Source organism: Microtus pennsylvanicus, chromosome 5, assembly GCF_037038515.1.
Source record: "Microtus pennsylvanicus isolate mMicPen1 chromosome 5, mMicPen1.hap1, whole genome shotgun sequence".
In the NCBI taxonomy this organism is placed as follows: Eukaryota; Metazoa; Chordata; class Mammalia; order Rodentia; family Cricetidae; genus Microtus; species Microtus pennsylvanicus.
Window position 1 is genome coordinate 1,848,486 of NC_134583.1, and position 72,089 is coordinate 1,920,574.

At 44.8% G+C, this 72,089-nt stretch overlaps 1 protein-coding gene and 1 pseudogene across 1 annotated transcript; both read right to left on the bottom strand.

Moving 5' to 3' along the window:
- Positions 1-1,359: 1,359 nt before the first annotated feature.
- Positions 1,360-15,123, bottom strand: LOC142850695 (fibroblast growth factor receptor 3-like). Its single transcript, XM_075974613.1, is given in 19 exon segments — positions 1,360-1,420; positions 1,422-1,501; positions 1,669-1,774; positions 1,920-2,057; positions 2,255-2,325; positions 2,406-2,528; positions 2,646-2,833; positions 2,912-3,022; positions 3,098-3,148; positions 3,151-3,212; positions 3,435-3,640; positions 3,931-4,082; positions 4,566-4,710; positions 6,474-6,664; positions 6,744-6,867; positions 7,394-7,563; positions 10,476-10,529; positions 10,824-11,093; positions 15,021-15,123. Coding segments are annotated over 19 exon segments (2,406 nt in total).
- Positions 15,124-31,200: 16,077 nt separating this feature from the next.
- Positions 31,201-32,520, bottom strand: LOC142850696 (tyrosine-protein phosphatase non-receptor type 11 pseudogene; annotated as a pseudogene).
- Positions 32,521-72,089: the final 39,569 nt, after the last annotated feature.

Below are 72,089 nucleotides of genomic sequence, written 5' to 3' on the forward strand. Positions count from 1 at the left end.
TACAGTAGGTACTTTAACCACTGAGGGTAAGATAGACACAACCAGTTGAGCCTCCATAGCCAACCCAGGATGATGGCCAGCCACAGGCCAATGTTAGTAAGCAGGAGTGTCAGACTGGGAACCAGCCTATTCTCAGTACTACTCAAAACAAACAAGAAAATCAACTATCGTTATCACAACCCATGTCCAAAAGGCAAGGCATCTGGGTAGAGAAACTCCTCTCGACCAGAGGAAACTAGACACAGTAGAAGGAACCTAACATCAATAGGACTTGGGGAGATTGGAGTAGGAGGCTCAGGCTCTTTAACTACTTCCTCCTGCCTGTTCACTGTCACCAGGTATCTTCATGGCTCTGAGTCCTTGGTATGAAGCTGTCTGGTGCCCCTTGTTTGGTTGCTGTGGGGGAACCAACAAACATCCAGACCTACAGCTTCTTCCCTACATAGATCTGGTTGTCCTAGAACTTGTTGTGTAGACCAGACTGGTCTCATAGACCAAGTGTTGGGATTAAAGGCATTCCCTATCAGTGTATACTGTTTAAACCAGGGATTTTGCCTACTTTCCTTCCCACAGAAGTTACTACATATATCTGAGCATCCTGTGTCCTCATAGGATCCCTCCTCTGGCAAGGCAGTCTCAGAGTACGTCCTTCACACCCCCATGGTACCCTCCTATGGACACTAACTCTCTTAAATCCTCTCTTTGGAACTTCTAAACTGGTAACCCTGATGTTCTGAGAGGTAGTTTGGGTCACAGACAAGCATGTCCAAGCCCAGCTGCCCTCACACTGGGAAGGAAAAGGTAAGACAATTAGTCCTCCTAGGGCCTGAATCCAGCACTTTGTACTAGGGACCAGTCAACAGCTAAGATTCCTCACCAGTTACTATCTCTACCCCCACAGAGACAAATCTCATAACCAGTCCCCACAGAGAGTGAGGATGTGGCTGTGCAGATGCCAGAATGGAAGGTAAGTGGCACAGGTGTGAATCAGAACTGGTTATCTCTTTATTTTTTGGAAAGTAAGTTGTTTGCATTAACAAAACTACTTCTGCCAATGTGGGCTGACAAACCACATGCTAGGATCCAAGAAAAGTTACCCTGAGACACTGTCCTGGCACTGCTAGCTTATAGGCAAGAGACAGCCACCAAAGTCAAGGGCTCAGTAACAGTACAAAAAAATAACAAGAGTAAGTTCACTGCTTTTTCTTACTACGTTTGAAACATAATAGTCAATACTATAAAACGAGGAAGTGTCACATAAGAAGTGTTAACCCTACAGCAAATACAACTTGTAAATACTCCATACATTTTATATACATAAACATTAACTGGGGCTTGGTCTATGGGATTCTTGGCCCATCATGTCTGAGGCCTCCAATTCCTGGGTTGGGTTGGGGGTAGCAGGTTGTGGATGAACAGTTATCTCTAAGGAACTGGGGCTCCTGGTATCCTCATCACCTGGCAAGCTCTGCTCAAAAGGCACTGATAGGTCCAGGTATACCTGTTGGTAGAAAAGGTCATAGGACTATGTTAGTTTGCATCCCCTTGGTCCCACGGCCATCTATGTTCAGGCTGGCCCTTGAAGGCCAACCCCATTACTGGAACTTGGAGGAGCATCCCGCCCAGGAATCAGAGAAGGCAGAGAGGGCAGGACTGAGTGGTACTTACGTGGGTTGATGTCACAGTGAGGATGCCATCTAAATCCTCTACCAGAAGCTTGAAGGTGGGCCTCTGTGAAGGCACTGCATGCCAACATTCCCGCATGATCCCATACCTGTGGCAAATATGACTGTGGTTTCTTGGCCTGTTGTCCATCCCTACCTCACCCAAGGCTACCAGCCTCCTATCAGGAGCCCTGGTAGGAAACCAGCCACTCCCAGGGACTAGTTAGAGGAGTGCACAAGGAATGCTTTGCTCACAGGTCATGTGTGCAGTTGGCAGGCTTGTGCATGCGGTAGCCATCTTTCAATAGTTTGAAAAGCTCTTCCACTGGGATGCCGGGATATGGTGTGCCCCCCAGTGTAAAGATCTCCCAGAGCAGGACTCCAAAGGACCACCTGTATGGGAGTGAGGGCAGAGGCCTGTTATTCCTGGTCAATTACTGTAACAGTTTTACAACAGGACAGGTTACCAATGGGCAAGGAGGAGTGTGTGGATGAGAGACATGGCAGGGCTATGCTGTTGTCTACAGCCTAAAGGCTGTGATAGGTGTGACTTGGGTCTTGCTATCCCCATCCTATGTTAGGACACATACACATCACTCTGGTGGGTGTAGACTCCGTCAAACAGCGACTCTGGTGCCATCCACTTCACAGGTAGCCGGCCCTAGGCAGAGGGAGAGTTGTTGGCTGTCAGGTGTTCCCTGGTGGAGCACAGCACCCCAACCACCCTGTAATGGGGCTCACATATGTGGTCTTCTTGTAGCATTCCAGATTGTGCACATCACGGGCCAGGCCAAAATCTGCAATCTTCATCACATTGTCCTCAGTCACCAACACGTTTCTGGCAGCCAAGTCTCTGTGAATACACTGAGGAGGCATGAAAGGAACCTGTGCTAAACTGACACCTCCCTAGCCTAAGCAAGCTTGATATCCACTCTTCCACTCAGGAAGACCCTACCTCACCTGTGCCCCAGCTCTGCTCACCTTCTGAGAAGCCAGGTACTCCATACCTCTGGCCACCTGATAGGCACAGGACACTAGATCTTTGCGGGTAAGCTGTTTTTCTGGCAGCCTGGAGGCACCATAGTATTCCATGCTTAGGGGCCTTTGTGCCCGCAGGAACTCCCGGAGGTTACCCTTGGCGGCATACTCCATCAGCACATACAATGGCCCTGGAAGTACAGATACCTCGGAGATGTTGTGTGACTCAGGGGCCCCCATCTAACTGTCCACCCACCTGCTGTACTTACCACCCTGTGTGCAGGCCCCCAGCAGGTTGATAATGTTCTTGTGCTTGCCAATAGCTTTCATCATCTCCATCTCAGACACCAGGTCCAACAAGTCCTGGTCATTGGCATCATCTGTGTTGAAAGTGGGAATGTCAGGTGGTGGCCCTGCAGCCCCCACTGCCCTGTGCTACTTCTCTCCCTCCTCACCTTTCAGCATTTTCACAGCCACAGTGACAGGCTTGTCAGTGTTGTCCATGTTAAAGCCTCTGCCATAAAAACCTGGCCAAAGCAGCCTTCTCCTAGAGAATTACCAAGTGTCAGCCTGTCCGAAGAAGCAGAGGCAGTGAGTATGTGCCCAGGACCCCCAGCCCTCATGGCCCTGTGCCACTGCATCCATAGCTGGCAATTGGGCTCTTGCTCATGAAGACAGAGTAACCCAAGTCTCACCCCGGACCCCACCTCCAACAGACCTCTGCCTGGTAGCCATCTAGCCCCCAGCCACAGAACCTCCTCCAAGTATACATAAAACCCCACCAGCACTGACCGAGTTCTAGATATTTCCCACTTTGGGTCGGCTGGCAGCTCAAGCTCAGAAATACTGGCCATTACAGTATGTTCTCTTGAAACTGGGTGGACGATGTGGACCAAGGGTATATCAGAGTTCATGGAGGTCACCTGCTTGGATCATTAGGGATAGGTTGGTGCCAGACAATGGATGCTGGGCATTGGGAAAGGGTTGAGGTGGTGTAACTTCCAGGAGTAGCAAGGTCAAGTCCATGTGAGGCAGTATGTAGGGCCAAGAAGAGGGATGCTCAAACAGTGGTTACTGAAGACTCAAAGTTGTTTTGAGTAATGTGGGATCCATGTGGAGAATAGGAATAGGGAAGGGTCAGCTCATCTGACTGCAGAGAAATGAGTACCAAGCAGGCCTCAGGTAAGGCTGGGACTTTAGGAGATTCAAGGTACAACAGAGAGATCAAAACTTGTTATCTACTTTAAGTTACCTGTTGCTCAGGTGTGAAGCAGAAGCTATTGTCAACATTGGGAGACCTCAGGTTCTTTCTTGAGACTCTACGCAGGTAGCAGAGTGTCACAGTTGCAGTCAAGATTAAGATGGAGAAGCCCACCCAGAAGCTGATGGTGCCTGCAGATAACCTGCCAGCCGCACTACTCTCTGCCAGCTCTCTCTCAGCTGCAAAGACATAAATGTTGATGCCTCATCCAGCCTTGTGGGACTTCCCATTGCCCTGAGCTCTAGGTACCTGTTGGGGAGCAAAGTTACTGGGATACTCAGAGTTTGGTGACCTACATCCCCAACTCACATTGGTAGTCCAAAACATCTATGAGTCAGCAGGGACCAGACTCAGGAGAGAAGCCTGGCAGAGCCAGAAGCATCCACACCACCACCAAGGCTCCCAGGAGATCCCAGAGCCTCAAGGCTAGACTATGGAAATCCAACTAGAGGATTGTGGGGGAGGCCTTTGCAAGATCAAGACGAGGAAGGGTGACACTCCCATACCAAGCACAAGGCCAGGGTGGTTACCACAGGATGGACTGCAGTAAGTCACAGTGCACCCTGCTGTCCCTGTCCCTGGCAGCTTCGTTATGTTCTGAGCTCGCACCATAAGAGGGCAGATGGAGCACCAGCACCAGCAGCAGCAGCAGCAGCAAATACCTGGCAGTACCTCCAGCCATGCAGAGTGATGGGAAAATCCGAAATAATTGCCTGCCAGACAGGTGTACTCCCCTGAGTCCTCAAAGGTGATATTGCGCAAAGACAGAACTTCTAGCTCCTTGTTGCTTGTGTTAATGCCTGATGTCTACAAAGAGAGAACAGAAATCAATAGGCAAGCACCAGCACGTCCCTTTGGGTACCACAGCACAGTCCACATGGAGATGATCAGACAGGCTTCAAGGAAAATGCCGCCTCTGCTACCACCTTGACAACTACAGCTCTACCACTGCAATGGATGCTGAACCAAGGCACGGAGCCTGAAACCAGTCCCTCTGTTGGTGGATAGTTCCCTGTCCCAAGGCAAGCATCGGGCACTTGGGCAGCATGGTACCACAAAGAAGCAACATGCAGGGTTAGTACAGAAAAAAAAGATGGGCAGACAGATGTATGGAGAGAAAACCAGAGGAAATCAGTGTCAGCCAGAGAATGGTGGAAAGTCGATGTTCTGAAGCAGCACAGGGCTCAGCCCCTGGAAGGTTCTGAAAACTTCTAAGCAAGAGAACAGCACAGACCTGAGGGGCTTTGAAGGAGATAGGAAGTCAGTGCTGGCTGGGAGCTACCAGTATTATCAAGGCATCAGAAACAGAAGATGAGTCAGAGGTGGGTCAGTTATCACCTACTTGAGGACTGTGAACATACCACCAAAATGCCTTCTCAGCCATGCTTATGAAATTGATGGCTCAACAAATGTACTTGCCCCATCCCATTCTGACACACTGAAAGATAAAGGTGTGTATCTGCCTTCAGATTGTCACTGATCCAGGATATCTCTAGAAGACAATGAGGACAAGACAGGGCAACGGAGATGCCAAAGAATGGGTTGGGGGAGGAAGCATTGGAAAGCTGCCTGAAGCGAGGCACATAATGGCAGTGATGGGAGTGGTTTCAAAGACTGGCCTCCTTCATGTCCACTCTCCCTACACACACACACACACACACACACACACAGAGAGAGAGAGAGAGAGAGAGAGAGAGAGAGAGAGAGAGAGAAACACATAGACAGACAAGGAGAGAGAAACACACAGACAAAGAGAGAGAAACACACACAGAGAAAGAGAGCACACACACAGAGAGAAACACAGACAAAGAGAGAAAACCACATACAGAGATAGAGAGAGAAAGAGAGAGAGAGAGAGAGAGAGAGAGAGAGAGAGAGAGAGAGAGAAAGGGAACCCATACTCTTCAAATCTTCATCCCAAGGGTCATATCACATCAGCCTGTGCTCACGAAACCACACACCCACAGTGGGAGCTACACTGGACATGGCCCTAGTGGTCTCTCTCAAAGCCAGGATACCAACTCCTGCCAAAACCTGTTCTTCTCTCCATCAGACCTCCAAGTCTCTCTTTCCTGTGTTGCAAAGCCCAACTCTCTCTCTCTCTCTCTCTCTCTCTCTCTCTCTCTCTCTCTCTCTCTCGGCCCCCACCTGAGGCTATGAAGCAAAGCTACAGGCAGAGGGAGGCAGGAAGAGTCCGTCAAGGCAGGGTGGAGCTAGTGCTACAGTGAAGGCAGCTGGAGAGTAGACAGCCAGTACTCTGATGTCAGAGGGTACTAGTACAGCAGACATCCCCCTGAGCCACCACAGCTATCACCCAGAGAAGCCTTCTGTAGGCCCAAGCCTCAGAGCAAACAGAGAAACAAGTCCTACGGGAGGGCACAAGTAACACAAAGCCTGCCTGGAGCTCAGAACAGGTGATCAGTTCTGAGACTCAGGTGCCCCTTCCCAGAAACCCCAACACGTGGGTCCCAGTCCCAAGGTATTCCTCAGCTGAAGAGGGACTTAAGGACCAGGGCAAGGCACTTCCAGCTAACCCATCCACCCAACCAGCTGCCAACAACAGAGCCCACCTTGAGTACGATGACATAGGGCTTGCCATCCGGGCCTGTCTTGCTGCCATTCACCTCAACATGCTTCAGCCACTGGATGTGTGGTTGGGCATCACTGTACACCTTGCAGTGGAACTCTACATCACTTCCTAGGGTGGCTGTCTGGTTTTCTGGCAGCCCAGCCTGCAAAATGGGCCGATGTGGGAAGCGCTCTGTAAGACACAGACAGTCGGTGCAGTGGGTCCAATGGCCTGAGGCTGACCTGCTTTAGTCACCCAGCCTGGCTCTTACCCAGTACATCCAGTGTGTAAGTCTGCTGGATGCTCCCAAACTTGTTCTGAACCACGCAGGTATAGTAGCCACTATCAGAAGGCACCACACTTTCCATGACCAGGCTCCAGTGCCGGTGCCTAAGCTGCAGGTAAAATTAGTAGGTGAGTGACTGTGGATGCCCAAAAATGTGAACCTGTTTTCATCCTGACAGATAGTTAGGCTATGCAAACATACTTCTGCTCTTTATTTTGTAATATAAGGTTACCTAGGAAGTGACTGCTTTCAGGATACTTGGTCTAGAGTGGCTTCGCTACTTAAACAACAAAAAGCTAATGACTTGATACCTCAAAATGTTAAAGTAATTAACTGTTGTACCTGTAGTTCGTATCAAGTTAAGGAAGACTTTTGTTGCCTTCTTCTCCTTTTGTATTTGGATATAAACATATAAGGAAAACTAAACAGGGAAAATTTCAGTATTCACTGGAATGCCCTCCTGGTACTTTTCTATGGTTTCAGTTTTATTACTTTTCACTTTACTTCCATTTCTAAAATCTCATGCCCCTACCCTGGCAAGAGGTATTTTTGTCGAGGCTGGTCTATGACAAATGATATGGGCTATACCCTCTGAATCCAGGCCCTACCTATCTGTGCCCCTTTTCCAGACTTACCTTGATGCCCCCCATGCGATGCTCCCCTCGGAATTCCTTGCCATTCTTCAGCCAGGAGATGGAGGGGGTGGGGTTGCCAGCAGCTGCACAGTGGAAGCGTACCGTGCTGGTGGCTGGCACAGCCAGCAATTTCATATCCATACGGTCTGGCCGAGTCCAGTAAGGGGCCCCTGATGGCAGAAATGCTCATAAATAACAGCATGATCAGTACACCCTTGCAAAGCTCCCCTGCCAGCACACCCTCAAGCTTCATCCCTCATCTGTATTGAGACTCCTTTGCTTTGTCTGAACACTGCATCCACAGCTGTCCCACTCTCAGTCTTGTATTCTCTTCTCTCCATCTGAGGCAGGCTCACAGGTATAGGGACCCAGGAAGTAGAACCCAGTAGGATGTAGATCCTGGGAAGCAACTAGGCCAGGTCATTCCACCAGTACACCAAACCTGAGTCAGCCTGTATAGTGCCCAGTGAAGGCAGGTACCCTTCAGGTCATGCTTCCCCTCCACTGAATTCCCTCCTTCCTCTTGGGTGGGTGGAGGATGCTGTGGTGGACTATCAATTTAAGATGTGTTACATCTTTATATGTTGTGGAACAATTGTTTCATGATGCAAAGATGTGTTTCACTTTTTTATGTTGTATTTGCTTAGCTTGGTGAAGCTGTGTTACTCTGTCTGGTCTAATAAAGAGCTAAATGACCAGGGCAAGAGAGGGATATAGGCAGGGCTCGCAGGCAGAGAGGATAAAGAGAAGGAGAAAGTTTAAGAAGGAACAAGAAAAGAAAGAGGAGGATGCAAAGACCCAGTCACCCAGCTACACAGTAAGCCACAAAATAAGAAGAAAGGTATATAGAATAAAGATAAAACCCCAGAAGCAAAGTGTAGATGGGATAATGTAAGTTAAGAAAAGTTGGCTAGAAATAAGCCACGTCAAGGTCATACAATCATAAGTAATATGTGTCCGTGTGTTTATTTGGGAGCTGGGCGGTGGGCTCCCAAAGAGTAGAACAAAAACAACCAGCAACAGGATGCCATATGTTTGGACTCATGAGGAAGCTGAGGGAGGCAACAAATTTCCAAAACAGAGAACAAAGGCCGGGGCAGGGTCTTCCACAGTGACTCAATCAGAGGGCCCTATGCATCTCTGGGAGGAGGAACTGACATGTGAAATAGGAGAAAAGTGTGCAGACACTGGAGAGGTGTCCCTCCTAGCTCTGAATTGCCCACCCAGGCTCCAAATTTGGCCAGTAGGCTTGAGAGAAGAGTGCCACAATGGGAGACTACAGCAACTTTATGGTGCCCAATGCCAGGTAAGGTCAAGAAAGTGACCCTTCAGGCACCTTACCTAAGTGTTTATGGTGCAAAAACACTAAATACAACCTGGGAAGTCCAGGATGACAGAAGAAAACAGGAAATTACAAACACATTGGTAATTGTTGGGGCAGAAGCTAGAGACCAACTGGGTTAGAAATTCTGCTTTGAACAACCTGATAGCCAAAGTTGAAAGGGAGAATGATAAACTGACCCACTTCTCAGGACTACTACCTTTTTTTGGCTTCAGTCCTAGAATCTAAGTCCATTTTTATGAGGGTTGTGAAACCTCAGACAAGTCCCTATACCTGCTCTCTTCACCCGCACACACTCATAAGACTCATTACCCTGTTTTCTCATTAAGTTTGTCTCTCTGATTCCTCTCAGACCCTTGTGCACTCTACCCCAGAAGGTTCTAGGTGGTCTGAGGACTCAGTTAACACCAACCTAGTCTCAGAGTCATAACCACTCCGCATAAGATGTCTGGACCCATGATGTTCTCCCTCCCTCTCCCTCTCTCCCTCTCTCCCTCTCCCTCTCTCCCTCTCTCCCTCTCTCTCTCTCTCTCTCTCTCTCTCTCTCTCTCTCTCTCTGCCCAGACCCTGAATTTCCTGTAAACAACTTGTTATGCTTGCAGCTGCTCTGTCTGAGCAAAACAACTTGTTTTTACTGTGTTTGTAGCTGCTCTGAGCATGAGACCCTCAGGAGTTCCTGATGGAAGGAGAGTGGTTTCTGGTGGGTTTGCCTGGGGCATGGCTATCAGTTAATGAGCCATATATAAGTGGTTCTGGTACACAATAAAGGGACATTCTTGTTTCAAGGATGACCCATGTCTCTGTGTGTCTTTGTGTGTTTAAATCTTCAGGTTCTTGCCTGGCTCATGGATGGTCCTTTAGTGCAGGCTCCACAATACAGGTGCAGTATAATAGTACACGTTGTACTACAGATGGTACCTCTCCCTCTCTCTCTCTCTCTCTCTCTCTCTCTCTCTCTCTCTCTCTCTTTCTCTCTCTCTCTCTCTCTCCCACAATGGTTCTAGGCCATACCATGGGCACTGCCATGTGCCCTCATATACTCACACCAAATCTATGATGCCCCCTTTACAATGTATGCCTCAGCATGGCACTGCTCCCCTCCTGCTGGTCTGCAGCAACAGCCACTAGGTCTGTGAATCTGCTGTCAGACAATGGTTTCTACCCTGTCACTTGTATTTTAATAAAATGCTGATTGGCCAGTAGCCAGGAAGGAAGTATAGGCAGGACAACTGGACAGGAAGTAGAGGTGGGTCAATGAGAACAGAATTCTGGGAAGTGGAAAGCTCTTTCTGCCATCCTGGCCCTGCCACAGAAGAAGCAAGATGTGAATGCCTCTCTGTAAATGGTACTGAGCCATGTAGCTAACACAGATAAGAATAATGGACTAATATAAGTTATGAGTTAATAAGAGGCCTGAGCTAATGGGCCAATCAATTTATAACTAATGTAGACCTCTGTTTGATTTCTTTGGGACTTAATGATTGTGGGAACCAGGCAGGAAAGAAACCCAGACAACATGAATCCCTGGATCTATGTCCTCGTCAGTGGCAACCTGAGCTCCTTGCCTGGTTTACTCATATTCCTTCCCACCAGAACTTACCAAAATCCCTGCAGAGTAGCCCTGCCTCCTCACTGCCCCTGGGGCACTGTCTACCTGTAGCAGTGCCCCTAAACAACAAGACTACAGGAAGGAAGCAGCCCGATACTGACCAGGTCAGTGTGCCTAGGCTCTGATCTTACCTATGTCTTCAGCCACGTTCTCACCATCTTCTTCATCTCCTGAGGATGGAGCATCTGCAATAGTTATAAGCAAGCAGTGGTCCTGTGACACTCCTACATCCAGAGACCTGCTGCTCCCTATTTTGAGAGTACACTGCTCTCCATCTTTAGGGATCACTGCTCCCTGCCTTTGCAAGGCCATTCATTCAAATAGCACAGAATTGGGGGCACCCCCCTGTGATGTGGGGAACTAAGCCAGCAACACTCTTGAGCCAGGGATACTGGAACCATGCTGCCTTGGACTGCCCTGACCTCCCTAGCTATGCAGCTGCTCAACACAGTTGTCAGCCCCAGCCACCAAGAACTTACCTGTCACATGCACAGTGAAGCGGCACAGGACATCCTGAGTGAGCTGCTGCTGGCACATGTAGACCCCGGCATCGTCATGGGAGATGTTCAGCACTTGTAACCTCTGGGGCCCCACCAGGATGCGGTGGGAAGCTATCAGCTCTGTGTCATCCTTAGACCAGACAGTGCAGCCTGTGCCGGCACCTCTAGGCACAGAGCAGAACAGCTCCATGGTGTCCCCGCAGCCAAAGACCACTTGCTCTTGCTGGTTAGGCCCAGGGCCTGGGGCCTCTGTGGATGAAATGGAAAGCTGTGAAACAGATTCTTCAAAGTAGCATGCTGAAGGCCCATACTTTGCTTTGCAAACTAGCAAAGCTATGGCAGGCAAGTGAGAGGCATGCTCCTGGGGCTTGGGGTTCTGCCAGACAATGTTCAAACCAGGAGTAGGCAGACTATTTTAGTAAGAGCCCAGGGGTGTCAGTACCTCAACTCTGTTAGTGGTGTGTGTTAAGGTTTCTGTCTCTGTCCTGGAGGAGGAAGCTGTCTTCCAGGGATGATATGGAAGAGACACAGCTGCTTAGGACCAGCCTAGATTGGATTCACACATTAGAGGGTAGGAGCGTGATGATTAGAATTATTAAGCAAAGAGAAACAGAGATGAGAGAGAAATAAAAGATAAAACACAGAACTGCATCAGGAGGGAAATTTAGTGAATACTGAGCCACCCCTTTATTTTCCATATATCTTTTCATACCCCACTCCAAAGAGGTAAAGGAGGAGACAACAGACTTCATCAACAAGGTAAAACAAATAAACAGAGCACCTCTGATCTTTGGTCAAGATGAAGCTGATACACCTCTGTACTTAAAATACCAATTAACCACTCTAGGTCAGGACCACTTGTTTTGTAGTCACTTGTTGTCAACAACTTTGAAAAAGCAAAACAAGCCCAAACTCTCTGACCTCTAATCAAGGTGGAATGGACTCACATCTGTGTGCCCTGACACACAGCAGCACTCCTAGTAGCTGAAAGATCTGAAAATGTCAAGAAGGTTGGGGGAAGCTCTATGGTACAGCACCTGCCTGGAATGTCTGAAGCTTTAAACTCCTACACCTGGGGTTCCCATTTCACAAATGAGGACCATGGTTTGGCTAGGGGATGTGAGCCAACTGGAGCTAGAATCACAGTCAAGTGGAGACAGCCACCCATCCTGAGAGTTAAGAAACTGGAGTTCTTGGGTGGTTAGACACAGGTAGCCATACACTTCTCCCCTACCCAGATGGTGCCCAGCTCATGAGGAGACCCAAAGGCCTCACACCTAGGGACACACCACCAGCTGGTTATCACACCCAGATTTCCCTGCTAGGACCTAACAATGACCATCACAGGCACAGATGGGCTCGGGCTCCAGGACAGGGGCAGGTAGTCCTGCTGGTCAGACCTCCTTCCTTAGATTCAGATGGACTGGTTAACATGTCACTTGCCATTCTGCAGATGCATAGCCTACATTCAATGCCCAAATGTCCATTCAAACTAAACCAGTACCAGTTCTGCCCATCCCAGAGTCATCCCACCAAGATTCCAACAGCCGGAGAGACTGTCCTCAAAAGTATCCACGAAGCTTGTGTCCCATGGAGCCAGACAGATTTTGTTTGTCCCTGAGTGGGCCTCACAGTAAGGAATCTTCTATCCTGACCTCTAATTCTCCTGCTGCCATGTCCTATGGAGGCAATCCAACGCTGGAAGCTTCCTGAGGCACCAAAGAAGACCAAGAACTGTCTAGTCAGTGGCCTCAGGGCAACCATTACCCAAAACAGTTGTGATTTAGTCTGGGCAAGACAAAAGGTCAAGCTATTCACACAAGTACTCTCATCAGGAGAGTGACTGGGGAAAGACACAGCATTCCACAGGATGGAGAGACAAATGCCTGGATGTATGAGGTGGGGAAGGGAAATGGCCCTGAATCAGCTGAGCTGACATTTGATCTATCTACCTATCCTGTCCACTAGGAGCCAGCACAGCCCAGATACATTTGGGCTCAGGCAACAGCAAATCCAACACTGTGATCCCATTCCAGTGTCACAGGGCCTATAGGAGCTTGTGTTGTGAGTTCCGCAGGTAATAAGGGAAACACAGTGTGGGATGTGGCTTGAGACAACACAGTATATGGTATATGCTGAGGAGAGAGTATCAGATCATGGTCTAATGGAGCCCTCACACCCCCATAAGCCTTGAGACCTTCGAAAACACAGATATTTTAGATTACAATTCATAACACTAGCAAAATTACAGTTAAGAAGTAGCAATAAAAATAATTTGATGGTCAGAGGTTACCATAACATGAGGAACTGTATTAATGGAAAATTAATTAGGATACTTGAAAACCACTGTAGGCTACTCTCTACCCCTATTGAGAACCCAGAACCCAGATTGCCCTGCCTACCAGGGGTGGCCAGTGTGATTGGGGCCTAGCCCTGCTCCAGAACTCTTAGGTCCAGCCAGCTCCTGCTTGGTGATTTATGTTCCCAGAGAGAGTCAGCCATGTCTTTGTGTTTTCATTGCCAGGCCCATCTAGTTAAGGAATAGGATGAAGTTTATTGGCTTGTAAACTCCCTGGGTGGGGCAGGGCTGCTGCATTTTCACCAATCCACCTTCATTGCCTGGAGCACAGAGAGGGTTCATGCTTTCCTCTGGACCTAAGATCACTGACATCAGACACAGGGAATAATATCTTCTCCTAAAATTGATATGGTTTCTGTCACTGGCCATTTGGCTCCTGGGGAAGGAAGCACTAATATGCAAGCCGAGGCTCAAAGAGAGTGCTGATTTCCTGACAACTGCTGTCATACCAGCTGAATGGCATGCACACTCAACCTTCCAGTCCACTTCCATTCACCAAAAAAAAGTTCCAGGCCAGGCAGTGGTGGCTCATGCCTTTAATCCCAGAACTTGGGAGGCAGAGGCAGGTAAATTTTTGTGAGTTCAAGCCAAACTTGATCTAAAAGAGCTAGCTTCAAGATAGGCTCCACAGCTGTCTCAGGAAAAAAAAGGAAAAAGTTCCAGGAGAGCCCAGCTGCTGAGTTAGAAAGGTACTTGAGGTACTTGCCCCCACCTGCACCTTCCTAGGAGGCTGAGCTGAGCTGCGGTCAACTGGGTGGAGGAGAGGAGGCCGAGCTGTGCCACCAGGGTACAAAAGCCAAGGTTTAAAGGAGTGACTGTTGGGACATCTGCTCCAGTGGGGAAACAGCTCACCGTGTACTGTGCGGCACCATCAGGCCATTGGCCTGCATTGCCACACCATACCCAGGCACAGTGGGCAGAGGTTAGGAAGAGCCAGTACACATATTTACCTCGGGGAGGTAAAGCCTCAGACTCTGGCTTTGTTTGATGGAATTCAGTGTCCCATCAGACTTTGCTGGCCAGCCAGTCTGTTTAGCTGAGCTGCGATCCTGGGACAAGTGCCCCTCACCTCCCAGAGTGTGGTCTACAGAGGTATGCCTCTGAAAGAGCACCCCGCAAAACACCTACCGGCAAAGAGAGGAGTGGAAGACCTGAAGCTCTCAACATATCATGTGAGACACTGGGTGACAAAAGCTGAGCTTTGGCTGGAGTCCTCCTGCCTACCCCCAAACTCTAGCCTTCATTTTGGCTTAAGATGAGCAAGAACTGTCCTCAGTTCGAAATGGAGCTAGAAACCAACAACAGGCAGTTTTTGTCAACAATGGGAATCATGGAAACCCAGCAAGTGGCACTCTGACTGTTTAAGCTGAGAAGTCTGAGGCTCCCTATCACAGTGATCCATTCTATTGGGTGCCTTACACTTGGGTAGTGATCCTGAGACTCAAGATACCTCATACAAGCTGGGCGGTGGTGGCGCACGCCTTTAATCCCAGCACTCGGGAGGCAGAGGCAGGCGGATCTCTGTGAGTTCGAGACCAGCCTGGTCTACAAGAGCTAGTTACAGGACAGGCTCCAAAACCACAGAGAAACCCTGTCTCGAAAAACCACAAAAAAAAAAAAAGATACCTCATACACTGACACATAGCAATCTATAGATTCGGGAGAAGAACTGAACTCACTGCTCCCCATGGTGCTACTCAACCTGACATCCCCTACTCACTCAGGGGCTATCTGCCATTCCCAAAGCTTCTGACAGCCACCATCATCATCCCACATGTATCCCACCCTGCAGCCAGGCACATTGAGTCAGTCCATACCTGGTAGTTCCCTCACAAGTCTCTGCTCTGTGCTAGGAGGTTGGGAGGCAGCTCTGGTCCCAACCACTATGCATAGCACTAGCAAGCAAGCCAGGACTCCCATGGCTGGAGATGGCAGTGGCATCCTCATGCACAAGGCTCATATGAGGGTGTTACATCCCCAACGCGTAACTTCTGGTCCAGTGTGGGTAGATCCACTCTGGAGAGTCTGTGGGAGGAGACCAGCAAGTTTATCTGAGCAGGTGTGGTGGGAGGGGTCTAGGGGGTGGGGGAAGGGGATGAGGAAGACAGGAGGGCCTCAAGTACCTGAAAAAGGAAACCAGACCATTCTACCTTCTGTGGTCCCTCTCTTTTCATTCCCTCCACAGAGACAGAGCTCTCCACTATATTTTCTCAAAGTTTTATTTTTTCTTTTGACTACAACTGGTAAAATTAAGGTAAATTTAATTATGATGTTTTGGATCCATTTACTCTTAAACCCTCTCAGCAGTTTTCTAGGATGTTTGTTAAGCAGGCTTTGGGAGACTTCTAACTAAATGTTTCATTGTATTCTTTTTGAAAAGGTTTTCCCCCTCCAGACCCACAGGGACTGGCCTTCCTGAGAAGTAAACAAGTTGTTACTCTTCAGACACATGCAAAACAAGCAATCAAGGCCCCAGGGACCATTATCCTTTGCCACAGCAGAGTCATGCCCTCTAGGGTCTCTCTATTCCTCTGCAGTCCCCTGGCCCTCCAGGTATCACTTATGGCAGTCTTGCTCTGTCACCCTCGGACAGTTGGCCCTTGCACCCATCATCCATGTGTGACCCTCAGTGAGACCAGCAGACACGTGCTGCAGAGGGAGACCAGCAGACAAAACTTCCTTTAAGTTAAAAGACTGAAAAACAATGCAAGTTTATTTATAGTAACATTGCCACAAGCATCTTCTTTGACTACCTGAGAGCTGCTACAAAAGGGGATGGCTTGATGGAGTTTTTAAAGGCACAAACCTCAATTGTCTTTACTCCTGGGGTATTTTTGCTATGTGAGAAATTATCCTGTTCTTGTTTTTTAGAGCAAGCAAGGATAAGTGAGATTACAGAAGCAGAATGAGCATCTGGCTAATATTTCAAAATAACAATTATACAGTATGGAACAATTTTGAGAAATGATCCAGGTGGCTCTGGGATCAGTCTTCCCTTTAGATTGCTATTGAGACTCAAATGCTGAGGGTCATGACTTAGGGTTGTAGTCCAGACATCCTGTGGTTAATAATCCTTAGGCTGAGACTCCAATGTTTTTCTTTCTTCACACAACTTAGTTTGACACTCAGTTTGAAATGGAGCTAGTTTTTAACCACTACATGAGTAAACAGACCCAATTTCTGATTTTAGAGTAGCCAGCGTGGGGGTCAGGCAGGTGGGCTCAGCATTTGCACACAGAAGGCTGTAGACAGCCTTCAACACAGGCTGCTGATTTCTTACCCCTCATGCAAAAGGCTGTTAAAACTAGGTCCTGTGTGGCCAGGAGAATATGAAGTCGGCAGTTGTGATAGCTCCTAACAGAACCCTCACTAGTCAGTAGTACTGATGTCTCTAGTTCAAATTCTCAATTTATTCACGTTTGATGACATAAGCAAATGGAGACTTAAGTGAACAGTATCTTTAGAAATTAGGCCTTACTGTCAAGTTGTAAAAGTTTAACAACAGCATAAGTAATAAAATATGATATTTGGGTGGTGTACTATGTGACTTCTTTAGGAACAACTCAATAAGGTGTAGCATATTCCTAGTCCTGGAAATTTGATTTTATAGCATATGATATCTAACTGGAAGTACTGTCTTCCCCATCACATAGTAACCATCTTTAAACATTTTATATATGTGCATATTTCAGGAAACTTCTAGAGTTCCAGTTATCAATAGAGCTTTTCCACCTTGCTGTTTTAGTCAATATTCTATTGCTGTATAAAGACACCATAACCATAACAACTCTTATAAAAGAAAGCATTTAATTGCAGCTTGCTTACACTTTCAGAGGCTTAGTCCATTATCAGTATGGTGGGAAGCATGGTGGCATGCAGGCAGACATGGTGCTGGAGGAGCTGAAAGTTCTACATCTACACCAGCATGGAGCAGGAATAGAGAGTCACTGGGTCTGGACCCCCAGTGACACACTTCCTCTAACAAAGCTGCACCTACTCCAATAAGACTATACCTCCTAATCCTTTCAAAAATGCCACTTCCTGATGTCAAATATAAAATTATATTAGCCTATGGGGGCCATTCTTATTCAAATGACCACACTTCCCATATACCTTCCTTTACTTTGCCCACCCACCTACCTCCTCCATTGAATCTTCCCTTATCCTGTTGTAACACTGATATAGATATGAATAATTTGCATTAGTATAGATTTTGCTTTATTGATAGAGATTTACTGTCAATTTTGTTATATGTATAAATGTTTCTGATGTAACTTTTACTTGATAACTTTTGTTATATGTAATTTCGCTATGTTAAGGTTAAAGCCTTCCTTTTTTTGTTTAAACAGAAAAAGGGGAAGTGATGTGGGAGTGTCATATATCAATCTGTTGATTTCATTGGCTAAGCAATAAAGAAACTGCTAGGCCCATTGGATAGGCCCACCCTTAGGTGGGTGGAGTAAACAGAACAGAATGCCGGGAGGAAGAGGAAGTGAGGTCAGACTCGACAGCTCTCCTCTCCGGAGCAGACGCGAGAGAGACGCCATGCTACCTGCTCCAGGGAAGACGCACGCTATGAAGCTCTGACCCAGGATGGACTTAGGCTAGAATCTTCCCGGTAAGCGCACCTAGGGGCGCTACACAGATGGTTAGAAATGGGCCAGAGCAGTGTTTAAAAGAATACAGTGTCCGTGTAATTATTTGGGGCATAAGCTAGCCGGGCAGGGCAGGCGGCTGGGGTTTTGGGGTCGCAGCCCCGCACCGCCCATATTACTACACTTTATTCAATTTTCTGTTTTTTTAAGAGCCCGTACCCTACCAACCCCTTCGTAGATACCTGGCCTCTGTTTATATCCTAAATGAAACACATTTAAAGATAGCATCCATGTATAAAGTGGGAAAAAACACATTGTTTGTCTGTTTTGGTCTTGGTCACCTCACTTAGTAGGATTTTTTTCAATCCATTATTTACCTGCAAATTTTATAATTACATTTTGTTTTCACAGCTGAATAATATCCCATTGTATAAATGGATTATATTTCCATTATCCCTTCCTCTCTTGATAGACATCTAAACTGTTTCCACTTTCTGGAGAGAAAAGCAGTGAACATTGGTGTGCTGATGCAGGTGAGGCTCTTTGTATGTATGTCCAAGAGTTGTAGAGCTGGATTCAGAGGTATATCTATTTTCAACCCTGAGAAGCCTCCTCACTGATTCAGTAGTGGCTGTACCAGTTTACACTCCCACCAGCAATGAATAAGTGTTCCTCTTTCCCCACATCCTCAGAGGCATGCGCTATCATTTCTTTCTTTCATCTGGGCCATTATGGATGGTATAAGATGAAACCTCCAGGTAGTTACAGTTTTTGTTTCCGTGGTGGTTAAGGATGTCAAACCATCTGCTCTATTCACATGCAGTGAACATATATACATACATACAGTGACACACCCATACATGTGAAGTAAAACAACAAATCTTTACAAAATAGTTGAAACAAAAAAAAATGGGACTGGGATGGCAATAAGGCTCTGCAAGTAAAGGTGCTTGTAGCCTGACAACCTGAGTTTGGTCCTCAGAACATTCATGATAAAAGGAAAGAACAAACTCCAGCAAGTTGTTCTTTGTCCTCCAGGACACACCCCTCCAATAAATAAATAAAAATTACCAAACTGCCCAAATCAGTAAAATTCTAACAATGACAAAAACAAATAAATAAATAAACCATTGAAAATTGTGGATCAGATGATCAAATTTCTCTCCCATACCACCTTAAACTGCCCAGAAATCCCTGCAAATCTATTGTCATTTCTTTCTGGGTACTTCCAGAGATTTTTGTTGTTATCGATGTTTTTAATAATTTATTTACTTATATTTAATGTGCATTTGTGTTTTGCCTGCATAAATGTTTGGGTAAAGGTGTTGGATTCCCTGAAACTGGAATTACAGACAGTTTTGAGCAGCCATATGTGTGCTGGGAATTGAACCTGGGTCCTCTGGAAGAGAAGCCAGTGTTCTTATCTGCTGAGCTAAGTCTCCAGGCCTTTTTTATTGTTTGAGACAGGATCTCACTCTGGCCCAGGCTGGCTCCAGAATGATCCTCCTCTCTCAGCCTGCCAAATACTGGGATTCTAGGCTTGACCCAATATAGAGAATTTTTTTTTCAAGTAAATAAACGTCGCTAGCATACAAGTTCAAGACTCAGGAAGGAGAAGACAGGTTAAGGCATAACCAGCTTAACTTCTTAGTCACACAGAAGGGATCCCCAAATCTTCTAAAATAGACAAAGAAGAGAAAAATCAATGTGAATGTCTGTACATGAACACGGGACTGAGCAGATAGATGGGTCAGTAAATAAAGGTGCTTGCCACTAAGTCTGATGACCTGAGTTCAGTCCTCAGAACCCTCACGGCAGAAGGAAAAACTGACTCCAGTTGTCTCCTGACCTCCACACACATGCACTCACACACACACATGCCATAGTGGGATGTGGCCCATGAATTTAATCCCAGTTCACAGGAGGCAAAGGCAGGTGATACTCTGTGAGTTTGAGGCCAGCCTGATCTACAGGGTGAGCTCCAGGACAGCCAGGGCTCCATAGAGAAACCCCATCTCAGAAAGGCAAAAGAAAAAGAAAAAAGAAAAATATGACCTAGAATAGTCCACAACACTATGAGTATGAACCTGTCTGACTAGTGAAGGAGGTCAAGGATGCCTCTTAGATGGTCTTCATCTGGGTGGTCAGCTTACCCCAAGTATCTTTGGCAGGAGATAAGATCCCAGAATTCACCAACCTTGTGACAGGACTATGGTTCCTCAAGACTACAGAGAATTCCAGGTTAAAGGAATGATATTCCTAGAAGTTACAACCAGGGTGTGATGGTGAATACCTCTGAATTGCAGTACTTGGGAGACAGAGGCAGGTGCATCTCTTTGAGCTTGAGGCCAGCCTGCTCTACATAGCAAGTCCAAAGCCCACTAGGGCTACATAATAAGACTCTGAAACAAAGAAAGGAAGTTAGAACCAGATGGACTTTATGATACAGACCTAAAACTCAGCATTTGGTAGGTGATATCAGAAAGATCAAGAGATCAAGACTGTGCTCAGCTATATAGTGAGTTTGAGGACACTATGATTATACAAGATACTAACTGAAAAATAAAAGCAAAACTCTAAATCAAACAATACAAACCAAAAGCATCTCCTTGCCATATATGTGTCTCAAGGTATGGGGACCTACAGACAAGAGACACGCATACTTACAGACAGAAAGTCAATTCTTTTTCATTTTTACAAAGTGATCACAGTTTCCAAGCTACCTCATGTTATCAGGTGGATATTGCAACAAGGCATGGAATGCTGGTGATATGGCAGGCCCAGTATCAACAGACTTACTGGTGTCATCTCAGTGCAACCTCTAACAGACCTGTAATATGGTTACCATTATTATGCCCATTGTACAGAATGGGGAACAGAGGCTCAGGGGAAATGAAATAACTCATAGACAACAGTGCTATGAACTGTAGGAGGGCAGGATTCAAATTCAGGTCTTCTTGGCTCTCAGCCCCACATGCTAAGTGTTTGGACTGCCCACTATACAGCCTCCAGCAGGCGTTACTGCCTTGCTCCTCACTCTTTATGACTTCTCCCTGTTAGTGAATTAGTCGTGTGTTGACACTTCTAGTCTCAGTCTAGTGGGGTGTTTATTTAACTGATGGATGTTGCTCCCCATTTGAAGTATATACGAACATACCTTTATATTTATGAATATATATTATATAATATCAATATATTAGTGAATATGTATTATATATATTTCTACTCTCCCTAAATAATTAAACAAATATTATTATTATTTCAAATACCTATCAGTAGAGTAGATCTTCACACATTCATTATATGAAAGTTTATTTTAAAATGTCAGAATAGAGGACTAGAGAGATGGCTCAGAGGTTAAGAGAATTGCCTGCTCTTCCAAAGGTCCTGAGTTCAATTCTCAGCAATCACATGGTGGCTCACAACCATCTGTAATGGGGTCTGGTGTTTTCTGGCCGGCAGGCAGACACTCAAATAGAATATTGTATACATAATAAATAAATAAATAAACAAACAAATAAATAAATATTTTTAAATGTCAAAATAGAGAAATAAATGTTTATAAAAATGAAAAAATTATAGACAGCTAAAAACTGTCTGTAACTCCAATTCCAGAGGATCTGACAGTCTCACAGTGGCCTACATGAAGGCAAAACACCAATACATATAAAATAAAAAAAAATAATTAAATTTTTGTAGGAGCCAGTGGGGACAGGAGCACCACAAGAAATCCCACAGAACTAACTAACCTGGGATCACAGTGGCTCACAGAGACTGAACCACCATCAAGAGAGCATGCATGGGACTGACCTAGGCCCTCTGTACACATGTTACAGTTGTGTAACTTGTGTTCTTGTGGGACTCCTAACAGTGGGTGCAGGGCCCGTCTCTGTTGCTTGATTTTGGGACCCATTCTTCCTACAGGATTGCTGCATCCATCCTTAATAGAAGAGGACATGCCTAATCTCGCCACTACTTGATAGAATATGTCTGGCAGGTATCCATATGAAGTCCACCTTTTTCTGAGGAGTAAAAAGAGGAAGAGGAATGGATGGGGAGTGAGAGCAGTGGAGGTAGGAGGGAGTTACTGAGAAAAGAGGAGGGAGGGGAAATTTTGGTTGGGATGTAAAAATAAAAAATAATAAAAATAAACTCATGCCCAAAAAGGAGAATATCAATTATTATCATACTTAAACTTGAGGTATTAAAAGAATGGCCCTCTAGGGACATTGGCACTTATTGTAATTTTTTTATAATGTGTTTGCAGTTGTATAGAACTAGTTAAATAAAATTAGGCATAATTTTGATCAGATCTAATACATAATGTATTTGCCTTCTTCTTGGAATAGTTATATCATGTTTAGGCATTATTATGACCTGATATTCACCCACCTGAAATAAATAAGTGTAATTCCCAAATTGTTTGAGCTCTTGCTGCTCTTGCAGAAGGCTGAATTTCAGTTCCCAGCATCTATATGGCGGAACATAATAATTTGTAACTTCAGTTCTGTGAGATTCAATGCTCTCTCTGGCCTCCAAGAGTACCTACATTCATGCGCACACACAGCCCTTCCACCCACCAAAAACAAAACAAAAGACCACAGCATCTTGGGTCTTCTCCTTCTTGATGTAGTCCATCTCTGTTTTTTACATCACTGCTTGTCTTAATCAGAGCACCTCGAGAATCCAATCCCCACTTCTTGTCTTCATGTATTTCATGTATACTCCCTCAGGTAACATACTCTCAGACACACACACACAAATGAAAATAAATTTTGTGGTTGAGAAGATGGTATAAAAATTATAACAAATACTTATTAAAAAGCCCTAGGAAACCAAGGATGAAAGCCATTGTCATGGGAGTCTCCAGATGTGCATTGCTAAAGTTCCCTGGCATCTTGCAGGTGAATGCTGAAACAGTGAAGTCCTGCATCTGCACATCAGGCTAAACAGGCAGCTATCATCAGTGAGATCCAGAACGGCATGAGCATTAACAGTAGGCATGTGATGCCGCTCTCCAACCTTATGACCTACAAAGTGCAATGAAGGGGAGGTTCCAAGATGCCGAATCTTGAAGTTCACTGTCCACATACCTGGGAGTGTCTATGGCATATAAACTGTACCACTGTGTGAATTGACCTGGACAGAATGTAAGGTGTCACCACCAAAAGCCAAATTGAAGTGACAGGCTCAGACATTCTAGTAAGTTCCCAGTGTGACAACTGTAACACAGCCAGTTGAAACATGGCTTTTGCCCATATCCTAAATCTTATCCCATAGGAAAACTTACCATCACCAAAAATCAAGATACATATGGTGACCTAGGGTCTTAGTCCCTTAACCCATTTCCGGTGCTGCTTTCATAGCCATTTCCAGAGAGTATGGCTGAGGGTGTAGGTCAGTGGTAGACTGCCTGCCTAGCATAGATGGGGTTTGATCTTTATCAACACACACACACAACACACACACACACACACACACACACACACACACACACACACACACTACCTTGCTCTCTATTGGAAGTTTAGGGGAATCTAAATTTAGGGTGTCTGATTCTTGGTAAATATCACTCCCAGCATCAAAACATTATACCATGTGTGACAGTAGGAGCCCCGAGGACTGGGTGTTTTCAAGTGTATTCTAGTCTGATTTTTTAAATGCATATACCACTTCACTGTACCTGACATGCAGGTTTTCTGTTTTTGCTGTTGCTGTGTACATGTAGGTGCATATTCATGTGGATACCCCTCCATGTATGTAGAGGCCAGATGTTAGTCAGTCTTGGGTGTTGTTCCTCATGAACCATTGGCCTTTTTATAATAACTTTATTAGCATATATTAATTATGAATAGCATAAATTTCATTCTCATCTTTTATGTATGTATGTGACACGCTTTTGTAGTAGTGATCTTTCTTTACCTTCTGTTGTAGGAGCTGCGGTGGGCTGCGTTCCTGCCCAGCTCCACACGGCTGGCTTTACCCGAAATAATTACACAGAAACTGTATTCTTTTAAATACCTCTTGGCCCATTATATCTAGCCTTTTTTCGGCTAACTCTCGCACCTGGACTAGCCCATTTCTTATAATCTATGTAGCCCACGAGCTGGCTTACCAGGAATGATCTTAACCTGCATCTGCCTGGAATGGGAGAATCATGGTGACTCCCTGACTCAGCTTCTTTCTCCCAGCCTTCTGTTCTGTTTACTCCACCCACCTAAGGGTGGGCCTATCAAATGGGCCTAGCAGTTTATTGCTTAACCAATGAAATCAACAGATTGATATATGACATTCCCGCATCAACCTTCACTTATTCACTCACTCCTATTCATCCCCTCTCTCTTCCCAACTAGTTCTTCTGTTTTCGTGTCTTTTATTTTTCCAGTAACATTTCAAAATGTTTTTCCATAGCACTTCAGTGAATGACATCAGGGCTGCTGTCAAGAACATGGGTGTGGAAGGGTTGTGTACAGGAACATGAGTACCTTACTAGTGTTTACACCATTGAAGACAATGCCTGACCATGCCCCCATCATGAAGCCCCGCCTTACGTGATAAGATGTTGACAGGACAGGTCTTCTGAGGGTCTTGTGCATGTTTGGCACAATTGATAGGTAACACTCTCCATGTCCTTGGTAACTCTATTGCATCACTGACCATGAGGCTGCACTGATAACCATCAGCCTTTGTGGTACCATGAACAGCTGCTTGGTTGGTTTTGTTGATTCTGGTGTTGGGACATCTGCTACTTTGGTTTGGAACTTCTGAGAGTGGCTTGGGACCCATGCTTCTGGGCATCTCCCCTGATATGGGATGAAGTCCTGGGTATTATCAGGTTTGGCCTGGCCTTGATACAATTTATGATGTGGTATCCTCCTTTTTTTAAATTTATTTATTAAAGATTTCTGCCTCCTCCCCACCACCGCCTCCCATTTCTTTCCCCCTCCCTCGATCAAGTCCCCCTCCCTCGTCATCCCTAAGAGCAATCAGGGTTCCCTGCCCTGTGGGAAGTCCAAGGACCTCCCACCTCCTTCCAGGTCTAGTAAGGTGAGCATCCAAACTGTCTAGGCTCCCACAAAGCCAGTACGTGCAGTAGGATCAAAAACCCATTGCCATTGTTCTTGAGTTCTCAGTAGTCCTCATTGTCCGCTATGTTCAACAAGTCCGGTTTTATCCCATGCTTTTTCGGACCCAGGCCAGCTTGGCAGTTTCTCAGGAAATTCGGGATCAACCTTCCCCTGGACCCAGCAATACCACTCTTGGGAATATACCCCAGAGAGGCCCTATCATACAACAAAAGTATATGCTCAACTATGTTCATAGCAGCATTGTTTGTAATAGCCAGAACCTGGAAACAACCTAGATGCCCTTCAATGAAAGAATGGATGAAGAAAGTATGGAATATATACATATTAGAGTACTACTCAGCAGTAAAAAACAAGGACTTCTTGAATTCTGCATACAAATGGACGGAAATAGAAAACACTATCCTGAGTGAGGTAAGCCAGACCCAAAAAGAGGAACATGGGATGTACTCACTCATATTTGGTTTCTACCCATAAATAAAGGACATTGAGCCTATAATTTGTGATCGTAGAGAAGCTAAATAAGGAGGTGAACCCAAAGAAAAACATATAGGCATCCTCCTGAATATTAACCTTCATCAGGCAATAAAAGGTACGCGAGGGGTGCACACACACACTGAGACAATGGGGATGTTCTATCGTGGTATCCTCCTTTTAAGGCCAAATTACATCCAACCAGAGAACCAGGTGTGAATCTTGATAAGATTATGAAAAAGATATTCCTATTACTACAAGGTTCCTTTATATTATTTTTCAGCAGACACGCCAATTGGCACCCCATGAAAATACCTTTTAAATGACAAACATTTTCCAAATTTCCATTTTTTGTCCTCTTGCTTGTTGTCTTAGTTCTGGGTTTCCATTGCTGTGAACAAACACAAAGACCATGGCAAGTCTTTAATTCTGATAGCTCACAGAGATTTAGTTCCTTATCATCATGGGGGGAACCTAGGAAGCATGCAGGCATATATGGTGCTAGAGAAGGAGCTGAGCATTCTCATGTCTTGACTCATAGGCAACAGGAATTGGTCTGAGAAATTGAGTGTAGCTTGAACATATATAACATATAATCCAAGAATAAGAATATAAAAATGTAGATTCCAAAAATAAGAACATAGAAGTAAAGAAATATAAAGTTGTAAGCCTAGGAGAATGAGAGCGGACTGTCAGCAGCTTTCTCAGCAACTTAAGGATTAACTATTAACGAGGGTTACTCCGCTTTATAACCCATAGCTCTACTTACAAAACTGAAGCATCTCTCTGCAAACTGAGAGACCAACACATCCACCCCACCACACACCATTCTTGATTAACGATAACAACAGATATGAGCTGCGTTAAGTTTAAGAAGATAGGAATAAATAAGGACTGTCTCCTGGTAGTTGACTGGAAAAGTCAGTTGAGACAAACAAAAGCAGGAGCCACAGCAAGTGTCCCAAAGAGCAGAGCTATGGGGTCTCTGCTCTTGTCATCATGGGTTAATCCTTGTCATTGCTTTCTGTGTTTGGCTGGAGTCAGCCCCCTCTTCACAGGAATCATAATAGACTCCTCTCATTCCAAGCCTTGATCTCTGTGTCCCCAATTCTGCCCCAGTTATTTTTTATTTATTTATTTATTTTACTGATTTTTATTGAGCTCTACATTTTCTCTGCTCCCTTTCCTGCCTCACTTCTCCTCCCTTCAGCCCTCCTCCAAGGTCCCCATGCTCCCAATTTACTCAGGAGATCTTGTCTTTTTATACTTTATACTTCCCATGTAGATTAGATCTATGTAAGTCTCTCTTAGGGTCTTCATTGTTGTCTAAGTTCTCTGGGGTTGTGGTTTGCAGGCTGGTTTTCTTTGCTTTATGTTTAAAAACCACCTATGAGTGAGTACATGCGATAATTGTCTTTCTGGGTCTGTTACCTCACTCAAAATAATGTTTTCTAGCTCCATCCATTTTTCTCCAAAATTCAAAATGTCATTATTTTTTTCTGCTGTGTAGTACTCCAGGCTTGGGTACACTCAGACCCGCTGGGCATTAGAGGGACGTTTTGAAGCCATGTACACTCAAATCACCCCTCGGCCAGAGATACTAAGTAGGACCTCTGGCCTTACCTTGCATTCTGTTTGCAAAGAACACCCTCCTCCAGTCTCTATTCTAAGTGGTACTCCCTCCTGGCAGGTGGGGCCCTTAAAAACTCGCCTTTGAGTAGATGCAGGACATGCCCCTTGAAGATGCTGCTCTGGAGGTCAGATCTCTATAGAAAGCTGCAGTCCCTATGGTGGACAGGTGCCAGCGGCACAGGGACACATATAGAATTTCCACCAGGAAACCTGGTGAGCCTCCCAGTGTGGATCCTGGGAAACAAACTCAGATATCCTGGAAGAGCAGCAAGTGCTCCTCAGACCCAATTTGTTTTGTTTTGTTTGTGAAATAGGATTTCTGTGCAGCGCTGGGTGTCCCAGAACTCGCTCTGTAGACTGGGCTGGCCTCAAACTCAGAGATTCACCTGCCTCTGCCTCCCATGTGCTTTAAAAGGGGTGCACCAGCAACTGCCCTGCTTCTTGTTTTTCTTAACTACACTTTCTGTGTGTGTGGAGGGGGTAGGAGCATGTAGGGGTCAAAGACAACTTGGGAGAGTTGCTTCTTTCCTTACACGATAAGGGTCATGAGAATTGTACTCAGTAACACAGTGTTGACAGTGATCGTTTTGTGGTGTTGGGGTTTAGTCCCGAGGATAGAGCCCAGGTCCTCACATATGCTAAGCCATCACAAGCAGATGTTTGTTTTCTGATGGCAGGGATAGATCTTGGGCCCTCACAATGCCAAGTGAGCACCTTGCCACTGAGTGGTCCCAGCTTGGCAGTCTTGTTTGTAACCTCTGACAGGTTTGTTTACTGCCTAGTTTTTTTTTGTTGTTTTGTTTTTTTCGAGACAGGGTTTCTCTGTGGTTTTGGAGCCTGTCCTGGAACTAGCTCTTGTAGACCAGGCTGGTCTCGAACTCACAGAGATCCGCCTGCCTCTGCCTCCCAAGGGATTAAAGGCGTGCGCCACCACCGCCCGGCTTGTTTACTGCCTAGTTTTATTAACATAGCCATGTCCTGAGGGTGACAGAGTCTTCGTGGAGACATTGTCCAAGATGTCTTGGCACTCAACTTTGTCATCCCTGCTGTTGAAGTCCCAGGACCTCACATCCCCGTCTTTGACTGAACCTATTTTCTAGCCAGCATGGCAGCACACATGTCATCCCAGCAATTGAGGTGCAGAAGCTTCTCCTGAACAGTGTGAAGTCAGCCTGTGCAACACAGTCAGGTGCTACCTCCGTGTCCAGCTACAGCCACAAGCCAAGCATGCAGACATCCCTAGTCCTGGGAGGAAAGCCACATGGTACACCAGAAACCCAGTGAGACCCAAGCTGCTCCAATGGGGCAGCTGTGACTAAAGAGGAAAGGCTAGGAAGGCAGCAGCTGCTGCTGGTTTGCAGTGAGGAACAGGGCCCAGGAATGCTAAGAGACACTGAGGCCTAGGGGCAGAAAGACCCAGCAGCAGGCCAGCCTGTCTCAGCCTGAATTGACCATTTAAGGAGGAAGGAGCCCTGAGTTTTGAGCCCAAGCTGCTTGTGGCCCCATGACCTGGGCTGCTGTGGGCTGCTGGGTTCAGGAGAAGGGCCATGTTGGGGTCCTGCTGTGATCAGAGGGTGCAGCAGAGCATCTGAAGGGCAGACAAGGAGCAAAGGAGAACAGACAAAGGTGGCAGAGATCTTTTAGTGCTTATATGAAGCAGAGCTGGGAAGTGAGGTACAGGTGAAGGGGAGCAGCAGGCCGTGTCTGTAGAGCTGGGGCAGTCCAAGGGGAGAGGTCCCAGAACCCGGGGACCATCCTGGGGTTAAGCATGATGGGGCTGGAGGGTCTCCCAGAGGAGGGGGTTCTGTTCTTCCCAGGACAGTCTCCATCAGAGCCTGAAGTGCTGGGCCTAGGAGGTGAGGAAAAGGGGACAAGGGAGGGACTGTAGAGTGGTGGGAAAAGAGGGGCCATGGGTGAGGCTGTCATGTAGTTGGGTCTTGCTGGTCTATGCTGGGACAGGCTAGACAGTTACAGGAATGAATATTTTTTCTTCTGCTGATTTAACAAATAAAAAGGTGGGGAAAGCAAGATCTCAGCAGTCAACCAGACAAACTTTACTAGGGGTATACTGACTAGTTTTATGTCAACTTGACAGAAACTAGAATCATCACAGAGAAAGCAAGCCAGTGTGCAGCACCCTCTATGGCCTCTGCATCAGCTCCTGCTTTCCTGATGGCTCTGGTCCCACTGCTGCTCCACTCTCGTGCTTCCTGCTGTGCAGCTTTGGAACACGTGTCATTTTGTGAGACCAAAACCAATTATTTTCTGGGACAAGTGGCTGATAGTGGCCATATTGGTACCTGGCCTTACAGGTGCCTAACTTGCCTCTGTCCTCCTGACTTATCCTTGACAAGCCAGCCTGGGACTACAGTACCTTAGCCCAGGGTAGACATGAATTTACTAACAGTCGCAGGGCGGTGGTGGCACAACCCTTTAATCCCAGCACTCGGGAGGCAGAGGCAGGCGGATCTCTGTGAGTTTGAGGCCAGCCTGGTCTACAAGAGCTAGTTCCAGGACAGGAACCAAAAGCTACGGAGAAACCCTGTCTCAAAAATCCCCCCCAAAAAAAGAAAAAAAAGAATTTACTAACAGTCACCACATGAGCCTGACAGTAGACAATTGTTAACATGATATGACAATTAAACAGAATTGACAAGACATTGCTGCATGTTGGGTCACAATGAGCCCTTATCAGTCCTAAAGGGTCATAAACAAATGATCCAATGGCCAGAGGAGGAATTGGAGCACCCCCATTTCCCTTAGGCTCTGAGATTAGAAGCATGTCTACTAGATCTTCTTGAATCCCCGGATTGTCCAGACACAAGATACAAGATAAAACCAGAAACCTATCAATTGGTAAAAACAGTAATAATAAAGTTTACCAGAGACCAGAGACTGGGGTGCCCCCCCCCAGAACCAAGTTTGTGCTTCCCTGTATGGGTCACCAAAATGTTAGGTCCACAGGGGGTTGTACAAAAAAAACCACCGAAGTCTAGTAAACCAGAAGCAAACTTTATTCCAGGAAAAAATAAAAATGAAAAAATAAGTAAATAAATCTCCTTGAGAGCACAGCCAGAGATGGACTTGTAAGACTGTGGCAAAACCTGGTATCTGAACTCCTCCTTATAGTAAGAAGCAACAAGAATTAGGCAATAACAAAGGAATTTTTAAAATTTTGAGATGAAACTTAGATAATTGCTTTTCTTTACAATGTCCATTAACAGGGTTTCTTGAGTTAAACTAGTGTTTGTATTCAGTCCACTGTCTCTCTCTGGTACTTGTGGATAGTGTTTACCAAAGCTCTGCATTCCCGATACTGCCACTTTCACATAGCAGGGAAGGCTATGGGACAATGTAAAACCCATATGTCAAAAGCCACGTACATCCCATCATTTAAAAGTTAACTCAGCTCACCTCAATTATGCTGGTCATGAGTGGCCAGGGGATTATCTTAGGGCTAACTCAATTTGTAGATGGATGATTTCTCCTGCAAATGGAGAATATAACTACCAAAACAGAATAGCACCTAACATCTACCTCGACTGTTTATACACATTTTCCATGGTCTTAAGCTTGACAACCACAGCATCAATCTTGGACATGATGCTGCCTATGGAGTGCTCCACACAGTCAACACGTCTTTCCAGTGCCTGGAACTCTTCATAGAAGACCCTGTTGGAGATACTGTCCCTCCTCTGGGAGCTATGCCCACTGTCGTCATTATCATCCTTCTTAGAGTCATCCAGGCTTCTTGGGAAACTTCTGATGCTCGTGGGACATGGTAATGATCTATGTTCCAAGCCCAGAACCTCCCTTACTTCTGCACTGAATGGTGTTTGAGTGCAATGTGGCATGAGGTTCTGGTCACTGGTTGTCTGGTTCACCAGGAAATTCTTACTGTTGATATATTTGTGTCCTTTCCTTTTGCTTTTATGTTCCTCCTTGATCTTGTGCTGCAGCCTCTGGATGTAATGCTGGACAGCCATGTAGATGAACCAGTACTGTGCCTCTTTCTGGACCATTCCTGGCCTCTGGGACCGCACCATCTGAATGGTTTTAGAAACATCGATGTCATGATCAACACCTTTCTCTCTAATGATGTCAATAAGGATATCAATCACAATGAATGTTCCCGTCCTGCCAATTCCAGTATTGCAGTGAACTACAACAGGGCCTGCATCCATGATGCTCTCCTGCTTGTGGTGGACCTCCTACAGGAAGTCCAGCACACCTCCAGGGTCACTGGGCACACCATGGTCGGGCCATGTCTGAAAGTGGTAATGCCAGACAGTTCTCTCCGTATTTCCTTGTCCAACCTTGGAGAGCTTGAGTTCTCTTAAGGTGTAGTTAGGAGCAGCACTTTCTTTGATGTTCCTAACACGTATGACCCCATAGTCTTTGAGTGCATACTCATCAGGCCAGTACTTGACACATTTGCTCTTCCCTCTCTCCACCTCCTTTGTGGTCATGCTGATGACTCGAGAGTTCTCCTGGAACACCATCCTCCAGAAATCATTCACCGTGTTCTGCAGGCAGCCTTGAGTGGCAATGTAGCTCTTTTTGGGTTTTGAATTGTGGCACTTGGCTTCAAATTCAGGCATGATGATGTTTGCATTGATGTAATCAGAAATGGGCTCATTGGGATCGCCATCGTGCAGGACAACCCTAGTGTGATCGAATGGCAAGATGTTTTTGTATCTATTTTTGTTTTTATTTTCTTGTCTCTGACCTTCTTTTTGGCTATAGAGAAATTTGTATTCCTGTTTCTGTAGTGTCTCAAATTCTTCCCAAAAGCCCTGTTTGACCATACCTGTGGTCTCAGCTACCTTGCTTAGCTCTCGAACCCTGCTTTCAATTTCAGCAGCATTAATACGAGTTGTGTTGAGAGGCTGCTTGAGCTGCAGGACTATGCCAAGTGTCGCCACAATGGGGTTCTTCTTGTAATGCTCCACCAGGTCTCTCAAAGAGTCAAAATACTCTCCTCCACTAACATCATATTTCCGTTCCTGACATCGGATCATAACGTGGCTCACTTTGGACTTGCCATCATTGCTCTTCCATTTGTCATCACCTGTGATGACAGAGAGAACAAAGTCTCCAGGGTATCTCTGGCTCCCTCGAACAAGAAAGCTGTCATGCTTACCCTTCTCCATTAGCAGTTTCTCTGCTTCTTTACCAGACAAGGGACCATGGAACCACCTTTCAGAGGTTGGGTCTGCACAATTCAGTGGGTACTTGAGCTCAACAACATCTCCATTCTTTTCTTTTAGCTGCTCGTGATGTTCCATGTAGTACTGGAGTAGTTCCGCCAAGGTGGCAAACTTCTTCCCACCATAGAGGTCATAGTAGTCCCCAGTGTTCTGAACCTTGATGTGATAGACCGCTCCATTTCTTCTAACAGACACAGTAAAATCTCCAGGGTTACTCTCACTAGGCCTTGTCAAAAAGCTGCCATCAACTCCTCTGGTTAGAAGGAGATTCTCAGCCTCCACACCAGTGATGTTGGGGTGAAACCCTCTCTGAGACGCCATGTTCCCCTTGGCTCCTGCTCCACATAGACCTGCTGCTTGCTCAGGCTCCTTGGGACACTGTCACATGTGTGTTGGAGGGGCTAAGCAAAGACCCACTGAGGAGTAAACACATGTGCAGGGCAGGTAGAACTGGCCCACTCTACATGCAAAATCCCCCACCAGACCTGGATCCTGGATACTGGCTGTGCCCCACTAGGGTCACTCTGCTTCAGTCCTGGGCTTTGGCTCCTGCTCTGGTCTCACCACCGTGTCCACCTTAGGCAGACTGCCAGGGCGGAGGTGGGAGCTGGAACTATGGGTGAGGTTTGTTTGTCCATCAGCACAACTGGTATCCCAGGGGGCAGGGCTCATGCTGCGCTCTAACAGTCATCCCCAAAAGCAGATCAGTCTCTTTGTCCCTGTCCTTCTCTACATAAGCTATGCAACAAACAGTCTTAGAGCTTTAAACAGAGTTTGTAGACCTCACCATAGCAAGTTATAAAACATCTGTGACCTTGAGAAGTTGCTGCCCATACAATAACCATAGACATATAATTTGGGCATATCAAAAACATTTACACTGTAGCCAACACACAAGGTCAATGACAGAAATATTATTTATAAATGCAGATATATTTACAATGACATCTCTGGTTATATGAACAAAACATACAACCCATACATAAAAATGCAACAAGAATATAAAAGCCTTTGCTCTATATTTACAGCTTTACTCTTGAGCCACTCACCACACTGTCGCTTTATTTTTATCTGAGCACTCACTTTTAATTTGTGGTGTCCATCACTTTACTCCTGTTCTCAAACCCCAGCAACATCCAGCGCCATTTGTCTTGGGCCAGCCGACTCGTCCATATGTTCCTGAAAAGTCCAATGTGGATTGAGGAAAGAAACGGACAAAAGACTGAAGACAGAGTCAGGAGATCATCCCAATGAATACTGAATCTGCCTCTTATTTTTTCATAGCCCTTTTATACCCCAAGCCAAAGGGGTAGGCAAAAGACTGTTTGTTTGTTTTTTAATCATTATATAAAGAACAAATAAGACTGATTACTTTATTAATATTCAAAACATCTAACAGCAATGCCCTAGGTCAAACATCTTGCTATTTGGAGCAAAACATCCATTAGCAACACCTTAGACAAAACATCCTATTATTTGGGCAACATATGGAACAACTTTACCTGAGGCCAAACATCCTGTTGTTTGACCTTGAAGGAGGAAAAATATGCTCGAACTCTCTGACCTTTTGTCAGGATGGAGCAGAGCCACTTCATGGGCCTCCACATACCCTGCCTTTGGGGACACATGATTCTGGGAGGGTGACTTTTTGAGTTTCAGACACTGTGGGGGACTCAGTATGCCCACTCCAGCATTCAAGAACCCTGGACTGGTAAATGGAAAGATATTCCCAGGCCCCCAAAGGCTCAGGGTTTAGGGACCTAAGGTTATAAGCCTGCCCAGATATAGCTTCATTTCAGATTCACCCCTTCAAGGAACAGTCACTCACCATGGCCTTGCCTGGTACTCTTCCCATTATCCTAGACACTGGTGGTCTGGGTGCCCTCTATCCCTGCATCAGTGGACACAATAGTAGCCAGAACATGCTGCCTTCATTAGACCTCATTCTGAGCTGCAGCCTGGGACTTCCTGTCCTGTCAATGCTACCCCGGCTTCCGGAACTTTGACAAAGAGAAGGCTATACCTTGAAGAGATAACCCTACAGCAGAGATCCCACACCCACAGATCCACTAGGGTCAGCTTGCTCACCCTGGAGTGTATGGGAGGTTCCTGTGTGTGCTTGGGAGGTCTGAGTATCCTACCCAGGTCTTTCTGTCTCTCCAAGATGCCTCACAACATTGGGGACAACAATGGAGAAGAGGATCCTGGCTTCAGCTCTACTCCTACCCCTAGCACCTCCCAGCCCAGGAAACATTTGTGAACCAAGAGGCCATCTCCTGCTGCCTAGTAAAAAAAAAAAACCCTGTTTGGACAGGGTCCAGCCCTCCACATCACCCTGCCATGGGCTCTTAGCCCTTTCTGAAGCCGCCCACTACTTCTCTGTGACTGGTAGATTTTTGTTATTGTTGTTGTTTTACATGAAACACCTGATGGTCTAATAAAGAGCTGAATGGCCAATACCAAGACAGAAGCAAGATAAGGCAGGGCTTTCAGGCGGAAAGTATAAAAGGTGAAAGGAGAACAAGCCAGCCACCCAGCTACACAACAAGCCATGGGAAAAGAAGCAATGAAAGGTATACAGAAATAGATAAAAAGAAAAGCCCAGTGGCAAAAGGTTATGGGGTAACATAAGATTTTTAAAAAATGACTAGACACAAGCCAAACTAATCCTGGGCATTCATAACTAAGAATAATCCTCTTCTGGGTGTGATTTATTTAGAAGCTGCCCCCCCAAAAAAAGCCAAAGAAGTAAAATATCCCACAACAGGGGATCCTTGGAGCACTGGTCACTGGCCCTCAAAACTCCAAGTGTGACTTCTGAGTGAGGTGGCCAGGAGGCAGAAGGCCTGTGAGCTGCCTTGGAATCCTAGACACTAGGGAGTTTTCACAGGCACTGCTCAGTGAAGACCCACTGTTCAGAAGAGGTAGTGCCTGTCACCAAAGCACTTGGAGACTGAGGAAGGAGGACTACAATTCCTAGAACAGTCAGGGCTATGTAGTGATATACAACCCACAAAAAAATGGTAGGGAGAACCAAGCAGTGGAGGCACATGCCTTTAATCCCAGCACTTGGAAGGCAGAGACAGGTAGATCTTTGTAAATTCAAGGTGAGTCTGGTCTAAAAGAACTAGTTACAAAACAACCAGGGCTGTTAAACAGAGAAGCCTGTCTTGAACCCCCTCAAAAAAAAAAAAAAGAAAAAAATGGTGGAGAGAGGGTTCCTATGGAGAAGAAACTGTGCAAGCATAGAAATCTGAGTTCAAGTCCCCAGCACCTAAGTATAAAAGCTGAGCATGACAGGGCACATCTGGAAACCCCAGCTGGCAAGTGGAGACAGGACGGTCCTTGGGGCTCCCTGTTCAGTGTGTATAGCCCATCAATGAGCTCCAGATTCAGAGAGGGATTCTGTCTCAAAAATAAGGTAGAGAGTGCTAGAGGAAGACATAACATAGACCTCTCCTCCACATGCACACACAGAAAGCTTTCTGGAAAGAGGTGTGGAGAAGACCAAAAAAAGAGAAAGAAACAGAGGTTCAGAACGGCAAGTATACATACACATCTGAGGGGATATAGCTCAGGGCCACATCACATGCTAAACACCCTAGGTTACATAGTCAGGTTACAATGTAAAAAAAAAATTCTGCCTTCAAGGACCCTTCATCACTCTGTCCTTGTGTGGCAGGGCTAGCCTCAGAGTGTGTACTGGATTCTGGGAACAGTAGAATCCAGAACTGGTAGCCAAAATTTGGAAACATAATTCCAATTTGAGATGGATGATGAGACTTACATGGCTATTTCCTGCTTCACAAGCCCTAATCTAGCAGGATGTGTGTCAGCAGGTCCTCAGGCTTAGTCCCTTCATGGGGAAAAGAAACCAAGGCCTGGAATGAGCAGCCCACAGTATGTGAGAGAAACAGACTTCATGGGGACAGCCAGGGCCTGGAGGTTTGGTAATTATGTGTCAAAACTGTGAGCCATTTACACTCAATCAAGGCTTCCGTGTCTGGAGTTGAGGCCAGAGCCACATACACACTAAGATGTCTGGACCTCAATGCTTGTGACTGGGGTGGGAGTTGAGGAGAAGTGGATGGAGAGGAGAGGTGCCCATCAACAGTGTCTATGGGAATAGCTTTGTGACATGGAAGGGAAGGAGCAGGGATGCCTATGAGTATCACCATGCCAACTCAGGTACAGGATGGTCCCAGGTTCCAGCCCTAATCAAGAAAGGACATTCAGCCACATCTACCGCATAGATGAACACATTAATGCCTTCATGTTGAGTGAGCTAAGCCCATCACAGAGACTGTGGGATTTCTTATGTATGAGATACTGGAGACACCAAGGTCATTGGTGAAGACAAACAGTAGGACAGTTGTAGCAAGTCTTTTTACATACACCAGCTCCCAAACAATGACACTGAGACTTATTATTATGAAAGCTTAGCCTTATCTTAGGCTTATCCCTCTAGCTTTTATAGCTTAACCCATTTACTTTAATCTACACTCTGTCATGTGGTGCAGCCAGTGCAGCCTGGATGCCAAGACTGGCAGGGGGTGCTGGGATTGAGACATGGAGGCTTTTTTTCAGGTGGAAGAACAGCAACCTTTATTTTGCCCAGCATCCTTTTATACCTCTACGCTGACCCGCTGGCCAGAAAGAACACAAAGATCCTTGTCAATTACAGACTACAAGGAAGTTCTGCTGTCAGTCAGGGGGAGTGAGGGCAGCTGGATCACAATAACTCCCCCCATTTTATTTTATAATACCTGGGGACTAGCCCTCTAATAGTCCCTGTCTTAGGTGGCATCCTGCCCCTAAAGTATAGCCCATCCGTGGCTACCCAGACACAGCCCTAAACCAAGTATCCCTAGGACTGACAGCACCAATGAGCCAGACCAGTGCTGCAATCATCTAGCATGCACTAACTGGGTGATAAAATTAACAGACCCCTCTCATATGATGTTTGAGTTTGAGTTCCATAACAGTAGCAGAAGCCTGCAATACAGTGCCAGGAGTAATGCACACAACATGACTAACTGTTGAAAGTCTAAAGATAGTCCACTTGCTCCTAAACCAGAGCCACTTGTCATTTTGAATGTCCAAGGCATTGCTGACTCTTTCAGCCAGCTGGTTCACAATCTAAAGAGCAATTATGGCAGCAGTATCTGCAGTGGCAGAGATAGCAATATTCCAAGGTATATTGCTTCTGCCAATCTTCTATAATCCAGCACTTGTTGTCATATTTGTTGATACTCCTGACACTGCTGCAGCATCCCCCAGGCCGGGCACTGACTGGGTCATGGCATCATGCCTTTCACCACAGCCACCTATCAGAGCTCTGCTCCAGCTGCCTTCTGGTCCCAGACGTGCGCTCTCTGGATCCAAACTGCTGCATGGAGGGGAGCAAAACTCAGGGAAGCAGGCTTACTGCACCTGCTCCAGAACCACTGAAGGAGCCCCACTTTTACAATCTTTTAGGGAATTTGGGCATCTCTGGGGATGAAAAAACACATACTCCTTTTAATCTGACTTGGCTTGTTCTAGTCTGGAACATTTAAGCCCCCTCCCATAATAAACCAGGGGCTAACTTGAGTTATTGTTTGTAGAAAATCTTTGGCTGTCTTCATTGTTACTTCCATGCCTTGTTGCTTTAAGAGTTTCAGTTGCTTTTTGAGGCCTTCAATTCACCCTCCCGCCTCTTCTTTATGCTTGCTAGTCTTTTGGAAGATGTCCCTCAGAGTATCTCTGGGGATGAAGAAAAAAAAAATCACCTTACCTTCCCCAATACACTCCTTGATTTAGCTGGTGGATGGAGCAATCCCATTCACGAATCCCCACTTCCCAGATCTCCGTGGAGCCTCCACTTTGCTGCAGCCAGTGCAGCCTGGATGCCAAGCCTGGCAGGGGGTGCCAGGATTGAGACAAGGAGGCTTCTTTTCAGGTGGAAGAACAGCAACATTTATTTTGCCCCAGCTAAAGCCTTTTATACCTCTACTGCTTCTGTGGACAATCACCAGCCAGAAAGAACACAAACATCCTTGTCAATTACAGACCACAAGGAAGCTCTGCTGTCAGTCAGGGGGAGTGAGGGCAGCTAGATCACAACAGTCATGTTTCTAGTTGCCACATCTTTCTAAACTGCTTATGCTATTTTATCCACCTATGGCTAGCAACCTCATCTTTCCTCTTCCCTCTCTGTCCCCAGAAGTCTCACCTAACCTCTTCTAGGCTAGCTATTGGCCATTCAGCTCTATATTAAACCAGCCACGGTGACACATTTTCACACAGTATAAATAAATATTCTGCAACAGACTGTGGGTAATAGCTGACAAGGAGTTGGGGGTGTGTGTACAAGTTGGAAGAACTCTGAAGAGAGATCATGGTGATGGTTAGACATATATGTCCATACGTATATTAGACTGGACTAGAACTCAGCATGCAGTCCAAGATAGCTTGAGCTTTTAAGTTAATGTTACATTGTTTTGTGTGTGGAGTGTGTGTGAACAAATATGAGTGTGGAGGTCAGAGGACTTGTGGGAGTCAGTTGGTTCTGATTCCACTACGTGGATACTGGACATTGAACTTAAGTACTAGCTTCTTTGGCAAACACCTTTACCTGACAAACCACATTTCTGGCCCACTATGAACAGAGAGAGAGGGGGGGGGAGAGCCTGAATGTGGACATCATGTTTCCTTAGTATCCATAGAAAGCAGAAGAGAAAGTTGGATCCCCTGGAAATGGCATTAAATGTATATGAGACTCCATGTAGGTTCTGGAAACCTGGCTCCTCTACAAGAGCAGCCATTGCTCTTAACCACTGAGCTTTCTCTCTATCCCCTCAATATGAATAATTTTAAAAAATAATTTATTTACATTTAATTTATGTGTTTTTGTATTTTGCCTGTGTGTATGACTGTGAGTGGGTCTTGTGGTTATTGACAGTTGTTAGCTGCCATGTGCATGCTGAGTGTTGAAACTGGGTCCTCTGGAAGATCAGTCAGTGCTCTTAATCACAGATCCATCTCTCCAGCCCAATATGAATGTTTTTCTTCCCTCTCTGTAGCATCGGCTGAACTGTAACTCATGATATTGACCAGGTTGGCCTAGAACTCAGAGATCTGCCTGACTCTGTCTCCTGAGTACTAGGATTAAAGGCTTGCACCACCACCACCCAGGTGAATATGAATGTTTTGATGACACTGAAGGGTTCCTTTAACAAGTAGGTGATAGTTAAATGTGTATTTATCACAATTGAATTGGGGGGGAACAGGTCTTGCTGTGTAGCACAGCCTAACATCAACTTCCTGCTCCGGCTATCATCACATCTTGAGGGCACCTCCACCTTCTGACTCATTCTCAGGGACCACATGAGTGTGTGGTAATGCAAACATTGCATGATAAAGAGTTGACACTCATGAGGCCATGTGAGACCCCCCCAATTTCTTCTGCAAGGTTGAACACCCACCCTATTGTCCCAAACTCCATGGGTGAGGACAGGAGCATGCCAGGTCTTACAGCATAAGATGATTCTGAGGGCCCCATAGAACCTCCACCCTGCATGATAAATGTGGACCAGGGAGACACTCCTGTTTACCAGGGGTAGTCTGCTGTCACTGTTTCATGAATTCCCACCACAGTAGAGAGTGATGAGTCATGATAGTCCTTACAGCATGGAGAGAACCATAAGGCTCTGGCAGGATGTGGCTGTGCTGTGAGGTTTTGGTGTCAGCAGCTGCGGGTCACTAAAAGTTCCCTGCCATGAATTCCATGAAGACTTCCCCAACCACTTCAGGGCACCTTCTCTGCTCAGCCTGATATCCAGGCAGTAGACAAAGCAACACTCATCCTTGGCCATTAGCTGCTTCTGTGGTGTATCAGGGATAGCCATGGCCATAGCAGTCCAGGGTAAGGGCACAGAGAGGGAGCCCTGGGAAGCAGCTCCTGAGTGGATAATGAGGAGTGTCACCTGGGGGCAGGGGCAGGGTGGGGAGGGTTGGCTGTCTTGGAGACACGCCAGGTGGCACAGTGAAAGCAAGTACCACGAAGCAGGGAGGGTGTTCTGGTGGGGTCAGGGCTGGACAGCCTGAGAGGCAAACAGTTGGTTGTCGAATTGGTGGGTTTTGCTACGTTGGATTTTTGAGACAGGGCCTCATTGTACAGCTCTGGCTGTCCTGGAACTGGCTTATATAGACCAGGCAGGCCTCCAACTCACAGACATCTACATGCCTCTGCCTTCTGGGTGCTGAGGTAGGTACCATCACTGGACAGGCTAACCATACAATTTTTTTTAAAACAAATTTGTTACAATTTAAGTCGTTTTGTATGTTGGTCCATGAACCACAGTGCATATGACTTGGTTCTCTCCTTCCATTATGTGGGTGGGGCCTGGGGACTCAAACTCAGGTTGTCGGTGCCTTTAATCATTGTGCCATCTACACCCTCAAACTGGTTTGTACATACAAAACCAAAATGTGAAAAGAAGATGCCTCTATTGGATGTGAAAAGATAATTAGAGAAGAATATTCTAGAAAGCAGTCCCAGGTCAGGGAAGCTGCTGTCACTTTGGGCAGTTTCTGCCCCTCTGTGCAAGTGTTGTGGAATAATCTTTTTGTACACTATGTAATGTGTCTTTTCCAAGGCACCTTCTTATTGACTGCATAAAAAGCTAAACAACCACTAGATAGGCAGAAGGTATAGGTGGCACAGTCAGACACAGAGGACACTGAGAAGAAGAAAGGTGGAGTCACCAACCAGACGGACAGGAAGCAAGACATGCAGGAGAACAGGTAAATTCCATGAGTCAAGTGGCAACAGGTAGAGGATCAGAAATGGGTTAATTTAAGTTATATTAGTTTCCATGTCCTGACTTGAGAACTGTCATTAGGGACAGAAAAATCTGCCTACAGGAAATGATTTTGGACTGTGCTGCTGAAGCCACTTGAAACTCAGCCATGGAAGAGAACTGGCCAGGACTCTTGTAGGGAATATTGGGTGGACCCTGAGATTGGGCATCAATATTTAATTTTAACATGCAAATAAATAGAAAAAGAAAATTTTAAAACAGGTGCGAAGAGAGGTGTTTGAAAAATTCCTCAGAAATGTAAAGGGGGAAGAATCATGCAAATGTGCCCAGGTTCTTTGATGGGGAAGGAAGGCCCAGAGAATCCTGGGTGGCCCAGGGTTCCCATGTGCAAATGCCCTTTACAGGAAAATAGAGTTTTCCCAAAGTGCTGTGGATATCTTGAGAAGCACGTAGCAGAACCTGGGTAGACACCTGCTCCCCAGTGCCCAGGCCAAGGCAAAAACAAAGCAACCCCCCCCACACACACACAAAAGGGCTCAAGAACCTCGGATATGGCACAGCAATATGGCCCTGTGGAGGAAAGCTGCCGGATGGTGAGTGGTTAACAGGCTCATTGCTCAGGGGTGGGGCAGTATCCCCAATGGGCAGCTGGGAGAACTCCTGCTGGAGAAGTCACAAGCACTAGGAGTTCTGAAAAGAAAAAGTACGCGTGCATCTAGAACTCTGTGGTAAGGGGCCGCCCATGAAGCACAGTCCCTGCAGTTGTCCAGGGTCTGCAATGCCAAGAACTACAGCTCTTGCTTGCCTGAAGTCAAGGTACACCCTAGGATCAAAGTGGCAAAAACCGTTTTGGGGTCAGGACGAGTAGGATTGGGGGACTTCACATGCTGGAGCTTCCAACAGATCCTTAGGGCAAGGCAGGTTGCAGCTGTACTGTATGGGGTAACTAACTAGTCACCAACAGCCTGTGCACACGCACAGTTTTGCAGTCTTGCAGGGCACCATGTCCACCTCCTCACCTGTCAGCTTCCACAATTACATCTCCAGTCAGTGGCTGTGCCACTCCTCGAAGTAGGTGATGGTGATCCAGAGAGAGAGAGAGAGAGAGAGAGAGAGAGAGAATTACTGGGGCCAGGGTGTGGGGAATCACAGTACAGGGCTATGGGTTCGGGATGCTGGGCTTATGGGCTTGGGATTCGGAGCTCACTGGTCTCTAGCTCAAGGGCTGAGGGCTCTGCCAGGTGATCATGAAGGTGGCACTAGCTCGATATCTTGCAGCATTATATGTAGTCTTCAGAGTTCAGAATGAATGCCATCTCGTGCATAAAGTTGTAACAGGCCTGGCCCATGGTGGTACAAGAGAAAAAAGGGGCTTTCCTGTCCAGTCCAAGATTGAAACAACATTGGAATCTTTCTAGGAGGTAGCAAGCACTTTAGTTTTCCCTCAAGAAATTCCTGATTCATCCAGTGTTGAAATATGTTGAAATAACCAGGCTAGCCAAAGATAAAACAATAATATTTTATTTATTATAAGGGAAAAACTCACAAAACAGGAAAGGAGAAATACAAGCACAGCAATGTCCCATGGGAAAAGGCTCAGAGAGAGAGAGAGACAGCCCACAAAGGTACACACAGTTTTTCCCTGGGTCCCAGCAAAGCCACACCTTAAATAAGACCCATCTCTTAAAGATCATTGGCCAACAAAGTTTCCCATCAATCCAGGACATTCTAGTTCTGAAAATTTCTTATCTCCGTCTTCCGCTGTGTCTGTATTGACAGCACACACACACGCATGTGCACACACACAAACACAGACACCATATGTATATGATTTTGGTTTTTGAAGACAAGATTTCTCTGTGTAACCTTGAGTGTTTTGGAGCACATTGTTGATTCAATCTCAAGATCCACCCCCAGAGGGAAATGTGAGGAGGGGAGGAAGTGGAAATTTTGAATGGCATTATTTATAAAGCATAAACATTTTTAAAAAAGAAAAAAGATCCACCCCCGATGCTGGGTATGGTTAAAGATGGAGACTCAGAAGAACCTAGTCCCAGTCCCAGCCCTATGTTTACTCTCTATAGAACTTTGGACAAGTTATTGTCCAAATACTAACTAAAGGCCAGTTTTTAAAAACATTGTGTAGGTGGAGCACTGCCACCTGCCTTTCTACCTCACATGCTTAAACTGAGATGGACGAGTTCACTTGGATTATATTTTGTGAATGAAAATTCATAACTAACGAGTTCCTATAACAAGATGAAAATTTTCCTGGTTGATTATAAATGCCTTCTGGGTGTACATTCATGATCAGTTCACTAAAGGGATAAAACTTTTTAATCTGCTGTATACAGATTTGATCTGTGGAAAAGAAGAAGAAAATAGCATTCAGTAAGCAACTAATATAATCCAGGCCTGTATATTTACTTATACCTATATAAATCAATGGCTCTACAAAAATGTGAATCACACTTGATTTTCTGAAAAATACAGTTTATTGACCATGCAACCCTCTGCTCAGAGCAGTGTGCTCAGGCTGTCAAATCCTAGGAAAGGATCCTCCACCACCACATTTCCAGGATTTCCAAAGTGAAGAAGTATGGAAAATGAAAGTATTTATCCTTTACTGCCAAATTTGTGGAAATTTATCTAGTAAATTTGCCATGGAGTACAAGTTTTAAAGCAATAACCTTGGCATCTCATAAAATATGTAGTCCTAATTGATGACATTTGTCTAACCCAGGGGATTTCCAATCACGTTGTTTCCTCAAGTATCGTGCCAGGACATATAAAAAATATCATTTGGTTATCTTCTAAGTTTCAGACTAGTCTAGAAATAAAACACTGTGACTGGAAATCTGCCCTTGGTTCTGCCTTTGCTCATTCAGTCATATGTATCAGTCTTCTTACGCTTGTTTTTTTGATTTTTGGACTTTTACTTGTACTCTTTCCTTGCTTTTATGAATTCTTCATGCTGTCTTTTATTTCTAGCTTTCATCTCCATGAAATACATTTGTTTCTTTAATTTTCATCTCTACTAACAAAGAAAATACAGGAAAAAATCTGTAAATTATTCAAGAAATTTGTTTCATAGTTTCTTTATTCAAAGATCTTTTTTCTTCTTCCCATATGCAAGTGGAGTCTTAAATAGTTTGTATAGGCATATCATAGTTATGAACCTTAAAAATATAACCCTTACAGGAATAAGCAAAAAATAAGAGAATATTGAAATTAAGAGCATTTCTTCAGTATTCTTTCTAGAGAATATTGTAATGCTAAATAAAAAATGACAGTATTCCTAGCATAAAATATCTTGGAGTAACTCTAACCAAATAAATGGAAGACTTGTATGACAAGAACTTTAAATCTTTGAAGAAAGAAATTTAAGAAGACACCAGAAAGTGGAAAGATTGCCCATGCTCCTGCGTAGGCAGAATTAACATAGTATAAATAAATCAAAAACAATCTACAGATTCAATGAAATGCCCATCAAAATTCCAGCAAAATTCTTCATAGACCTTGAAGGAACGGTACTCAACTTCATATGGAAAAACAAAACACCCAGGATAGCCAAAACAGTCAGTCCTGTACAATAAAAGAACTTCTGGGGGCATCACAATCATGACTCTACAGCAGAACTTTCACACCCACATGTCCACTGGACTCTGTTTGCTCACTATGGAGCCCATGGAAGGGCTCCTGTGTGTCCTTGGGATATCTGGTTATCTGGCCCAGGTCCCTCTTTCTCCAAAATTCCTTACAAATAACTGGGTCAAGGATGGAGAAGAGCATCCTGGGTTTTAGCCCTATGAACCTACCCTATCCCCACCTCACCCCTCACCCCGTCTGGCTCAGGAAACATCTGTATACCAAGTGGCCACTTTCTACTATCTAGTTATACAACTCCTGTTTGGATGAGTATCCAGTCCTTCTCCACATCTCTCTTACATGTGTGTTCTTAGCCATTTCTTAAGCTACTCCTTTTTTCCTATCTGTGGCTGGAAGGATAAAAAGCCCACCCAGTGTGACCTGGCTATGTCAGAGCAGACCAACAAGGGCCAGCAAGATGATGCTACAGCTAAAGGTGCTTGCCACCAAGCCTTACTGCTCATGAGTTCAATCTGCAAGACACATAGTGGAAAAAGAATGAATTCCCACAAGTTTTGCTATGGCCTCCATGTATGGCACCTTGGCATTTGTATATACACATGGGCACACAAACACACACACACACACACACACACCAGCTATAATGGTCATGCAAGCCTTTCATACCTGTACTCCAAGAAGCAGAAGTTGGGGGATCTCTGTGAGTTCAAGGATAGCCTGATTTACCTAAGGAGTCCTAAGACAGCCAGGGCTACATATTGAGAGCCTGTTTCACATATAAATACATAAATGTATGAATCTAAAAATCTAAGGACATATCAATAATTATTGCTTCCCAGACTACTCCCAGTTCTCTTAGGCCCACCCTTTTATTATCCCATCTCCTTGCATGGTTTGGACTAAAATGAGGTCCAGAAATAAGGCATCCATGTGAACCTGGGGATCAGATGGGGATAGCCAAAGGGACTGTACCCCTTTCATAGATTTGATACTGAATGCCTGCTGTAAGGCAGGGTATGCGGACCCTTGGAGTCACTTGTTATCTGTCCTCAAAGCTTCAGGTGTGATTTTAGAGGAAGGTGGCCAGGCTTCTTCAGAGGACCCCCACACTACCTGGGTTTCCTTGGTATCCAAGACACTATGGGCGTTGTTACAGGCAATGCTCAGTGGGTATCAACTGTTTGGAAAAGGGAGTAGGCATGCCTGTCATCCCATGACTTGGAGGCTGAGGCAGGAAGATTGCCATTTCTAGGGTAGCCTGGATTATGTGATGAGAAACAGTTCACAAAGTTGGTGGGGAGAGGGCTGCTTTGGGGATACTACTGTGCAAGTATGATGACCTGAGTTCAAATCGCCAGCATCCATGTATAAAACCTGGGCACAGCAGAGCACGCTTGTAAACCCCAGCTGACAAGCAAAGAAAAGAGAGTCCTGCGGGTTCACTAGTCAGTGCACATAACCTATCAGTGAACTCCAGGTTCAGAGCGGGATCCTGTCTCAAAACTAAGGTGTAGAGTGCTATAGGAGACATGACATAGACTGCTCCTCCACATGCACACACACAAAATTTTCTGAAAAGCGTGGGGAGAAGAGGAAAAGAAAAACAGGAGAAACTGAGGTTCAGAAGGGAAGTACACACGTCTGAGGTTATGTAGTTCAGTGCTGTGTGCATGCTGAATACCTTAGGTTCAAGTCCAGAAATGTCAAAAGTGAGTCTTGCTGGAAGGACCATACCACCATCCTGTTCTTGGGGACAGCATTAGCCTCAGAGTGTGTGCTGGAGTCTGGGAACAGCAGAATCCAGCACAAGGTGGTCAAAGTGGGGGAATATGAATCCTATTTGGGGCGGAAGTGGAAAAGACCCACACTATTGTTCATTGCCTGATAAACCCTAATCTAGCAGGATGTGAGTGAACAGCTCAGTCTGGCCTCCAACTCACCATGAAGCTAAGGCTAACCTTCATGCTCTGATATTTCTTTCTGGCTGGATGTCAAGGCATGTTTATATGGTGCTGAAATGGATCTTGGAGCTTTGTCTACCCTAGGAAAGTCCTCCACCAACTGAGCCCCTATCCTGGTCTGCTTGTCTTCTTTGAACCAGAGTTTCTGTAATCCATGTTGTTCTGGAACTCCTACTTATCCTATGTTGTTAACCCTAACACTGGAATGACAGGCTTGTGTCTCATACAACTTCCTTTCCAATCAATTAACACCTCTCCAGTATCCCCAGGGTCTGGTATTGGGCTACTATCATGAGAATGTGGTCACGAGGGAGGTGAATGACACAGTCACCTGGGGTGTCATGCAAAGGCGCATTCCCAAAGTCACACAGTCATTGGGCACCCTGGACAGGATTGATATGCTCAGCACCATTTTTGGCTGTAAGTACTTGGATGGAATGCTACTGGCATGAATGAAGCAGGGCCCTCAGAATTGCTCTGTGTCCCCCAATATCAGGAAAACCATCCACTATAACAAAAAAGGACTTGTCTTAAATATCTAAGGACTGGAGTGACCCACAAATCCACATGTCATGATATGTTTTTGAGATGGGGAGGCGGGGAAGCATGGAAGATATCAGAGCCAGACACAGTGGAAGGATCCAGGAATACAAGGAACAATGTGATAGGACCAATGTGAGGAAAATGTGAGGCACAGGCCAGCTGGGCTAGTTTGGTAACCGAGCATCCAGTGTGGACATGAGAAGCCAAAGAAAGAGGATCAGATCCTGAGACTCCACAAAAGTGGGAAGGAGCTAGAGTGCCACTTGTATCAGATAGGGACATTGTGGGGATTAATGGAGCATCTGGGAGGAGCAAGGTCCCATGCAGTGGTATCTGCAGGTGCCAATGTTGCTTACAGTGGCAGAGGTCAGACCTATGACAAGCAGGTAGGCTCTGGCTGCGGATGGGAGGTATGGCACAGGCCCTGTGATGCCCCAGTTCTGGAATATTTCCTGTGTCTCATGGGCTGCAAAATAAAGTCAAAGAACACTAGAAGGCAATCAGGTTCCATGCACAGAACAGATATCTCTGTGGACCTTTCTAGAAGTTGAATAGTCCACCTGTCAGTGGGCCCCAGGAGCAGAGTCACCTGGAAGGCATCAATGTCCTGCCTGTTGATTTTTAAATTGGTGAGATAACTGAGTATTATGGCAGTCTCAGGGCCCCATAGAGAGCAAAAAATCATCCGACATCTCAAGAAAGAAGCAAACTCAACCAACCAACCAAAGAAACAAAGCAAAAAGTGTCTTTCTATGGAGCGCAGACTGGTCTTAGGCTTCTTCCCCTCCTACCTCAGAGTCACTGAGGCTTCTAATCTGCTTTGAAAAGCAGTTGATTTATAAACTAGGAAGAAAGATCAGATTAAGGACCTGTGGTAGGAGCCATCCAAGGATACAGTGATGGTGGCATTATAAGTGACATAGTGTCCAACTCTAAGTTTGTTTCCTCTGCCAAACAGTGAAGCCTGAGTCAGCTCTATTGTCTGGAGACATCACACCATGGGACACTCTGTCTCACACACATTGCTTTTTAGGTCTGTGTAGTAATATGAAGTGGCGGGGCTGCATCTTCAACACCCCAGCCGCCTGCACGGCTAGCTTATGCCCGAAATAACAACACACAAATTGTATTCATTTAAACACTGCTTGGCCCTTTAGCTCTAGCCCTTACTGGCTAATTCTGATATCCCAATCAACCCATCTCTAATAATCTGTGAGCACCGGTCTTACTGGGATTCAGCATGTCTAGCCTGTCAGCTTGCTTCATCACGAGCGTCTGCCCAGGAGAGAGGAGCATGGCGTCTGCTCCGGAGAGGAGAGCTGTGGAGTCTGAGCTCACTTCCTCTTCCTCCCAGCGATCTGTTCTGTTTACTCCTCCCACCTATCTTCTAACCAATGAGGGCCAAGCAGCTTCTTTTTATTTAACCAATGACATTCCTCCATCAGGTCTGGGCCTCAGGATTGGAATGAAGCAGCCACTCAAAAAACACTGGATTTTGGATTTCCAAAGTCAAGAATACCCCATGTAAAATGCCTGGGAGCATTTTAGATTTTGGATCTTTCTGGAGATTTGAACAATTAGGAGTACGAAAAAGGAGCTGGACACAGTAATGCATACCTGTGATCTCAGCACTTAGGAAACTGAACCAAGGAAATGCAAGACTGACTGCACTGCAAATTGCAGGCCAGCTGTGTCTCAGAAACTAGTCATGGTGAACTGTGCCACTATTCTCATGGCTTCTGAGGCCAGACTTGAGGGCTTGGAAGCCAAACTGTACTCTGTGCAGCTATAAGTAGCCTGAGGAGGCTGTTCCCTGGGTCACCTGAAGCATGTGAAAGGAGGGAGAAGAAATCAGCTGACCAGTGAGACACTCGCCTCCAGAGCTGTAGAGAATGGTAAAGCTGAGATTCACAGAGGGGAAGTCTCAAGCTTGAACTTTGAGTCAGCTGTGCAAAGTCTAATCTCTCAGTTCATTTCTGAACACATCCAGGTGCTAAAGGTGGGCTGAGATGAACATTGTGGAGGGCAGGTGCTGTCCCCTATCAACTGGATCTCAGGGCATTTGCAAGACCATGGTGCCTCTTCTGGTATGGGACATCAGTGAGATGAGGGACAGGCACATGCAGAAGTGTTTTCTGTGTACGTTTTGCTAGGTAGATAACTATATCTACTGGGCTGTGTATCTGCTCATGGAAGTGTGGTGTCTCACAATGAGTAGTTGGAAAGGCCAAACTCTCTGAAGTTTCAAAAATATAGCTGACTCCAGGCCTCTTTCTAATCACTGGTATCTTCAAGCAATTCTTCATACTTTTCCATCTAGAACACTGCTCTCATCTCTAGATTTATGTATGCAAGCATACATGAAGATAATGAGAGAATTTCCATTCTCTTCCCCTCTTTATCTATATCACCTCTCTCTTCTGGTTTCCTTACCCCCCTCAAACTGCGCTATATGTTCTTAAAGAGTTTTTATAACAGTTTAGGCATATGCCTTGCTCCTAAATTCCAGTATCCTCAACTTGTTGGTCTCTATAAGACTCTATTTAGAAATAAAGTTGATAATCTTATTTATTTGATTAGAGTTTCACCATCTGAAATAACACAGATCACTCAACAGAGTCATCAGTCCTAGGTTGCAAGGAACATGCTTTGGGGTTTAGTAGAGAAAGTATGGAGACTGGCTTGGAAAAAAAGGGCGGAACCCAACCCTGGGCACTCTTTGGAAAGTGAGCTTTCAACTTCTCACATAAAATGTTTCTAATGAAACAGAGGGCTAGATTTCTGGTTTAGAAGGACAATGTGCCTAAAGGCTTCCCCTGTGGCCCCAGAGAGGCTCTTGAAAATGATACCTTAGTTTCAGGTCACTTTTGGGTGAAGCAGTTATCAGGGGTGTAATATATGTATGATGAGGTCAGCAATCCCCTATCTAAACATTCTATTGTATCCTGGTGAGCCCTGGCATTCTCTGTGATGTCACCAGTGTTAAGGCAACACCAACTGCCTTTGGGGCATTCATTCAGTGCCTATGTGGTTCACCCACAGACATGTTGACAAGAACAGGATGCTTGGGAGACAGAATGGATAGCATAGGGACACCAGAGAGAGGCATAAGAAAGATGACCTTCATTCTCTGAGTCCTGCATCAAGAAATAAATGGTTCTTGGGAAAGCACAGTGAGTAATGGGCAGGGGATAGAGGGGTGCCTGAAAGAGGAAGGCTTCAGTTGATCCTGTCAGGAGTGGGGCTCAAGAGGTGGGAGTTTCTGGGAAGCAATGGTCCTCTTCTACTTTTCTGAGTTACTAAAGAGCAGACACAGAGTCGAGGATTTCTGATGGTTAGTTTGGCAGAGAGCCTGGGATGGTCAAAGCTTCAGCTGCTGTGCTGAGGGCATTGTGCTTTCACTCTGCGTAGGAAGGAAGTACAGAGGAACTGAAGAGGCTTCAGTCCCAGCCCTGCACTTCACCCACACTGGATTTTTTTGGTTGTGTGTCACTAAAAGCAGGGAGAGTAAAGTCCCCTGGACAAAGCTGGAGGTTTTCACATTTTACATCACAACTTTTTGCAGGGTAGGAGCCACCAATTATTGGTGCATGTCAGTGACCCCTAAGGTTTCTGAATTCCTTTTCTCTCACTCGCCAATAAACTCCCCTCTAAGGAGAGTGCAAAATGGGCCATCACTCTTTTGACAAGTATTTGTTCTTAGTGTCTGAGGGCTCACCTGTGGATGGCCAGCCCTTAGGTATATTCAGCCTTACCTAGAAATAGTTGATCATGCCTTTGCTAACATTGTGAGGTCTGTAAAGTATTTTTCTGAAGTTTTTGACATATTTTTCATCATTATTTATGTGATGTATCTTTGTTCTGACAGGACACCCACAATCTCCAGCCACCTCTTACATTGTTTCAGTCCCATGGATTTTTCCCAATGTGTAAATTAACTCATAGAACTGATCTTCCTTCCCAACATCCCGAGCTAATTTCTTAGCATCCTTTATTTCTCATCTTATTGATTAGTTGTCTTAGGGATCTGAAGAGCCATTCCTGGGAAGTGTCTGAAAAGTAAGTCTTGACCTCCACACAGGGTAAACTAGTGAATTAGAATGAAGTAGATTCTAGTGAATCAGGGAGACCTCTAAATTGAAAGGGAGAGGTGCTGAACGGCTTCAGCTGTGACTTAGAGAAAGCTCCTGGAAAGGGCAGCTTGGTTTTTGGTGAACTGAGAAAGAGCTATCTATCAGATAGGTGATGATCCTAAGAGTCTCTTGTCTGGACAGTCTACTGTATCCTGGAGAGCCCTTGACATCTTCAGTGCCATGGCAACGCCATCTGCCCTTGAGGCATTCATTGTTTATATAGTTCACCAAGAGACGTGTTGGCAAGACTAAGCATACTGGTTGGCAGAGAGATCTTTGGTTTTCTAAGAAGAAGGTGAGACTCAAATTGGACCTTCTAGAAATGGGGTTTGGTAACTGGGACCATCTGAAGCAATCGGCCTATGCTGCTTCTTTGAATTTCTAAAGAGAAGATCAAAATTGGATGATTTCTGATGGTTAGTTTGGCAGAGAATTAGGAATGGTCAAGGCTGCAGCTGCTGTACTGAGACCTCCTTAATATAATTGAGTGGAAAGAATGCCACCAGGAGACAGTGTCACTAATGAGTTGTCAAGGTCAGGTTTTCTGCACCTCATCCTCAGTGGATTTCTGTAGGTTCCATGGATATCTGATGTGCATATCAGGGAGGGAAGCTCCCCATCCCTGCACTCAGGTCTGAGACATTCAGTTGCTGTTAGTCTTAGACACAGGTTAGCTGGTATGAGAGGTGTAAAGCACCAGGGACTCCAGAACCTTCCTACTTCTTCTCATCAGAGATGAGCTGACATTTTCAAACCAGCATGACTGGGCTAGCTTATATCTGCCAGGGCCAGTGGGGCTGTAATAAGGACTGATGTGTTGTGGGATACTTTACTCTTTTGACTTTCTTGGGGTCCTGTCACCAGGCTTCCAAATAAATCACACACAAAGGCTTATTCTTTTTTATGAATGCCTGGCCTAAGCTTAACTTGTTTCTTATCATCTTTTCTTGACTTAAATTATCTCAACTGCCTTTTGCTCTGGGCTTTTTTCTCTTCTGTAAATCTTACTTTTGAGCTGGGTGGTGGTAGTGTACGCCTTGAGTTCTAGCACTCGGTAGGCAGAGGCAGGCAGATCACTGTGAGTTCAAGGCCAGCCTGGTCTACAAGCACTTGTTTAGGATAGGCTCCAAAAAAGTATGGAGAAACCCTGTCTCAAAAAAAAACAAAACAAAAAAATCTTACTTTCACTCTTGTTCCGTGGCTGCTGGGTGAGTTGGTGCCTGGCCCCTTGAGTCCACCCCTCTTGTTCCTGGGTTCCTTTTTCTTCTCTCAGATTTCTCCTTCTGTTTATACTCTCTGCCTGTTAGCCCCACCTATCTATCCCTGCTCCTGCCTCACTATTGGCCCTTCATCTCTTTATTAGAAACATCAGATATTTTAGACAGGCACAGCAATGTAGCTTCACAAAATTAAACAAATGCATCATAACCAAAAGTCACACACCTGAAAACAATATTCCCCAACATTGATGCACATATCTAGCCACAGTGATTGTGAAAGGAAACATGGCTTATGGGTCCCAACTTGAGAGTAGTTGTTCTGCTCTTTGGGGTCTTTAGTGGGTTCCATGCATTTCCTCTTCCTCAGGCCTCTTCTTGGGACTCAAGATGATCTCTCATGGCCCTGTACCATCTAACTGGACAAATTCACTGATGTTTGTCTACCTACAGGGAGTACTGGAAAGGCATCAACCTCAACCTCCCTCACTGAGCAGGAGCAGCAGATGAACAAGGTCAATAAACTGATGCTTCAAATGATGACCAATGAGAGGAATGAACTTCATGGAATCCTGACCAGTTATACCAACAATGATTTGAACAATGGGTAGTCATTATGTCCAGTTCTCTGGTGACTGTCTTGACCCTCCTGTGTCAGCCCCAGCATTTCTCATGTCACTTGAGGCTGTACATCCAAGGTACCCTCCTGCACAAACTAATTTTCCTGAGTGCATAGGAGATGCAGAACTGAAGCCTGGGTAGGAGTGAGATGGGGACGCAGGCTGTTCTGCTTCCTCTAAATGAAATGAGCCTATGGCCTGAGCCACATGCTATGGATAGGGGCAGTAGTGTGTGAGCTCACAACATGCATTTCAAAGAGGGCTTGAGAGGTGTTGGCTTGTGGGAGAGGCTGAGTGATGAGTTTATGGTGAGTCTCTGTATTTGACTAGGCGATTTCTTGCTGGTTGCTCTAAGAGCAGAACCTGGTTCTACTGGGTCCATTGCAGTATTTGACTGGAGAGCCTGGGCTCATCCTGGCACCTCTCTGATCTTGTTCCTTGTACTCTGATGGATTTCTTTGACATTCTAATTGTGTGTGGGTTTATGTGTGTGAAGGGCTAACAGGCATTGCAAATATGGCAGTGGCAGGTTTTGCCCTTTTCACTTCCCTCTCCCTTGATAAACCATTAAATTGCATTCCTAAAATCAGCCCCGAAGGTTCATTTCCTTATTTGTCCACTGACGAATACCTGAAGCCAAACACCAAGGTCCTGCAATCACAATTCATTATTTGGCTATACTGGCTTACCTGTCCAATCATGTCTCACCAACTCATCCTAGCACAGACTTCCCCTGTCTCCTTAAAAACCCATTACTGAAAAAAACACCTGTTGCTTGCTCTCAGCCCTTGCCTGATTCAGAGCCGGGCCCCCAATTCCATGATTGCTCCTCTGGGGCAATAAATCTCCTTTGTGCTGTAGTGTCTGAGTTTGTTCTGTACTCTCTCTGAGGGGCTCCTTTACAGTGTGTGTGTGTGTGTGTGTGTGTGTGTGTGTGTGTGTGTGTGTGCACGCATGCATGCACGCACGCATATGTCTGTCCTTCCAGATCCTGTGAGTCAGAGACTGGTAACAGGACTGAGGATTTGTCTGCTTCAGAGTTTTCGGGTAATATAAGTGCTGAGGCCAGGGAAGTCCCATTTTGAACATCAGTGCCCTCATTCTTTGTGCTCACCTTGGTGACTCATTAGAATTCACTGGGGAGTTTATAAAGCCATTGTGGTATACTGTCTCCTCTATGGAAATCCTGATTATGAGTTCTGGGTATCATTGTGATAACAGGATCACAAAATAAACAATTCCTTTTCTGAAGACAAGAGAAATGTCATACCCGGTTTCAGGTAGGCCCAGACCTGTGGCACAGACTCCTGGGGAGTCTTAAAAAGAGCTAGTTCCTCCAGGCCTACTGACGAAGCTCATGTAGCCCTGTCTATCTCCTCTTGGCACTCTGACTCTCTGGCCCTGGGCAGGGTAGCAAGTCTAACAAACATCAACAGGACATAGTACATAGGATTCAGGATGTGACATCCAGTGGGTTAGAGTAGTCCAAGACACAGTCTTAATTCATGTGTTCATGGGATTCTGATCGCTGTGTTCATGGGATTCTTTGTTCCTGCGGTCATGCTCTACCATAGGCTGAATTCTGAGCAAGAGGTGCTAATAATGGATCTTCAGAAGAAGATGTCAGATCTGAAGAAATTCCCCGAGGAAATTAGTGAGGCCTTGTACAAGTGCAAGGAGCTGACTGAGGACCAACTCCTACCAGGGCTGTGGTTCTATTTTGTTTACCTTATACCTGTGTCTACCAGACTGATTCTCCTAAGTGCAAGGAGTTTGAGAGCCCCTCCCAACATTGTCCTGTCAACTTCCACAGCTGCTAGATAGAAAATATGGTTTGCACCTTGAATGGTCTCTGGAACTCTGACAGGGGCTAACAAAGTCTGTTTTTATGGGACACATATGTGCAATGTATTCCTGTTGGGTCCACTGCCCTCCCTCAGACCATGTTTGTTCTATACCTGATGATATTCTCCCAATACCATGAACCAAGTACCGATGTGGGGGGGGGAGAATTCATTTGTCAGAGGTACATCTCCTAGGTGATTCTGGCATGGCTAATGTGGGCTCCAATCTCAGTCTGTCTGAGGACATGGGACCTTGCAGGGACAGCTGTATTATATATAGGTAGGATTGGCAGGTAGGAATTGACTGGAGCTCATCATTTTTTGTGATGGTTTAGAACCCTCCACAGCCAGCTTCTGAGTGAATGGACACAGTTGGAGGAAAAAGTGGACCTGTTAAAAGAGGACAACAGAAAGCTGCAGGAGGATCAGATTTTCCTGCAAGAATCCTGTGAGAAGACGAAGAGGCTCTGTGAGGAGGCCCATGAGAAAATCTAAGACCTCTGGGCAAAGCAGCAGCAGGTAAGCTGAGGTGGCAGGAGCAAGCTGCCCACCTATCTAACCATACACACACATATATACACAGTCATGTAACCATGCATTCACTTACCCAGCTGACCACCTACATTCCATCCAATAGTTAATTTCTGTGATCCTTCACAACTCTTGCTGTGAAGTTAACCTCTTGGAAGACACAACATGATTGGCAAGCAAACCATCCCACTCTGGTAGAAGCTGCAGTCCATTGAGGGATATGGGTAAATCTCATGTAGCACACCTACATGTCAGTACGGTAGAAAGGGTGCTATGCTGGGAGCCACGTAGGGAGTATCACAGAGCTTTGAGTGAGTGAGTGAGGTCAAGGGCCTGTAGATCATTCACTTGGTAGAACAGAAAATTTCTGTTCTGGCTAAGCTATCTAGTCAGAGCTCTTTGAATCTCCTGTCTGTTCACAGATAGAGCTTCCTATCCTTTTCTGTTTCATCTTATTGCTAAATGATTCATTTGGTAAGAAAGAGAAAAGACGTTGTGATTTTTCTTAATTTTTTCCACAGTTTTACTATTTTGTAATTAATATGTTTTATAACAAAAGAATTTAGAGCTATTTTGGAAATAAAAAGCAGACCTCTTTTCTTTCACTGAACACAGGTAACCACCCAGGAAATGTCTGGTTTGTCTCATTAGCTTCACAACACAGAACCTGGCAGTCTATCTCTTTGCTGACATTTTGATACTCACTCTATCATGTACGCGGTTATGTCAGTACAGATTAATATACTCATAATTATATAGAGTGCTACATTTCAGAAAAGCACTGTGGGTGACCTCTCTAGCCTCCTACTGACTGATCTGGGGCTATTTTCATATTATGTGCACTGTATTATGGTCAAAAGTTGTTGGTTAATGACCGTGGGTCAATTCCATTCTCTGGTGCTATCAAGGTTTTTCTGTGAAGGAGCATGGATAAGTTTTCTTTGGAGACTCTAATGGGTCAACTTAGAGCCATCTGATGGCTTTATATACAGCCCTCTTGCTTTGGGACTTGGTCTTTTGTGGTCAAGCCCACTTGTGTAGAGGGTTTTACTTACCTGTATGATCAGTGAGTCTTGAGATGAAGAACTTTCCTGGAAGGAAAAGAAATTCAGGGTAGGGCAGAATAGTCTGACTGAGTCTAAGAGCAGTAAGAGACAGCACTGATGACCTGCAACTTCCCCCTGGAGCAAAAAGGTGCAGCAACACTCTAGTCTTCTCCTTTGTTTATTGGGGGTTCAAGAAAGGAGTGTGTGTGTGTCTTTGTGTGTGTGTCTCTGTGTGTGTGTGTGTGTGTGTGTGTGTGTGTTTTGTTTTTGTTCATTTGGCAAGGCTCCCAGCCACAGCCAGGAAAAGAAAGTTCAGAGTATCGAGTTAGTTAATCACCAGGAATATTGTCCAGGCAACAATATGCTTGGTTATTCGTCTCCTGGGGATTGTGACCCCTTCCTTTCTTCTGAGATCTCTAGTGTGGTCTAAGTATCTCATCCCTTAGGTTATGTTTCCCCACAAATATTCCTATGGTATCCCCAAACCTAAAAGTGGGAGGTCAATTGTGAAGGACAGGGTGTTCTCTGCCACTTTATTTTCCTTCAGGAACATCACATTTAGAGATGAATTTCTATTCTTCAGATTATTTGAATGCAGCATGCTCCTGCTGATTCCAGGCTCTCTGCAGGTTTTGTCAGTTTCCAGTGAGAATACTTTTTCTGGCCATAAACAGTTTAGGAGTTGACAAATTAACTCCATGCAGAATCTGAGCTAGAGGAATAACCACAGCCTTCTCTACAGTGCTGTATAGGGTCCACTAGAGGTCAGACATAGAGTTTTACAGGTTGCTCACATTTATCTGGTATCAATGTCTTTCCTGAACTGTGACTCAGATAATGATATTTCTCTAAAATAATGTTTTTGGGCTGTTGGATATATATGCTGGGTTTTTTTCTAGTTCACCACAGTGTATTTTTCAGTTCAACTTCTAGCAGTTTTTAAAAGTTGAAAAAATAATCCATTCCAGGGGCTCTCTGACCTTTTTCCCTTGGGAAAGCAGAGAATGAGCTCAGCTAAAAGGTAATGCTGGATTGTCTAGCTGGTGGGGGCTCAAAAGCTGACATGGCAGGGCCCCACCAGGCCTTTGTCTCAGCTGCCTTCCTCCTCTAGTTTTGAGCAGCTCCAGCATGAACTGAAACAGACCACAGCCCAAGAGGAGAGCCTCCTGCCTGATGGAGCAGCTGCAGCAGGAGCACTACATGCCAGGCTAGGAAGCCACCATTGAGCCCCATTCCCACCAACCACGGGATTAATGGTATGGGTTTTCTTCCTTGACTTTTCTTTACTAGAGGTAAATAGGCCCTGAATTTTTTTCTTGCCAGTGTCCCAGAAGGACTGTTTCTATGTCTAATTTCCATTTCTTCTTTGACAGCACCTCTTAAGAGGAGAAGGCTAGAGGAAGCCAGATATACCTTGAAGGCATGGTATTCCTTACTAGGATCAAGGCCTCCTCAGAAAAAGCCATGTCCTTGCAGCTATGAACTCACCAGTGAGATATATCAACCTACCATCAGAGGACCCACCCCCAATCGGATCCACAACTGTTGGCTATTTCTGGAGAATTGACTGCATCAGAAATAAGCTTGAGATACAGAGGACACACCACAAATTACTCAGAAGCCTAACAGTGTGGGGAAAAACAACATGGAGGAAGATATGTGGGTAAGGAAGAGTTATTCTCTCAGCTTACTGTCAAGGGCTTTGGCAAGCTGACTCTATATGTAATGTGAAATCTAACAAGGAAGACTCTGTCTGTCACACTGCTATCCAGCTGCACCCAAAAGCCTAAGAATCTCTCTCTAGTGTAGTGCTGAAGATGACCCCATATCATGCACAAGTGTTGCTGAAGACAATTCACTACGGAGACTAATCCAGTTCCTCATGGCTCACATGATTCATTTGATTTTCCTTAAAGAAAATCCAAAAGAAAACTAGGAATTCTACTTACTGTTGTTTGGTTGGTTGTTTTTGTTTTGTTTTGGTTTGGTTTGGTTTGGTATATATCTCGAGATATCTGTGCTTTGGTTTACCTGTTTTCTTAATTTTAGTGTAAGGGTTTCTTATTTTTGTTATTTCTTTTATTCTTTTGTTTTAATAGTTTGCTAAGACTACACACTCTTTATAATGGCTACTATTTTAAAACCCCCCATCGAATAAAATGAATATTTTATGAATAAAAAGCAATTTCCAACTTTTCACTCTTAAGACTCTTCTTTAGTCCAGTGAGGTGTCACACTTCTATAAACCCAGAACTCATAGTCATGGATCTATATCAGCAAGTTCCAGGCACGTTGGGCTGCACAATGATTTCCCAGCCATGGGCTACACAGGCACATGGCACCTTAGATATGGATATGGATGGCATGGCCTACTCTTTGTATACCCATGAGACAATAGAAAAACAAGACATATTGCATCCTTGAGGTCATATATTTAGCTACCAGTAAAATGTGGTACTGTTCACACATGTTTATGAATCATCATACAGACCAAGTTAAAGGGGAACACAACTGACCGTAACTAGAAGCTTTTATGTGTTCTGTCCAGTGACACAGCTGCTTGTAAAATAATTACTCTGCAGCTTAACATTAATTATAATTGTTTGGCCAATGACACAGGCTTATTACTAGCTATTAATTTGTGTATTGCCACATGGTTGTGATTTATCACTAATGCTCTGACATCTTACTCCTCCAGTGGCTACATGGCATCTCCTAGACTCCACCTTCCTTCTCTCTGTTTGGACTTCCTACCTAGCTATATTCTGCCTGACTCTTGGCAAAATATGCTTCTTTATTAACCAATGAGAGTAAAACATATTCACCGCATACAGAGGGGCTTCCAACATCACACACAATGGAATAATAATACATTGTTCCAAGCTTCTTAGGAAATGAGAACATTCAACAAAGGTGGTCAAAAGAAATCACGAAATGCAAATCAATCTGCCTCTAGTTTTCTTGAAAGGTGAGTGAAAAATGATAACCGCACAGCAGAAATAATGTACTCCAAGACATGTTAGGTCATTTTGTAGTGCTTTTATTTCTACTTGTGAGTGTTTTGCCACCACATACATGCAATTCCGACAGAGGCCAGTTGAGGGAAGTGGATTCCACCTGGAACTTACATTAGAGAGGTTTGTTTGCTGTCACGTGGACATTCTGAGACAGCCAACAATGCTCTTAATGCATGAGCCATCTCTCCAGTCCTACACTTGAACTCTGTCCTCCCAGTCATATGTGCTCTGTTAGTTGGATCGGATCACCTCCAACAAAAGACAGAAGTTACTTGAGACCTCTAGGGACAGGTACATGAAGTAGGTATGCTAGTTATCTTAGGCTGCCATACATCCACGTAGGGATCACACAATTTCAGGACCCTGCCCCAGAATCAATGACTGCCAGATTGGACTGGATTTTTTTTACCTCTCATCTAGGATGACAATTCAGGTTATGACTGGTCTGATGAAACGCAGAATTGAGAAGACCCTTCTGGGGTAGAGGGGGATAAGGAACCACTCTTGATCGTCTAGCTAAGCAGTGTTAGTAAGAGCCTTAAGTCTAGCTGGAATGAAAGGAGCCTGTATCAGGAGCCACATACTTACTGTGGAAAGTTTTTCTATGCAACACTAAAAAAGGAGAGGGTTGATGCTGCTCTGTGGTGATATTTTGTCTGTGTTCTAACAAATAAAGATTGCCTGAAGATCAGAGGGTGGAGTTAGCCATGAGTAAACCACAGAGGTCAGACATCGGTGGCACACACCTTTGATCCCAGACCTTGGGTTCTCATGTTTTTAGGAGGTACACGTCTTTAAACCCAGCACTATGGTGGTGGAGACAGTAATATAAGGCAGGTAGAGACAGGATCTTAGCCCATTCAGTCTGAGGATTTATGGAGACATGAGCTCAGCCCCTTCACTCTGGGGATTGGGTAGAGGTAAGAAGTCTCTCTGGTGGCTGGATGTTTTACTTCTCTCATCTTTCAACATTTACCCTGATATCTGACTCCCAGTTTTTATTAAGGCCAATTAGGACTCTTGCTACACTGCTCTTTTACCACAGCAGATCTCAGATTATATTGAGAAAGTGTTTCTTCCAGATGACGGCTTTACTTTTGTGAGACCCCTCTGGAATGGATCTGACTTCTGAGACAGAGAGTGAGCCAGAGTTAATATATGAAGGAAGTGATCCTGTGATTCTCCAGACTGGATCTGTCACACCAAGGGGAAAAAGAACCTACTGTCCTCTGATCTTCATGTAGCTGGGAATGCCAGATCTTGGGCCACAGAAGCTAAGACATCTGGTTTTCCATTCCTTATCAAAGCATCTTTTGAAGACAGGTTAACAGAATGTGAACATCTGGAATTTGTAACTGAAATGAAGCTAATGCATGGCCCAAACTACTCTAAAAGTTCTTCTATACATGTCTGGTGTATTGGCCAGGGTTCTTTGGAGTAAAAGAACTTATAGAATGAATTATGGAATGAATTTCTCTATATACACAAAGGGTATAATTTTAGAATGACTTAGAGGCTGTGGTCCAGCTAATTCAACATTGACTGGCTATGATGGCAAAGTCCAAGTATCTAGGAGTTTCTCAGTCCATGAAGCCAGATGTCTCAGCCCATCTTTAGTATAATCTGGAATCCCAACATCGTTAGCTCCAATACCTGTGAAGAAATGGGCTTCCTAGCAAGGTGAGAGCAATCAGCTAAAGAGGAAAAGCTCCCTTCTTCCATTTCTTTATACATGCTTCCAGCACAAGGCATGATCGAGATTAGAGGTGGTGTTTTTCAGCTCAGAACATCCAGGTTTAGGTTGTTTCCTCCCCCATAAAGATCCAGGTTAAAGGTATATCTCTCTACCTCAAAGATATGGAATGCACGTGGAACTTCATTGCAAATTAAACAGAAATTCCTCACAGGCGTGCCCCTCCATTGTTGGGTTTTAGTTAACTTCAGATGTAATAAAGTTGACAGCCAAATATAGCTATCACAACCGCACCCCATGTCAACTGAAAACACAATTGTATCTTCTTATGTCACAATTAATTTCTAAATGTAAAACAATAGCCAGTTCATAACAATTCCTAAACATGATATAACTATTCCAAGAAGAAGGCAAACACATTATGTATTAGAGCCAATCAAAATTATGCCTAATTTGATTTAACTCTCTTATACAACTGCAAACACATTATAAAATTACAGTAAGTGCCAATGTCCCTAGAGGTCCATTCTTTTATTACCTCAAGTTTAAGTATGATAACCATTGATATTCTCCTTTTGGGGCATGAGTTTATTTTTATTATTATTTTTTTTTACATCCCAACCAAAATTTCCCCTCCCTCCTCTTTTCTCAGTAACTCCCTCCTACCTCCACTGCTCTCACTCCCCATCCATTCCTCCTCCTCTTTTTACTCCTCAGAAAAAGGTGGACTTCATATGGATACCTGCCAGACATATTCTATCAAGTAGTGGCGAGATTAGGCATGTCCTCTTCTATTAAGGATGGATGCAGCAATCCTGTTGGAAGAATGGGTCCCAAAATCAAGCAACAGAGACGGGCCCTGCACCCACTGTTAGGAGTCCCACAAGAACACAAGTTACACAACTGTAACATGTGTACAGAGGGCCTAGGTCAGTCCCATGCATGCTCTCTTGATGGTGGTTCAGTCTCTGTGAGCCACTGTGATCCCAGGTTAGTTAGTTCTGTGGGATTTCTTGTGGTGCTCCTGTCTCCACTGGCTCCTACAAAAATTTAATTATTTTTTTTTATTTTATATGTATTGGTGTTTTGCCTTCATGTATGCCTCTGTGAGAATGTCAGATCCTCTGGAATTAGAATTACAGTTTTGAGCTGTCTATAATTTTTTTCATTATCATAAACATTACTTATTTATCTATTCTGACATTTTAAAATAAACTTTCATATAGTGAATGTGTGAAGAGCTACTGATAGGTATTTGAAATAATAATACCTATTGAATTATTTAGAGTGAGCAGAAATATATAAATACATTCACTGATATATTGATATTCTATAATATATTTATAAATATAAAGGTATGCTTGTATACACACACATATATGTTTCTGAGAGAGAGATAGAATGAACATGCAATACATGCCATACCATTCTCTCATTCTCTCCATATGGAGGCAAAGGGACAAATTAGGAGGAGTAAGTTCTGTCCCTCCACCCACCTAGCCATCACTGATTCTTTCCTGGTTCTCTTTGTGATTAACTTGTGGCTTTCCCTTAGAGGGTTTTCTTCTAGTTCTGAAATTTAGAGACCATTGCACATTAAAGTGCCTTGTGAAAGATTTGTGCAGACTTTTGTCTCAAATGACTGATTATCTTAATCAAAGCTCATCCTGGTGGTAAGAATTCTTGATGGGAGGATAGTTGTCTGTCTAGCTTGAAGAAACTGCTTGTCCAAAATTATGTGTGGGGAAAATGCAAAAGGGAAAATACAACGCTGTGTAGGTAAGTGATGCACAATAGAAATCACCAGTGAGTATGAAAATGCACCACGGTGCCTGGGACCAGCCTCAGTCGAAAAGTGGGTCTCAGATGTGGGATGTCTGGAGGGCAAAATGAGTGCACAAACTCAGGATTTTGATACCAGCTGACAGGCAAGTTCTTCTTCTACCCCGAGCTTCAAACCTTAGTCTTTTATTATAAATTTTACACACAAAAAATGATTCTTTATTCTTGTTACAGATTAAACGTTACATGGACAAAACAGTTCATAAGAAGTACAAAGAAGCCGGGCGGTGGTGGCACACACCTTTAATCCCAGCACCTGGGAGGCAGAGGCAGGCGGATCTCTGTGAGTTCGAGGCCAGCCTGGTCTAGAAGAGCTAGTGCCAGGACAGGAACCAAAAAAAGCTATGGAGAAACACTGTCTTGAAAATCAAAAAAAAAAAGAAGTAAAGAGATTCTTTGAAATCAGAACATCATTCATCATCGTATTTTCCCAGCTCCCAAGCCCCACGTCGACCACTATATTCTTAATTCTTGGCTGATTTAATCATAGAATAACTTCTGATGTTTTCACCTCAGAGGCTAACTAATTGCAGATAACAGAAGCATAGTTCAATGGGTTTTACTCCATTGTCGTACTTTTCTTAATGTTGTTCCTCACAATTCTAATTTTGATTTATAAGGCCATAGGCAGTCAGCCCTTAAGCCCTAGATTCTGCAGAAACTTTATTTATCATAGCCAAGTTCCTTTCTGCTTCAGTGTAATTTTTTGCCAAGTTTTATAATCAGGCAAAGAATAATTTCTGCATTTTTCCAAAATGTATCCAATTTTTTCATTAATCAGGCTTTTTTCCTATAACCTGCTTTACAGCTTTAATGCCTGCCCACTCTATCAGATAAGGAGGACTTATGTTACCATAGAGCACATCCATCTTTTCAGAAGCCACTGGTATGGAAGGAGACAAAGAACATAAAGAACAAGTACAGTAGTAGAATTACTATAACCACAATATCTGTAACATTGCCAAACCCTTATCCCTCAAGTAACATGCTCATTTAGCTGCCACTGGATTGCCTGGAGGGAATTGCTTCCTGCATCTCAGGAACCACACATGGAGGGGGGCTATGCTTTGTCCTTTCAGGCACCAGGGAAGTTTCCAGGGTGAGTTATTGAAATGGCATGTGCCTTCTTAGCATTGTGCCTCTGAGCGGCTGCCCTTTGTGCCCCAAGAGCTTATCTGCTCTAAAGCTATTGATCATTAGTGCTGTGCACATCCCTGTGGACAGTCCAGGGTTTTTTTTTTTATTAACTAGCTACAGCCGTCTACACATACCCAAATATAACATTCTTACACATGTCAAAATTTCCAAGGAACTTCAGAAGTTAAATAATCTTCATGATTACTGCACTTTTTGGAATACAAAATTCTCAAAGACTTCATGAAAAACAGTCTAATTAGTTAAATTGCTTTGTATATCTCAGTCCCTAGATATTTTTCAAGCAAGAAATACTGAAAAGATGATGCAAAATGATGTGCGCAGAACATGGAATACTGAAGTTATGGTTTAATACGCAATTGTTCTCAATGTCATATTTCAGGATCAAATAGGAACACAGTCATTAATTATACCCATATCTTTGCCTTTATTTCATAATTGATGGAGTTCAGAATATGTTACCTGAAATCATGGTGACTAGACATATGGAATATTTTGAGCAGAAAACTGAATGTGAGGATGACTCTGTTCTTCCCCTGAAGCTGCTCATAAAACCTAGAAAGGGCTTCCTGACCATTTCCTGTAGCACATGTTCCTCCATGGAGGAAAGAGCAGCCTCATATCTGAAGACTGATGGAGGCACACACAGAGAACATGAGTCAAAAGCCCTCACTATTTGCCACTCACCGGCTTGGCTCATACTGATCTTATTCAGTCACATACTCCATAGTGTTGCACTTTCCATCAACTCTAGCGTCAAATCTCCGGTCTCAGCACTTGTTGGGGGCTTCCCTTCTTTAGAAAGGCCCTGGTGCTATGGAAGTTTATACTAGTAAGTCTTCATACTGCTATCTTGTTAATCACAGTTTAGTTCTAAAGTCCCCAACAAGGGACCTAAGATGGGTAGAGGGAAAGTGTATTTTCCCTCCTCTATTTACTGCTTTTCTTGTAAAACTCTTATTCGAGAACTCTCCTTTTTATACAAGTTCTCTGCTCTTCAAAAATGTCCTCTATTAGTGCACCATAAAACTATTTTATTCTACCTTCTACGGACTTGGAGGTGAGGAAATTTGAATGTAATTGGCCTCCATAAGCTCATAAGGAGTGACATGGTGGTTCACTGAGGCACTCAAGAATGAGGCATTGAAGCAGTATAGGGGGCACCATAGCAACATTGAGGGACAGTTTGGGGGGGGACACCAACAAAGGTCAGGACACCCATGAAGCCTGAGGGAACTGATGCAGCTGGGGTGTGCTGAGGCAAGAGTGGGGGTAGGGAGCATTGAGGCAGCCAGGGGAAGGAAACTGAAACAGCCTGGAGAACATTTACATGGCTCTGGGGCAGGGAGCATTGTAGGGTCAAGCAGGGTCACTTTATCAGGGTAAACAAAAAAAGAACAGAACAGTTGTTTTGTAAAAGGAACTGTGACCTCAAGTAAAATCTAGTTAGAAATCTGTGATTATTTTCTGTTGTTTACAGCTTGTTTTTCTGAAGCATCTTTACAGTCTTTGCATGCCTGTGATCACTGATACTCCTGATGTGCCTGAAGGTCTTGGATTATTTGGTACTGCCAAGGGTACACATTAAGGACTAAAGTACAAGGGGCATGATGCTATAGAAAAACACATATATAGCTGGGCAGTGGTGGCACACGCCTTTAATCCCAGCACTTGAGAGGCAGAGGCAGGCGGATCTCTGTGAGTTCGAGACCAGCCTGGTCTACAAGAGCTAGTTCCAGGACAGGCTCCAAAACCACAGAGAAACCCGGTCTCGAAAAAAAAGAAAAAAAAAAAAACAAAAACAAAAACCACATATATGAGATCAGGGGCTTTGGTATGACGAACTTGTTTGCCCAAAAAACAACTTTGTGTAACATCTAGTAAATATGCCTTTGTACTGCTACTTGAGATTCAGTCTGTCAGAGGCTGAACATTTCCTGCTACCAAGGCTAAAAGCCGAAAGATTTCATTTTGGAGTGACCTCTTTCTTCATCCAACTCACGCAACACAGAACACAGTGGAGCTCCAAGGCAGCTGGGGGGTGTTCTGTGGTAGCCAGGGTACATGGTAGCAGTAGAGGAAAGGAATACACACCAAGGCAACCCGGTACACACTGAAGTAGTTATGGCCACACATTGACCCAGCTGTGGGGACACAAAAGAAGCATACGGTGACACTGAGACAGCCTGGGTGATATTCATGCAGTCATGGTGAAAGACCCTAGAATTTCTAAGGCCACAAGGGAAGTCCCCAGACTCAATAATCTTGCAACAGCAAGAGGTTTTATTTCGATAGCACCATTGGGTGTCTCAGACTCCGGGGGGGGGGGGGGGGTGGAGGGGGCGGAGACTGAGCACACCAAGCAAAATTCCAGCAAGCTTATATAGGCAAAGTTAATTTCGTAATCGGCAGTTTTCAAAGCATAAATACCACAGGTTGTTTTAAACAGATCAGGCAGTGACAATGGACAAACTTGTTTGTTTATTCCATTTCCCAGATTCTGGCCCTGACATTCCCCATATGGTTTTTTTGTTAGATTACTCAAGGGGACAGACTATTCCTTTTGTGAACTGCTGTCATTCTAAGATTGGCAGAAGTGCCAATCACAGGTATCCTGTTCTCCTAAGCAAACGGAATGTTCTCATGGGAGCAGGCCAGCTGCGGGTTCTGAGGGTGGGTCCTTGAGGGTCTCTTAATGGTTACACCAAGTCAGCTAGTGAGATACTGAGGCAGTTGGGGTGGGGGAGCACTGAAGCAGCCTGAGGGGCTCCAAACATTCTGGGAGAGGGGGAGACAATGAAGCAACATGGGAGCACACAGCAAAGTAGCATGGGAGCCCCTGAAACAGCTGGGTGACGCCCAAACATGCCTGAGGACTGTGAGGCAAAGGCCGTGGGGGTGAGGACGACAGACATTGAGGCATCTGGGGGTATACTGAGGCATTCATGGGACACACAGGTTGTGATCTGGCTGCCCTCACTCCCCCTGACCGACAGCTAAACTTCCTTGAAATCAACAAGGATGTTTGTGTTCCTTCTGACCTTCTGCCCTGATCTTGACCTCTGGCTGCTCAGTACCTCTCCAGCCAGCTGCCTAAAGGTATAAAAAGGCTCTATTTTGGGGCAAAATAAAGGTTGTTCTTCTTTCAGCAATGCAGCCTCCAAGTCTCAATCCCGACACACACTCCTACAGTCTCGGCAACCAAGCTGCGCAGGCGCAGCACACACATGGGCATCTCGGTCAACTGACACAGCCAGGCAGACACTCAGTCTTTAGTGAGGGGAGGAGTACACTGAGGCAGCCTGGGGAAACTATGGAACTCTGGGGGAACGAACACTAAGGCAGACATAGGGAGACATTGAGGCAGACCATGGGACCCTAAGTCAGTCATGGGAAAACAAAGAAGCATGAGGGGACACTGAGGCAGTGGGGAGAGGCACTAGGCAGTGGGGGGGGCGACACCAAGGAAGCTGAAGAGCCCTGGCCTAGAGTGCTTCAAAAGCCCTTGGCTGCATCTTCTTAGTACTGCATAAACTGGGGTGTACTAGCCTAGTCTGTAATCTGACCACTCAGGGACTAGAAAGAGAAGGATCAGAAGATTATCTCTAGCAACATAGCAAGTCGGAGCCATTCAGGACCAAAGGAGATCCTGTAGGGATAAGTCCCGCCCCTTGGGGGGCGTGTTCGCCTCAGGCTAATGTTTGCCTATAAATTTGGCGAGTGTGCTCCCAGCCACTGGTTCTGCTTTCCTGGTCTCCGCGGGAATGGTGGTTCTGTAAGTCTATTTCGCCATTAAAGCTGTATATATATTTTTACAATCTGTCTGCATTCCTTTATGCCGTTACAAGATCCTCTTAGAATGATAACTATAGTTTTCTGACCAAAGTGCAAAATACATAAAACAAATCATTATGAAAATGTATTCCTTGATATAAAATACAAACAGGAATTTTAATTATTCTACTGAAGTTTTAATTTCCTCTAACTGTATTTTGTTTGAGAACCTGGAGTGGGGGTATGTGGGCAGCATTGGCAGCAACAAATTGCTACCAACACCACCACAAACACCACCAACATACCAACACTCCAAAACCCCAAGCGGTGAAGTGTTTATAAAAGGAGACTTAAAGTCAGTCGATGGTGGCACACACCTTTATTCTTGGTACTCTGGAGACAAAAGCAGGGGATCTGTATGATTTTTGAGACCAGTCTGGTCTATAGAGTGAGTTCCAGGACAGCGAAGTCTACACGGAGAAACTGTGTCATGAAAAACTGAACAAACAAAATTAAAAACCAAACAGTATTGGTTTAAAGAAAAATGGATCCAAAGGGAGTGGCACTATTATGAGGTGTGGCCTTCTTGGAGTAGGTGAGGTATTATTGGAGGAAGTGTGTCACTGCTGGGGGTGGGGAGCTTTGAGGTTTCTGTTTCTCAAGCTTTCCATGGTGTGATTGTCAGTTTACTTTCAATTGCCTGCAAGATGTAGGACACTTGGCTACTTCTCCAGCATCATGCCTGCCTGCATGCCGCCATGATCCCTGCAATGATGAACTGAATCATTGAGCTGTAAGTGAGTTCCCTCAATTAAAACTTTTCTTTATAAAAGTTGTCATTGTCCTGGTGTCTCCTCACATCAATAATAAACTCTAAGATAGAAATTGATACCAGTGTGGTGGGGTATTTCTGTGACAGACCTGACCGTGCTTTTGTTTGAAGTCAGATGAACTTAGGACTTTGGGTTGGGAAAGCAGTGGAGTGCATTAAGCACTGCCTAACGGGGCATAGGAGAAGGAGCATGGAAGAAAACAGTGTTGATAATGATTTGAAATGTTGGGAACTGGCTCAAGAGGTTTCAGAAAAGAATTTTAGTATGTTGCCTAGAAATTGTTCTTGTGCTATTTTGCTACCTTTTGTGCTTGTTTGAAAGTCTGCCCGAGGCTAAAGAGAAGAGTTTTTGATTAAATCTGTTGCCAGAAGAAATCTTAAAACAGCCTAGTATAGACTGTCCTATGGTTATTAGTGGCAACTCTAATGCCACTTTCTGCTTGGCCATAAGTATGTGGAAACACCCTTTGGGGGATTTATGAGAATTGAGATCCTGCTAAAAAGAAGTTCTTTTTTGTACTTGCAGTTTCTTGAGATTTGGTCAAGATTCAGAGTCTTTCTGCTGACTCTTTAACAGTGTTCCCAATAGAATGTGCTCTGTAGTGCCATCACTCCTGCCTTCTAAAGGGTATTAGCTGCTTCACATATAATGAATCCTTGGAGGAGGAGCACTGTTCTGGCCTGAGGTCTGGTTCCACTTCATATACTATGGGATTGCCTAAGTGTGGCATTAATTCATTGTTTGCAGAGAGTCTGACTCATCCCACCAAAACCTATACTTGAGCCGATTTTTTCCATCATATGCTACACTGGAATTTCTGGAAGGACCTGTAATTTGTTAGCTGAGAATGGAGCCACAGTAATGCTGATGCTGCCCATACTTCACACAGGGAAACAATTCAAAGCAGTAGATTTCCATTTTGCAGGGAAGGGCTCCTGTTTGAGTTGATGTTAATAAATGTATGTAAGACGACATAGCTTGAGACTGTCACCAATCCCCTTTTCCATGCTAGTGGAGTGGGACTGGAGATGCATGAGATTACTGAGCTGTTCTGCAGTTCTCTTTAGGGACAGTTAGCAAATCAAAATACATATTTGAAAATGTTCACAATTAACCCGGGGAAAAACAGTAAACACAGTGTCACTTTGGGGCTCAACAGTTTCATTTTGTTTAAATGCTCATGTCCTCAAATGGGGATCAACATCCATCAGTTAAATAAACAACCCACTAGACTGAGACTAGAAGTGTCAACACACGACTAATTCACTAACAGGGAGAAGTCATAAAGAGTGAGGAACAAGGCAGTAATGCATGCTGGAGGCTGTATAGTGGGCAGTCCAAACACTTAGCATGTGGGGCTGAGAGCCAAGAAGACCTGAATTTGAATCCTGCCCTCCTACAGTGATGTGGGAGTGTCACATATCAATCTGTTGATTTCTTTGGCTAAGCAATAAAGAAACTGCTAGGCCCATTTGATAGGCCCACCCTTAGGTGGGTGGAGTAAACAGAACAGAATGCCGGGAGGAAGAGGAAGTGAGGTCAGACACGACAGCTCTCCTCTCGGGAGCAGACACCATGCTACCGGCTCCTGGGCAGACACACGCGATGAAGCTCTGAAGCTCCGACCCAAGATGGACTTAGGCTAGAATCTTCCCGGTAAGACCGGTGCTACACAGATGATAAGAAATGGGCTAGTCCAGGTGCGAGAGTTAGCCTAGAAGAGGCAAGCAGTGTTTAAAAGAATACAGTGTCTGTGTAATTATTTCGGGGCATAAGCTAGCCGAGCCGGAGCAGGTGGCTGGGGTTTTGGGGACGCAGTCCTGCCGCCGCCCCATATTACTACACTACAGTTCATAGCACTGTCATCTATGAGTTATTTCATTTCCCCTGAGCCTCTGTTCCCCATTCTGTACAATGGGCATAATAATGGTAACCATATTACAGGTCTGTTAGAGGTTGCACTGAGATGACACCAGTAAGTCTGTTGATACTGGGCCTGCCATATCATCAGCATTCCATGCCTTGTTGGAATATCCACCTGATAACATGAGGTAGCTTGGAAACTGTGATCACTTTGTAAAAATGAAAAAGAATTGACTTTCTGACTGTAGGTATGCATGTCTTTGGTCTCTAGGTCCCCATTCCTCATATATATCTGGCAAGGAGATGCTTTTGATTTGTATTGTTTGATTGAGACTTTTGCTTTTATTTTTGAGTTAGTATCTTGTATATGAAGGGTCTGAAAATAAGAATGAAAATATAGAAAAATATAGAAATAGAAATATAGATTAGAATGTAGAAGCTTAGGATATAGCAAAAAAGACATATAAAGAAAGCTGTAAACCTAAGCAAACTACCAACAGCTTTTCAAGGATCAATCATTCACAGTGAACCATTTTCTCAGATGCTTAAGAAGCTTCTCAGCTTAGGTCATTTCATTTTACAACTAGCTGTTTTATTTACAAGGCCAGAGCTTCTCTCTGCAAACTAAGAGTAGTTTCCTGGCCATCCTTGATCAATGACAGATATGAGCTGAGTTAACCGTTAGGAGACAGAGATATGTGACCTCTGGGTTAGGCATTGTCTCTGCTATGGGAAACCAGCAGCATCAAGGGGAGCACAGGCTTCAGTAAACACTATCTGGAAATACCAAGGAAGACAATAGGTTGAGCACAAACATTAGGTCAACTGAAAAATGAAGATGGTAAAGTAAGGTCATCTGTATCTGAGTTTTACCTTGAGATTGTAAAAAATCCTTTGTTCAAACATAATGCTTGGTGTCCCTATTATAAAAAAGATGGGTTTAGAAACTGGCCTTTGCCAGTGTTGAAAGCCCAAACTCTGTCTGTGGTCTCAGCTAGCTGATAAACTTCTGTGCACTGCAGTGTTTTTCTTTTCCTTTTTATTTTTAAGTTTGCTTCTGGTTTTCCTGGAATCTGGTTTCTAGAATAATGTTTGCTTCTGTTTTATTAGACTTTGGTGGTGTTCTCATATTTGCCTGATAGCCCCTGGACCTAACGTTTTCATGGCCCATACAGGGAAGGACAAACCTGGTTCTGAGGGGATCTCCTGTTGTGCCCAGAACACGACACCTTCCCAGAGGAAGACCACCAGGAACCAGAGAAGACTGGACTGCAAATTCCACGGTTAATTGTACAGGCAATTACAGGCTAGCCAGGAACTTTCTCTTCACTCCCCCAAAACAACAAGGTAGGGAGAAAAGTTAAAAACTCCTTTGAGGGGTTAAATTTTTAAAGATGGGACTTCA